The following is a 70,518-nucleotide window of genomic DNA, read 5'->3' on the forward strand; positions in this document are numbered from 1 at the left end:
ACTGAATGCCAAAATTCAATCTCACAAGGCCCATATAACTAATTTGCCAAAGAACATAGAAGCAGCTTCACTGAAGATAGCTTCAACCATCAAAGAAGATCAACAGATCAAAACTAAGTTATCCAGCATCCAGAGCTCCGAAGATGAAGATCAAAAGGTGCTAGATAATGTTAGCCGAATCAGAACTTAGGCTATAGAGGCAATCAATCACCTTCTGAACCAGTAGACATTGGATTTGTAATAAACTTAAGTGTGATATCTTCTTTCCCTCGATTAACCAGCTTTATGTTTACTTATTTTTATTCATTCAAAAGCAATCGGCCCCTTTCCCTTAAATTACTCGATTGGAATGTAGCCAATTGTCTCCATTCTTCCGATAGCCGAACGAGTCCAATTCAAACATTGTGAGGGTATAACCGAACAACGTTGGCTCCAACAAACCAAGGAGATATTTGAGTGACGTTCGACTTAACCCATGCTTGGCCCAGCCCAGTAACGGCCCAGCCAAAAGGGAGAAAACCTACTCCGCCGTTCGGGATTCTCGCCCCACAACCCCGTGGAATTCGCCACGATCCCTCGCTTCGGCTTATAAATAGACTTTTCCGTTGGCCTTCATCACTATCTTCGCCTCAGCGTTCTCACACCCGTCTCTTCCACTTCCTTCATCCGATTCACTCCAGAAGGAAACCCTAACTTCCATCAAAGCAAATGACGAACAGTGGCAACCATGGCAAGCGTCCTGCTGACGGAGAGGCTGAAGGAAGCAGGGCATCGCGCTGCCGGCGTCATGGGTATGATTCGGCCTTTTGCCCCCTTTGCAATTTCCTTGTTCATCTCTTAATTTCGATTTCTTCTTCCTCATTCATCAGGATAAGGGTCATCAGCTCCAGCCAATACCATCTCCTTCCTCTAGTGACGGCAGCTCAACCGGGAACTCCATCATCCGGCTCCTCCGGGTCTTTCAGCTCTTCAAGCTCTTACCACTCCAATCCTTGGGGTTCGGCAGAGCCAGCAGATGCACACCATCCATACTCTCACGAGGAGGCGCTCAAGTTTCGCCAAGAGAGGGACGAAGCCCGGGAGGAGCTAGGCGACGTCTCCAAGAAGTTCGGCATCGATCAAGCCGAATGGGAGGACCAGCGGAAGCAATTCTGCGACGCCATCACCAGTTTGATATCCTCATTTAGTTTTATCATCCTGGCTTCCTTTGCTTGCCGACTCATTTCTTCTTTTCTGTCCAGCTCTTTCCGTGGAGAATGACCGCTTGAAGGCGGCAGCGAACAAGATCGCCGACAAGGTGAATGCCCAGGGGGAGACATCCGAAGCACGCCTTGATGCTGTGGACGGCCGCATTGATCAGGCCGTCATCCAAGGTGTGCACCTCGGCGCTTTTCTCAGGCTGGCGGCAATGACCTCCCAAACCAACGAGGACTACTCCTCCCAGCTAGTTGGCTTCGTTGGAGGACGCCCGAACGAGATCGACGACATTGATGAACGTCTGGAGGCCTACGATGATCATGCCGCTGCTCTTGCTAAAATCACAAACCCCCAGTCCATCCTCAATAAGTTATTTGAGGAGTAGTTTGTATTAGGATGAACTTTTATAAATAATCTCGTCCTTTGGAATAATATTTACTTCTTTGAATCTTTCCACTTGCGACTGTCAGAAAAATGCTGAAAACAACTCAGTTTTGGATAAACATTCTTGTGCTAGAGGCGACGCAAACTGCATCGGCTATTTTGCGCTAAAGGCGATATGAACGATATCGGCTATTCTCAATCTTGTATCTGATTTTTAGGCTAAAGGCGATATGAACAATATCGGCTATTCTCAGTTTCGTATCCGATCTTCAGACTAAAGGTGATTCTTTCTTTGTCGGTTTTTCTGATCTACATTCATGAACCAACCTCAACACTGGGGTAGTATTTCTTAAGAAATCTTCCATTGATAGCTCTGGTAAACCCCTCCCCAAATAAAGTCTTCAATATGTACGTATTGCCAGGTACACATTCTACTATTCGGAAAGGACCTTCCCAATTTGGAGACCATTTGCCGAACGCTCTATCCTTTGTTCCAACTGGCAATATAGTTTTCCAAACCAAGTCTCCTTCTGCGAATTGCTTTAGCCTAACCCTTTTGTTATAATACCTGGCAACACGTATTTTATTTTTCTCAATATTTTCCAATGCCTTGAGACGAATCAAATGTAAATCTTCCAATTCATCCATCATCAGATTCTTATAATCTTCTTTTGCCAATTCTTTCTGTAACACAACTCGCCTTGAATCCAACCGTAACTCCCATGGTAGTACAGCATGATGCCCATAAACCAGTTCATAGGGAGACGTTTGAGTGGATCCATGACAAGCCATTCGGTAAGCCCACAGTGCTTCATTAAGAACCAAGTGCCATTTCTTTGGCTTTTCATCAATCTTCTTCTGGATAATTTTAATCATAATCTTATTTGATGCTTCTGCCTGACCATTAGCTTGTGCATAATAAGGAGAAGAATTATACAACTTAATCCCCATACTTTTGGCAAAGTCACAAAATTCTGAAGAAGTAAATTGAGTTCTTTGATCAGTTGTTATAGTCTAAGGAATCCCAAATCTGTGAACTATATGTTCCTTAACAAAACTGATCATATTCTCTGACGTTACCTTCTTTAAAGGGATAGCCTCAACCCACTTGGTGAAATAATCCGTGGCCAAGAGTACAAATTTATGTCCCTTACTAGAAGGAGGATTAATCTGACCAATTAAATCTATACCCCATCCTCTGAACGGCCAAGGCTTAATTATAGGATTCATAGCAGACGCTGGAACTTTTTGAATATTGCCGAATTTCTGACAATTGTGACACCCTTTGTAATATTCAAAACAATCTTCCAACATAGTTGGCCAAAAATAACCAGTTCTTCTAATTATCCACTTCATCCGATAAGCTGACTGATGTGCACCACACAATCCTTCGTGAACCTCATACATCACTTTCTTGGCCTCTTCTTGACTTAAGCATTTGAGTAATACTCCATCGATGGACTTGTAATATAACTGATTATCAAGAAACACAAATTTGAGAGCTTTGTACCTGATTTTTCGGGAAACCTTTTGAGATGGATTTTTCAGATAATTGATAACTTCGTATCTCCAATCACCATCTACTGGATCAGTATTTAAAACATCTTCCTCCATAGCAAAAACTTCCCGATTCTCTCGATATCCAGAAGCAGCTTGAGCTAACTTATTTGCTTCTTCATTGTACTCTCTAGGGATGTGATGCAAGGTTACTATCAGAAAATTCTTCAAAAGTTCTCTACACTCCTCATAATATTCTCTTAACACATTGTTCTTGCATTTATACTGACCATTCAGTTGATTAATCACCAACTCAGAATCCCCAAAGATTTCAACAGCAATGGCCTTTACTTCTATAAGAAGCTGAAGCCCTCTAAGCAATGCTTCATACTCTGCCTGGTTATTAGTAACATGAAAGTCAATAGGAACCGCATACTCAAAAGTCTTTCCTTGTGGGGAAATCAAGAGAATACCAGCACCACCACCTTTGTTACAAGATGATCCATCAAAGAACAAGGCCCAAGGCACAATGCTTATCGCCTCAACAGAAAGATCCTGATGTTGGGTAATAAAATCGGCAATAATTTGACCCTTTACCGCCTTTGCCGATTCGTATCTTAAATTAAATCCTGACAATGCTAAAATCCATTTGCCAATTCTTCCATTCAAAATCGGCATTGATAACATATGTTTGATTACATCAAAACTAGAAACCACCACGCATTCGGAATTCAACAAATAGTGCCGTGATTTGGTACATGAGTAATATACACACAAGCAAAGTTTTTCTGTAGCCGAATACCTTGTTTCTGGGTCTAGTAGTTTTCGGCTAAGATAAGCTATGACTCTTTCTTTTTCTTCAAACTCTTGCATAAGGGCCGATCCTATCGTTAGGCCATCAGCCGCCACATACAACTTAAAAGGCTTATCAAGTTGTGGAGGTACCAGCACAGGTGGTGCTTTCATATATTGTTTGATCTCATCAAAAGCCTTTTGTTGTATGTCACCCCATATAAATTTTTGATCTTTCTTGAGTTTTAATAAAGGGGAAAAGGGTAAAACTCTTTCTGATAGATTGGATATGAATCTTCTTACAAAGTTGACTTTGCCTAACAATGATTGCAATTCTGTGAGATTAGTTGGCGACACAACTTTGTCTATTGCTTCCATGCTCTTTTTCCCAACTTCAATTCCTCCTTTATGAACTAAAAATCCCAAAAACTCACCAGCCGAAACTCCAAAGGCACATTTGTTTGGATTCATCTTCAAGCCATGCTTTCTTGTGCACTCCAGAGTCTTTCTTAAATCGGCTAAATGTCTTTCATGATTTCTAGACTTGACTACTACATCATCGATGTAGATTTCTACAATCTTGCCGATCAGCTCGTGAAAAATATAATTCATAGCTCTTTGATAAGTTGCACCGGCATTCTTTAACCCAAACGTCATGACTATCCACTCGAACAAACCAATATGACCAGGACATCTGAAAGCTGTTTTCGAAATATCTTCTATTGCCATAAAAATTTCGTTATAGCCAGCATTACCATCCATAAAACTAATGACCTCATAACCTGCTGCTGCATCTACCAGCAAATCGGCAACTGGCATTGGGTAACCATCCATGGGAGTAGCCTTATTAAGATCTCTAAAATCTATGCAAACTCTCATTTTTCCATTTTTCTTGTATACCGGTACTATATTTGAAATCCACTCTGCATACTTGCATGGCCGAATGAAGTTTGCTTCTATTAACCTTTCAACCTCCTTCTTCACATCGGCCAATACTTCCTCTTTGTATATCTTCCTTGGAGGTTGTTTATAAGGACGAAATCTAGGTTTAATGGGTAATCGATGCTCAACAATGGAACGATCCAATCCAGGCATTTCCGTGTAATCCCAAGCAAAACAGTCTTTAAACTCTTTCAACAAATCTATTAACTTTGATTTATATTCTGGGTCTAACTTCGCACTAATATACATCGGCCTTAGCTTAGAACCATCACCAACATTAATTTCTTCCAATTTATCAGCCGATATAAAACCACGTCCCAACTTTCCTTTGTTGCCATCGACGGGATTTCCCATTAAAAATTGCTATGAGAGCCGACTGCTTGGATCGGCTGTTGGCCCTCGCTGAAAACATTTACAGGACCTTCTTTCCACACTTTTCCAGAGAAACAATCGACGCCCTCATATTCCCAATAGGTAGATTCTGTGGCAGCAACACTTACCGAATTATCAGCATGTACAACTTCAACATCATCTCCAATCCATTGAATGAGAATTTGATGCATAGTTGAAGGAATGCAACAATTAGCATGGATCCAATCTCTGCCCAAGAGTAGACTATATGCCCCCTTGCCATCAATGACAAAAAAGGTAGTAATCAGAGTTTTTGACCCAATAGTCAGTTCGACATGGACAGCACCTCGGGTATCGGAAGGATTGCCAGCAAAGTCCCTAAGCACCATGTCAGTTTTCAACAATTCTTCATTATTCATCCCAAGTTTCCTGAAGGTAGTATAAGGCATGATATTGATAGCAGCCCCTCCATCGACAAACATCTTAGTTAAAGGCTTGCTATTGACATATCCCTTTAAATAGAGTGGTCTCAAGTGACGATTCTTGATTGGTTTATCAAAAACAGTCTGCTGTGTTAATACAAGCTGAGCCATCAAATCCTGATATTCACTTTCATCAAAATCAGAGTACACCTCTTCTTGGACATCTTGGCTTTCGGGAGCTATAAATTCTGATGGGAGGAAGAAAGCCATACAAGCATTAGCCGAAGGATCACATCCATCAGGCTTCTTTTTTGGACGCCATATTTGTTTTGTTTCGGTAACTTCCAGTTCTAACTCCCTATTCCTCAACCGTTGCACTCTTCTTTTCTGACTTTTCCTCAGACCTGGAGGACACCACTGTCCTTTTTGCCATACATATTTATAGAAGTCAGCTTCTTCATCATGCACTCTATCATGAATCCAACCTGAACCTGCAACTCTTTTCCTTTGCTGACTCTCAAAGCCACCTATTTTTAAACGCCGATCATCTTCAGGAACCTTCGTTCCAAGTCTTTCACAGACGGGACGGCGGTTGACTCGAGATTGCCTATACTCGGAGTACTGGGCACTACACTCTGGACAATTATTTCTTGCAGGCAACCTCAAACCTTCATTCCAACAATGCCTAAAGAACGAACAACCCCAATGAGACTGCTCCTGTTCTGTCATGTATTCTTCTTGCTCCCTTCGGTATACTTCTTCCTCATACCTCCGGCGTTCTTCCATAAACCATTGCTTCTTACAGTATTCCTTCTCTTGTTCCCTCTGCCACTTGTTTAGCAAAATACGTGATGTAACTCTGGGTTCGGAAGTTTGACCTTTCTCGGTTCGGCTATTCTGAAACCGAACTCGTTGCTGCAGCTCTCTACTGGTGATTTGCCGATCCGGGTCAATAGCACCACTCTCCTTTGCCCTATCAGAAGTCAACACCTTCACCTTGCCTTTACCCTTGAGATCATTGGCAGAGACCATATTCACAGAGAAAGAAATCATATTTTGTGGAAAAGGTTGATCATCAATTTTCATCTTACCATCAAACCTCAAATGTCCCTCTTGGATAGCTTTCTGGATTCGTATTCTGAACACTCGGCAATCATTAATAGAATGAGAATTAGTGTTATGAAAACCACAATACTTTTTGTCTTTCACTCCTTCAGGACGTAGCATAGGATGTCCTTCTGGCAGCTTGATGCGCCCTTCCTTTATCAACAATGCAAAAAGTCTATCTGCCTTAGTAACATCAAAATCATAGGTTCCCTTTTGTTGTTTCAACCAGCGTTGACTAACTTGAGTGGGTTCCTTTGCCCAATTTAACTCAGCTGCAGCTATCTCATCTTTATCAATATACTCAGTTGCTTCATCCAGAAAGCCTTAATACACCTCATTAGTGGCATTGTTCTTCTGAAAGCGATTATCTCTCCTGAATCCTTGGGCTTGATTACTCATAGCTGCTAAACGCTGTGTAAGTTGGCCAAGATCATCAAACTCTAAACCGAATAATTTCTCCCTGATATTCGGCAACATTCCTGCTATAGCTATTCCAGGTAGTTGATCATCTGGTAAATTTAGAGAATAACACATATTCTTAGTCTCCCTAAATCTGCGAAGATACTCCAATGGTGTCTCATTTGTTCTCATCCTCAGACTCATGAGATCAACCAACTTCTTCTCATTGGTACCCGTATAGAAATATGAATGAAACTTCTGCTCTAGTTCTGCCCACGTACCAATGGAATGAGCTGGTAGAGACGTGAACCATGTGAAAGCTGGTCCTGTAAGAGACAAAGGAAAATATCGAATCCTCCAAGCTTCATCTGAAGCAGCTTCTCCAAGCTGCATTAGGTACCGACTGACGTGCTCTATGGTACTAGTATCATCTTGACCAGAAAACTTAGTCAAATCTATTGGAGGCTTCACCCTTGGAGGCAATGCCACTCTGTTGTACCATTCTAGATAAGGAGACTTGTATGAATAGTATTGATTCTTTGGCTTCAAGCCGAACTGATTTTGCATCATATCAGCCATCCTGTGCATCAAGACATCAATGCCTGGATCCTGATTTCCTTGTACTTGCATTCCAGAAGGCAATCCTGAAACACTTCTATACCCTGGATTTGGCACAGCATTGATAGCACTGTAATCAGTAAATTCTTGATATCCATCTCCATACATATTCCTCTGCAATCTGTTTGATGCTGGAGAAATTCTATAAGCTGAAGGTGACACTTCTCCTGTGGTACCAAATGTCACCTGACCATAGGTGGGATGTGATTGCTTTTCAGTGTGAGTCAATCCACCTATATTTGAAGGCGACGCTACTTCTTTTCCAATAGGCTTCTCTTGATGCTTTGGAACATTGAAAAGCGTCGGCCCACTGAGTGGTCCAACATTTTCTTCGAAATATTTATCAACCATTGAACCAAAAGTACTGATCATGATTGCTCGAAAGGTATTCAGGAAAGCTGTGTGATGGTTTGTCATGGTTTCTCCCATAGCTTTATAAACTAGGGCTGCCATCTTCTGAGCATCCTCCTCTTCAGTGTAATCAGTTTGATGCGGAAGAAGAACCCTTGGCATTGACTGCTTTTGAAACACTTTATTGCTCTTGTTTTTGGAAAAAGACATCAAGCATTTCCATTGGTATTGCTCACATGCTTGTAGCACTAAATCCTTGTAATTATCTGGCAATTCTGCCATGCTTACATCTAGAACATGATCATTGTTGATCTCAGACGCCATCTCGAACTAACAGATTGTCCCACCGGGTATGCCAAAAAGTGTGTTGACACAAAATGTTGGAGTAGGCAAAGCACTGTGCGAGATCTATTTTTGAGTTTGGGTATCCCTGTTGGAGTCAGTCTTAGCTGTTCTACGATGCATCATCTTGCATACAGCATATCTCTTACAACCAAAAAAAAAGTGGAGATATTTTTTTGTGTGATATTTATTTTGGTTCGTTCGTCTGTCCACGTCTGCGATCCCACGACATCTTCCACATACATAATTCTCCTTGATTGAATATTGTTTGTCATATGATAAAGAAATCACGGTAAAATAGGAAGTAAAAAATTATTGTGCTATCCATATACATATTGCATGTTTGCATGCACCAGCATACATGGCAATGAGCAAAAGGAAAGAGAATTAACACAGAAAGAAAGAGAATTAAGACAAAATAAATCTCTTTGCATTTCTAAAAACCTTGCCAAATCTGTCTACATTTAATTACTTTCTCTCTTTGCATTTGCAAAATGGACAACTTTTTTCTCCTTTCATTTGATTTCACGCTCACATGTTCCATCGTCCTCGCTTGCTGTTTTAGGTAGCGTGCCCGTACGTTGCTACGGGACAACTAAATCTTTTATACTAAAAACACACGGATCGCGCGATAAGATAACAATACTGTTAAATTAAATACCAACGTTAAAGTGACATTTAATTCAAAAAGCAAAGTTCATGAAATTAACACAGTCACGGAGAGCGCGGCGTCGCAGGCTCACAAACTCTACTGTATAGACTTTTTCGTGATATGGCTAGGATAATATTATATATCGGCAGAAAGAATTCTTCGATATCTATTTCTTTCATGCGCCAATAAATCCATGAATAAGTTCCGCTGCATCTCCATATAATCCTGTACACACATGTTCGAGTATATATGGAAATATTAGTGCCTGTCACATGGATAATATTGCGTGTCTTAAAAAATCTCTCATAAAATTTTAAAACAAAGTATGTTATACTCACCGTATAAATATCTGTGGCTTTAGGACTATTCCACACAGACATATATTGTAGAATAAGGTATCCACTTGAGTGTCTATTCCAAGATGTTGAATTAGGTGTTGTAATTCTTAATTTCGACATATTTTTTAGGTTAAGGTAACCAATGGTGACATTTTTCTTAGTGGTGCATAATTTTATGGTGTACCTTTTGATTATCTGAGTAAGCACAAATTAGCATGGCAAATGCTCAGAAAAGCTGTTGAGAAGGCCAAGGTTGAGTTTTTCTTCACTATGCATACTAAAACCTATGTCCCCTTTTATCATTGCCGATGTTTTTAATGCAAAGCAATTCAATATTACTATGATCAGATATAAGTTTCAGTCTCTTGTGAGCAATCTCATAGAGGGACTCTCATCCTTTATGTGATCTGCCTCTAGGATATTGATAGGACGATGGACCCATGTTGGAATGTCGCACCAAAAAGTTTCTACGTTTTGTCCATGATTTATTTTCCATGAATACATGCGGGTACTATGATAACACTAACTACACCAAATGAAAGATTAGAGAGAATTTGCATTTCCTCCAGAAGGATTTATTTATTAAGTTCTTTGGACTCTACAGTTAGTTTTGAAATATCTGTTTGCATGTCTTACCTCGTATCCTAATTCAAAATTTTGTAGTTTAGTTAGAATATTTAGGTGATTGTATATATATAATATTCAATACAAGAATAATCTATGCATGATCTTCTTGAAAGATTTCTGTAGTGTAAAGACATCTTCGTTTTTCATACATACCCATGCTAACGCTACGATAAAAACAAAAGGATAATATATCAATTAAAAAATAAAAATAAAACTCATGCTCAAAGTCAAAGAGATAAATTATGGATGCTTGAATTTTGTCATCCATTATCTACCGGCGTGCCTATAAAATAGACTGAATAAACAATTAAACATAGATAGAAAACTAAATTAATGAAAGGATCATTGCAAGACATCAATCATCTCATAGCTTCGGACAATATCGCAAAACTATTAAAAACTGTAACCATGCCCTCACTTCAAACATTGTCCAGATAAATGGATTACAATGAAAGAAATGGATATCGGAGATTTCTTCATGCTAATATAAAACATTATCTTAGTCGCATCACGGAAAGATCTATAAAGTAGAGTTTGTGAGCCTGCGACGCCGCGCACTCCGTGACTGTGTTAAATTCATAAATTTTGTATTTTGGATTAAATGTCACTTTAATGTTGGTATTTAATTTTTACAGTATTGTTATCTTATCGTGCGATCCGTGTGCTTTTAATATAAATTGTTAGTTATTCCGTAGCAACGCACAGACACGCTACATAGTACTATAATAGAAAGAATAAGAAAAAAAAAAGATGCCATGCTGGCCTTCATTTTGTCAGTAATTAGCGTCATCTTGCTAGTAGTATGTACTTCCATTAACAATCTTGGGAGACTCCCTAATTTACCATAAATTTTCTAATTCATGTTTTTGTCTATGATTAGGTGGGCCCAGTCCAGACCCAAGATGTTGTTGTCTTATTGACCAAATGAATGACAAATATGGGATGGGGGGATCTTTTAGCAACAAAATAAGGAACTGTACAGTATGATCTCATCATGCTGGGGAGAGTGGTGCACATTGCCCCTCAGCCAAAATAATGATTTTGATCCGCCGCAGCATATGCGCAGACTCCATCGTCAATGAGTGCAGCCAATCAGGAAGAATGAGTATTACAACGGAATGATTTTACAGTCGTTCAAATCTCTTATATCATGTTTAGATACAAGAACCAATTGATTTCTGTTCAGTGCATAACAACCACAAAATTCAAAAGTTTGGACTCACAGGATGTATAAGTTACAAATCATAATGCACAGGGCATGATCCTAGAAAATGTAGTCTAGTCAAGATCGCAAAACGAGACTGCAAAAGGTTTATCCAAGAATGCGTTCCACATGGTGTGCCACAGATTTTGTGAGACTGTCTGCTTCTACCTGCGTAGATGCCTCTGCATACACCCGTACCACATCTTCTGTACCACATGGCCGCACAAAGCATCGCCCGTGGGTGTAGTTGGCTGCAGTGACATCACAATTTGAATATCAATCACACCAACGCAAAGTAAATTAGAATTCAAAGAGTGCGATGCAGAACTGTTACACACTGCATGATATAATTAAGTTGGCGCTTACCAGTCTCCTTATCTATCAATTCTTGCAAACCAGAAGGTTGACTAACTTTTGTCTCTGCGTTTGTTGTGAGATTTTTTTTTTTAATTTTAACATTTTTTTGAAACTAATTTTAAATTTAACACGGCCGGTTTTTTTTAAACTAACACTTTTGGCCGCGCCTATTTCCTGTCGCGGCCAAATGCCTGTGCCGCGCCATGTATGGTGGCGCGGCACAGGGCTTACGTGGCGGTAACCGGGTCCGCTGACCGCTGACGGGGCAGGGCCTGCCGCGCCACCGATCTTGGCGCGGCAATGCCGCGTCACGGAGCATGACGTGGCTACGCCAAATAAAACCCCGCAGCGAGGCCGCCCGCCCGCCCGCTGCCCTGCCCGCTCGCCCGCCGCCAGCCGCCTCTGCCCCGCCGCCACGCAGCTCCCGCGGCCGCCTACGCCGCGCCCGCCTGCCCACGCCGCGCCCGGCCACTCCTGCCGCACAGCGCCCGCGCCGGCTGCGCTCGGCCAGTCCCGCCGCACAACGCCCGCACCGGCTGCGCCACGAACGCCGGTGCGTCAAGGCCGTCAGCTCCTAAGGTACCTCCCTCTCGATTTCATGTTATTTTGATTATTACTATTTTAGGATAATTAGTGATTGAGATAATTAGTGATTTATGATAGTTAGTAATTTAGGATAGTTAGGGTTTTATGATTGTTATTGATTTATGATAGTTTGTCAAATTTAGGATACTAACTGATTTAGGATAGTTAGGTAAGTGAATTTGTTTGTGATTTACGTAGGTAGTTTTTAGGTTCGAGGTTGTGTGTCCTAGTATAGTTAGGAATTTGGGTTTAGAGATTGATTAGATATTTATTAATTAGTTTATAGTTAGTTATTTAGTTAGGGATTTTGGGTATACCTACTAGTTTACAAACGTCGGTAGTTACTAGTGCGTGATACGTCGATTTTGATGACTTCATAAAGTTTCTTCAAATGCTTATATTCCTAGTGAAGTTGTTTATCTTACAAGTGCGTGATATGTCTGTTAATGTTACTTTGAATATATACATGTGCTTTCATATCGTGTTCGTATTGCATAACAAGTAGTTCAAATTTTACAATGCTACATAATGTTAATTTGAATTTTGTTAATTTGAATACACTAACGTTTTTTTATCAATTTGTAACAGGATGGCCCCACCCACGCAGCACCCATTGTACCCTATTCTTGAGGTGGAGTACGACGACCAGCACCGAGCACATATCTTGAGTGACAACGACGCAGAGGTGGCCTTGCCTTCTTTGAGGCCCTGCACGTACACCAGGGCGCACTAGTGGGACGAGCGTTACACGCCGTACATACGGCGTGCCGGCTTTCTCGAGCTTGTCCGTGTTGTCAACCACGGTCTTCCACCCCTTGACCCAGTACTACTTACTGTAGCTGTAGACAGGTGCGAGTGTATTCTTTGTACGTAAACTTTCTTATAACAAATTTGAGGCAAATAACAGTCATTCTATTCTTATATCAGGTGGAGGCCTGAGACCCACATGTTCCACCTACCTTGTGGCGAGATGACCTTGACCATGTAGGACGTGAAGGCTATTTTTGGCCTTCGGTTGGGGGGACTTCTAGTGACAGGGATAGTTGACAATGATCACTGGAAGGAGTTGTTGGCTCAGTTTACTGACTTTCTTCCACCGGATGACGAGGCTTTCAAGAAAAATAAGTGAGAAATTAAAGCTTATTTAATACTTGCATTGCTTTTCTGCAGCCATCGGGTCTCATTTTGTTTGGTAAATTTCAGGAAAACTTCCGGTGTTTCGTCGTTCTGGATCATGGAGCGCTTTGATTACTTGGACTCATAGGCTGAGGAGGCTCAGATCGACAGGTTCGCTCAAGTTTGGCTCTGGCACTTTCTTGGTGCTTTTCTCTTTCTAGACGCTTCGGGCAACACTGGCACTTTCTTGGTGCTTTCCTCTTTCCAGACGCTTTGGACAACACCATCAGCTGGATCTTCCTTGACATACTACACCAGCTGTGGGAGAACATAGCGGCGTACAGTTGCGGCAGCGCAGTCCTGGCATGGACGTATCGATAGCTATGCGTTGCCTGCCGTCGCACCTCAGTGTACACGAACCTTGGGGGTTGCTCGTACCTACTCCAGGTTTGGTGTTGGGAACGATGGCCCGTTGGGAGGCCACTTAGTACTGGTTTACCGGTAAGTACTTCGGTTCATTATATTCTTCGATATGGTTATATATGATGAGTTTATTAATGGTTAATTCATTATCGTATTCAATGTAGCAATGGAACGGGCAGGATACACTCTCTACAGCTCTGTTTATCTGGACGGAATCAGAGTTAGTTAGAGGGAATTGTTGACACAAAATGTGATGCACTGTGCCTCACACACAGCAAGCCGAAAAGCGTAGCTTCAATCGGGTTCCCGGGTGTTTCGTTATCCGGAAGCGTGCCAGTCAGTTTGACCTGAAAACTAACAAGGGATAAAACAATTAAATGTCAAACCGGAACATGTCGGGTAATACCAGACAGTTCCACATATACGGCCCTGAAGCCACTTACAACGACATACAGCTATAGAGAGCTGTTTGCCAATGAGTTCATAAACCGTTCAGCTAATCGTAAGATGAATACACGTTGAGACCTGATTGCCGAATACACGTGCATGGGAAGACATGTTTGAACAAGTGAAATTAATTATGAGTTAATGCATAACCAAGCTCGGCAGTTCAGCCGAATTGGGGTCCATGAAGAAGGAACATGCAAATAAAAACGATTAAACTAATCTAAAACCTGCGTCTGCCGCACGACACCTGGTTTTGTTAAAGCTTAAACATGATTAACATGCATGAACCCGCAACATGTGACAACCTAGATTAAAATAATTCGGCCATTATGAGCATGCTATCTAGTTGCAAAGATATTATGAAAAAAGCAATGATCGTTGAAACACGAATAAAACCACAAGAGAGAGAAGGCCGAACAATATCAATCTAGATTGGGCAGAAGTGTGTTACAAATATATATATACATAAAATATTCCGTAACATGCAACACTGGATAACTTAATGAATCTATTTAGATTTTGCCATATCTAAAAGAGCCGATAACTATCTTGCTTTTACTGAGCATATTGAGCAAACGCCTGCCGCACGGTATCTACTCATAAACAAAGCATAAGCAAAGACTTCTTGATTGTCAAACAAAGATCCGCCGCACGACCATTGAAAACAAACAAGACTACTTGCATCATGTCTAAATCCACCGCATGATACTAAACATGATAACAAGGTTGTCGGAACTTACGGAGGTCGACGGATCGATGACTCCTCTCGAAGAACTCGACGACACGACAAAAGGACTCGAAAGTTGGCACGGGGCCGGTTGTATTGATTTGGTTGTGAACACTTATTACAATGGTTGAGGGTCAATATTTATACCCTAGACAAAATACGAGTCCTAGAGGACTACGATTTACAAAGGAACCTCTAAATTAACTTGGAAACCCACGATTCCTTACCCTAAACTTTTAGAGTCCTTTACTATTACAACTTTCACCTTTTCAACCGGCCTTGCCTGCCATCTTTTGTTTTTCCCGAATGGAATTACCGCCTTCTGGAATAACCGACCGCAATGCATTTAGCCGACTGCTTGCCTTGTTTGCCGAATACCCTTCTTCCAACATGTGGGTCTACCTGTCATCTTTCAGAATCGACCAAAATCCAGTGTTAACAGGAATGCGAGGCGCAAGTACAGAGAGTACACAGATGGTCTTGACGTCCTGACACAGCATCAGGTTACGCTCTCTTTACTATCGTTCGATCTACACTATATCACAACCTAACTCAATTACGAAATTTCAGAAGCATTGGTGTCCTTGGGATGCTCCAGAGCTCTAGTACTATCTCAGTCCTGTAACTAGAGACGAGTCAGACAAGTATCGCTGCAACATCCCTCTTATTTTCTTCCACGTGGTCGAGATTCACTTGCCCATCAGGGTCTGCAGATAGTTTAGAAGAATGACAGGCTGCCCACCACCGCTTTACTCCACCAACCAAGGATTGCACGAGTGAGTTATCGATTAATAACAGAGCTACAATTCAGAGGTGTGTGTGGTACAACTAATATCGTTTTGTTGCAGGTATGACCGTAGGAAGAGGTACAAAACTAAGGATTGGCGCGTGACACATAACGTGCACATTCACTTATGGGAGACCAGGGAATGGCAGCCGGTCCATGCGGGTCCTCCACACGACCAGCACACCTTCGACGAGTACCTACGCTGGCTTCATAGGTCTACGAGGGCACATATCAAGCCCCCGTACACTGAGAAAGCGATTGACGAGGACTCGGAGGAAGATGTGATCGAAGATGTCTACGACGTTGCCACTAGAGAGGACACACAGCTATAGAGAGCCCCGCTACAAAGATACGTGACAAGATACTTAAATGGTATAATTTGTTATCCATTTGGTATTAAGTATGTATACTAAAACTGTTCAACCGTGTTTCTGTACCCAGGCGACACAATTGTCGAGGCTGTCCAATGAAGCAACGTACTGGCTTCACGAGTCTAGAGGGCTGGGGCCAGACGTTCTCGCGGCTTTTGTGGAGGTAAACATAAACTTGTCTGTTCTGAAAATGTTTGTTCATTATATATGCGTTTGAGAAATACACTAACTTTAACGTCTATTTATGTAGAAGGTGAAGAAGAGCTGCAGGAAGCTAGCTCAGAAGCTGAGCTGCATGGACACTCCTTATGAGGAACCGCCACTCCCGACGCGGTCGGGTGCCACGTCTTCAGCCTCTTTGAGGACACCAGCCGGCTCTTCTCAGCAGATGACAGGTGCCACTTCCTCGATGCGTACACCACCACATCATAGCGCTGGCAAGGACCCTGCAACCGAAGACGAGGAGGACGACGATGACCAGTGGGAAGATTGGCCGTAGGACGAGATCGGCATGTCTCAGCTAGGTGGTGCCCCGCTTGGTACCCAAGGAGCCTCACAGGTACTAACAAAGATAGTTTCTTTAAATACGTAGGCTACATGAACTAACGATCATAAAGAATTCTAAGTAATCGTGCATATCACATACTTGCAGGGTACGAGACGTACGCACCGGCAACGCAACCACACCGACGTTGGCTACACTCCCAATGTGTTGCCAATAAATCCGAAGAGACAAAGGCGTCCGAGGGATCCTTACACTCCTGGGTCTTAGTTTGTTAGGTCGAACTATTATTGGCATCCAAACTTGCATGGTTAGTTGGTTATGTTATGTCGAACTTATGTCAAACCAATTAAAATATTATGTGGCAGCTTGTCAACTTATGTTATTTGCTTTATATCCGTTTCAATGTGTCGCGTCATCACTGCTTGCGAGATTAAGTAGCAACTAGTTTGGAAACCGGCAGTCCCGAGGTATCTCGACGCCGGTGGCCGGCGTCTTGCGCGAGGGGTCGAGGAAGCCGGGGTCCATGGTCGCGTCACCGCCGATCCTATAATATGGGGCCAAAAATATCATTGGCTTATCAAATTCTTTATTCGGCCGTGAAAAAAATTTAACAAAATATAGAAACAAATTCATTATTGACTTTACGTTAAGCAATACTTATAATAACTCCCACTATCGGCACGACGCGTTCCGGGATGGCGGCGGGCGCGGCAGCCAGGCTTGCTTGCTGCTCGGGCAGGCATGACTGGCAGCGCGGTTTTATTTGGCGCAGCCACGCCATGCTCCGTGGCGCGGCACTGCCGCGCCAAGATCGGTGGCGCGGCAGGACCTGCCCCGTCAGCGGTCAGCGGACCCGGTTACCGCCACGTCAGCCCTGTGCCGCGCCACCATGCATGGCGCGGCACAGGCATTTGGCTGCGCCAGGGCAATAGGCGCGGCCAAAAGTGTTAGTTTTTTTAAAAAAAAACCCGACCGTGTTAGATTTAAAATTAATTTCCAAAAAATGTTAAAATTAAAAAAAAAATCTGTTGTGACAATTACACTTCGATCTTTAACTTTCACCTGAAAAAGAGTAGCAAAGTTAAATGAACACCTGGTTATGACAGGTGAGTAGTTGAATGAAAAAAAGTGAGTGCAATATTTATAAGGTTCCGTCATCTTCAGTGAATATAAGGTGATTTAAAGGGGAAAAAAAAGAGGAAAGTTCAGTCAAGAACTTACTTTCATCTGTTTACTGGGCAAATCACTATATAGTTCACACCAATTCTGAAATGACCATCCCTTATACTGTAAAATAGCCTCCACTAAAAGCAAACCACTCAGAGCATCACCTACTGCTTGATTGATCAGCTGACTTTCTGCCAACAATCTCATCACAGCATGATACTGTGCTGAACCTAGGAAGGGCATTAGACCAACCACATCAAACAAAATGTTAACAGGGAGAATAAGGAGGTAGAACCGATGGTAAGAGCTTACCGGTGGCAGCTTGAGAGGAGAGCCCATTGCTTAATGACTCTAGTTGAGAGATGAAGTCCTCTGAGAATACCACAGTCCCATGTCCATTGGCCTCAAAATATATACCAATGTCATACTCCAATGCCCTTTTGTGCAGATATTTCACTCCTGTAGGAGTGAATACCACTTCTAGGCCAAGGCTCTTTAGAAATTGCGTCGATGCCCCATTTGCATAAGCTGTCTGAACTATTCCAAGCCTTGCAGACAATGATTTGTTTGTTTGACCACCACTGTTATTAATGATATCTAGCTGCTCTCTAATAAATAGGGCAAACAGAGATAGTATCTTATCTCCATCAACAAGAAGATCAACCCTACTGTCACTAGCTGATGACAAACGGAAGTAGACGAGTCGATCAGCATCACCATCCAAACTTGCACACCTAAAATGCTAGAAGAAAATGATAAAAAAGGACGTACCCAGTGCAGAGAGCTCCCGCCGCTTTGTGGAGGGTCTGGGAAAGTGTGTCAGTGCACCTTGGTTTTTGCTCCGGACCATCCAATGCAGTTGAGGGGTGGTCAAAATTCCTATATCAATTGCGTTAGCGCCAACTATAGCATTTATCCCCTAGAGTTTGAAGAACAACTTTGAAGGCCAACCAATTAGAATGAATTTTGAAGGAACGGATCGACATGGCATACCTGCAGTGCCGCATCCAGGAGGTAAGCTCCTGTAGGTCTGGTATCTCTACCAAGCAGCACTTGCGCTGTGTCTTGGCCCCCCAATGGAATGCCCTCGTCCTTGGCAAACTGAAGCACCAGCTGTGGGGAAGAAGAAACGGTGGTTTGCATCATTCACAAGTGTTTGCTGTGTGTAATTTGGATTCGGATGCTCCCACCAAGCATCCGAATCCTGCACCCTAGTTGAAACAAGTGGAACGAAGCTGAGGAGTAGACGAGGACTGATCCGTTACCTGGAGGAGGGCGTCAGGGTCGGGGGCGTTGGCGAGGGCGTCGGCGAAGGGCTCCCAGTGCTGGGCCATCATGCCGCCGTCGGGGTCGGCGATCTTGACGCCGTTGTCGCCGACGGGGTTGTGGGAGGCGGTGATGACGATCCCGACGGCGGCGCCCGCGAGCTTGACGGAGCGGAGCGCGGCGAGGATGCCGGCGCGGCAGACGGCAGGCGCCATGGTGGCCCCGTCGGCGCGGAAGCCCGCCGTGCCATAGGAGAACCTGCAGCCTGCGCCCCCGACCCCATCTCATCCTCCGGTCTGTGCGGATTCGTTGCGTTGGTGGTGACGCGGCAGAGTGGGGAAGCAGCACGTACCGCTTGGGAGTGGGAAGCGGGTCGCGATGGCGAGAAGGCGGCGGCGCTGCTCCTGCTCCTGCTCCTCCTGATTGGCAGTCATGGCGTCCTCCTGATCGGATCGGATCTGACGCGATCTGATGACCACTTGTCAACGTGGGGAAACCTGCTCGACTACAGAAAACGAAGCGGTCTGCGTCTGCCAATTCGCCGGAATCAGATCAGAGACCAGAGGCGCAGCCACAGATTCAGTTCAGTTCAACCATCTCGGATCGCACTAGAATGGAATCGCATTACACGTGGAGCTGGAATTTTGTGCTCATCCCGCCGGCTACTTCCTCAGTCCACAGTCCACATGCATGAATGAAGAAGATTTTCTGAAAGTTCTGACAAAGAGAGGAATATGCTGCTAAGCTGTTGTTGTCGGATTCTGAATTTCCGATGAAGAAGAGGGTTTAAGTAGAAAAGAGGCATCACTGTCACTGCACTTCTTATATTAAGAGGCATGTCCTGATCATTCAGCTCCTCCTTCATACCACATATGCACACAAACTGATCTTGCCATCCTTCGACAAGGCCTGGCATGGGTGGTGTGGAGAAGATGAAGTACGTGGTGGTGACCAGCGGCGTCGTGAGCGGGCTAGGGAATGGTGTCGCTGCCAGCAGCATCGGCACCGTCCTCAAGGCCTGCGGTTTGCGAGTCACCTTCATCAAGATAGGCAAGTTCTTCCATGTCTTCCTTATCCTGCAGATCACTGACACAACTCCATGTCTTCCTGAATCCTGAACAGCAGTTTTTCAGTTCACAATGCATTGTGTTCTACTTTCTCTTACTCCACTATGTATGTCTAGCTCTGAAGAAATTTTACTAGTTCTGAACTGTGTTCTCCAAGGAATTAGAACTGTTTTCTCCGCTTCCTTTTTTCTTTTCTTTTTTTTTTCTCGAATACGCAATAGTGTTGCATATCATAGTATTAAGATAGAAAAGAGTTTTACAAACAAACAGACATGGCCAGTACCTTTTCTCTTAGGTTTACTTGACCAAGGACATCAGGTTGCACCATAGGCATCTCTTTTTTTTTTTTTGGAAAGGTTGGCAAAAGCTTTGCCGAAATATATTAGTAGACTAAAGGAAAAAAGTTATTTACAAAAAAGATTTACAAGGTTTTGCTGAGGTCTTCCACAACACTGAGACCAATAATAGAAAAAGAAAATCTGAAAAACGCACCACCTCAGCAGTGACCTTAAAAGAGGAACTGACTGAAAAAAAAAAACTGAAAAGAAAGCCATCTGCTTATCTAGTCTGAAGCGCCAGATCATGTTGTTACTCTTCCCTGATCAGGTACGCAACTTCTAGCACCATAGACATCTTCATTTCACAGTTTCCACAGTTTCAACTCTTTTTTTTTGAAAGATCCGACCTAGTCGGCATGTATTAATAAGAAGGAAGCAGTTTTACAGTTTCAACTTTTGTTTCTATCCTTGGTTGCATGTGCTTTTATTTCACATGCTTTTTTCTGTATATGTTGATTATGACGTTTTCACTTAGTTCATGTTGCAGATCCATATTTAAATACTGATTCTAGAACGATGTCTCCTTCTGAAAACGGAGAGGTATTTGTTTTGGACGATGGCAGCGAGGTAAGAACAATACAAACCTGTGCCTGTGCACTACTTCAGTAGTTTTGTCATTGCATCAGTTGGACAAGGTGCTGTGGTGGAAATATAATTTTTGGATGAATGGCTTTACGAGTGATGCTTATCCACAAAACATCGATAACAACGAGATTTCTTGTCTTCCAGGCTAATAAATCACGTTATTTTAGGTTGGCATAGACCTTGGAAACTACGAGAGATTCCTTGATGTTGAATTAACCGGAGACAACAACATAACTGCCGGCAAGATCTATCAGGTACTGAACATGTCATTTTCTCTGCAACCTCCAACGTGGGCAAGTTCTTATCCGTTTTCTCGGATGTGGTATGTCCTTGTCGGATTCTTGCAGCATGTGCTGGACAAGGAGCGAAGAGGTGATTATCTAGGGAAAACAGTACAGGTTTGTCAGTACAGTACTGCGCTACCTATTAAAAAATTAAAATTGCTGAACTCTCATATGTAATAAAAAGTGCTGAAGGAAGTTATTTCATGTATTTTGAAAACCTCCTAAGGTTATACCCCACATTACGGATGCGATTCAAGAATGGATTGAGCGTGTCGCCTTGATCCCTGTCGATGGGAGAGAAGGGCGGCCTGAAGTTTGTATTGTGGAGTTGGGAGGGACTATAGGTTTGGGGATTCAGAAACATATTTTTTTATGATCCGTTTGTGTTTGTTCATTTGAGAAAACGAAAATTTATCCCTAATTGTGCAGGAGATATAGAGTCAAGGCCATTTATGGAAGCTTTGAGCCAGTTTTCATACCGAGCTGGTAACATTCTCTGAATATTTGGTGGCTTGGTGATTTGGTCAAAGTTTGATCAGGCTAATTGGCTACCTCTTGTTTTCAGAGGATAATAATTTTTGTTTGGTTCATGTTAGCCTTGTCCCTGTTATAGATATAGTTGGCGAACAGGTAGACAGAATTGAATATTAAATTTTGCCAGTTTTCAATATATTACTTGTTTTTACTGAAGATCAATGATACTGAGTTACTCTATCTGAAAATTGCAGAAAACGAAGCCTACCCAGTGCAGCGTTCAGAGCCTCCGAGAGCTTGGATTGAAGCCAAACCTTCTGGCTTGTCGTAGCACAACAGTATACTGTTTTCGTTTCTGTTCACATGTTTCAGTTAAACCTTTACTGTATATTGGAGCGTCTAATTTATCACCTATGATATGCAGCCTCTGAATAAAAATGTCAAAGAGAAACTTTCCCAGTCTTGCCATGTTCCGGTATGAGAACCTGAAGCATCAGAATTCATATTTTTATCTGTGTTTTGTATTGATCCGTCAAAGTATTTATTCAGGATGATTGCATTATTAGTCTCAACAATGTTCCAAATATTTGGCACGTTCCCTCGCTTCTAATAGTATGTTCTATCATATGCCTTATACCAAAATCTGATTAAATACTAATTTTCAAACATCCATCGCTACTAAAATAATCCCCATTATTGTTGTCAGGATCAAAAGTGTCATGAAGCTATTTTGGGAATTCTAGGACTAGCACGGTCAGTTGTTCAAATTCTCCGGAACACAATTCCACCAACCTGTTTTGTTTCCTTTCTGTTCTCCCTCCTAAGTTCACCAAGTTCTCATTCCCGTTTATATTACGCAGTTTAACAGTGGAACCTAAGTTGGATGCGTGGATGAACATAGCTAGAACGTGTGACCAATTGCATGCTCCTGTATGCTATATATCCTCTTATTTCGTAGTATTTCTGTCAGTCTTCAGTTTATCACACATGCTCATCTCTTTATTTCCTATTTGATTGGAGCTCAAATTTATGCAGGTCAGAATAGCAGTAGTTGGAAAATACACTAATGTTTCCAACGCGTACCAATCGATCCTCGAGGTGAATGAAAAATTTGGGTGACTAGTCCGTAGCATTGTCTCTTTCACCTTATCGTAGAACATGCTTAGTCATCTGGTCTTTTCAGATACTGGATAAGACCATTGATACTGACTGATTCTAGTAATGATGCAGTACTTCTAAAGTCTCATTTCTACACAAAAGTTATTGTACAATCTTTTGGCAGGTAAAAAAATGTCAGTATACATCAATCCAGGGTATATATATTTTTTATTTCAGGCTATGCTTCATGCATCCGTTGTGTGCCAGAGAAGGCTTGTTGTCGATTGGGTCCCTGCTTCTGACCTGGACATAGAGACTGCAAATGAGGTTTCACACGTTCTGTTATATTCTAACTTTCACTGTCACTAGTGGTGTTGTCATGATCTAATCCTTATGGCTCTCTGAATGTGCTGTCGCAGTCACCTGACCTCCATGAGAAGGCATGGGGCCTACTGAAGGTGACACAACTCATGAAACTGCAAACTAAATATCACAGTCACAGAGCACTGTACGTTCAGATTTCAGAGTAACGATGTGTAAGGCACACCAATTTTCTCAGGGTGCAGATGGAGTCCTAGTTCCAGGAGGCTTTGGTCACGGAGGAGTTGGAGGCAAAATTCTCGCTGCTAAGTATGCTAGAGAAAATAATGTTCCGTACCTAGGCATATGCCTGGGGATGCAGGTTGCCATCATAGAGTTTGCACGATCTGTTCTTGGCCTGAAGGACGCCAACAGCACAGAGTTTGACGCTGGCACGAGATATCCTTGTCTGATCGAGATGCCTGAGGTAACAGTAGCGGCAGCGTTTGTGTGGACTTTTGCATGCTCTGAATGTATACTGACTCGAAGACGCAGATATGCGTAGGATCAAGGAGGACTTTCTTCAGAACGAAGGACTGTAAATCTGCTAAACTGTAAGTACCAAGGAACATGCATGCTTTCTTCAGAATTCAGATTAGGCCATCCCTATCTAGTCTCTACAGTCTACAGTGTAAGTAGAATTTTACTTTAAGTGTGTGTTTTTTCTCTCAACAGCTATGGTAATGTAAATTACACGGATGAACGCCATCGGCGTCGGTATGAGGTGAGATAACATGGTCCATGTATGACATGATCCATGCCATGCCAAGAAACCAACTCTCATTCCCATTCTGTAACCTGACGATTTCTAGGTGAACCCTGACATGGTGGGCGAGCTCGAGAGCGCGGGTGTCGAGTTTGTGGGGACGGATGAAAGCGGAGACAGAATGGAGGTAACGAAGCATCATGCAGCGACGCACAATCTTTCTTGCGGAATGGCTGTTGGCTGTTCAGCACGGAGATCTCACTGCATGCTGGGCACTGAATTTTTTGCAGATACTGGAGCTGCCCTGGCACCCGTATTTTGTGGGCGTCCAGTTCCATCCGGAGTTCAGGTCCAGGCCAGGCAAACCTTCTCCATTATTCACGGGTAAACGATGAACCAATCTTCGCTTTTGTTTCTGCTGGTGTTCTTCTGCTGTGTTGGTGTGTGTGCTCTTGTTGCGAGTGTGTTGTTGACAGAGGTCACAGAGTAGTCGTTGGGTTGTCTTCTTTATCAATAAGGTGGTGTTTAAATTCAGAGTAAAATTTAGGAAAGTCACATCGGGGTGTCGTATGGGAGTGTTTGGATAGTAATAATAAAACAAATTACAAAAGTACTCAGTAATCCGCGAGGCGAATTTATTAAGTCTAATTAATCCGCCGTTAGCATATATTTACTGTAGCACCACATTATCAAATTATAGACTAATTAGGCTTAAAAAATTCGTCTCGTAAATTAATCGTAATCTGTGCAATTAATTATTTTTTAGTTTATATTTAATAATTCGTGCATGTGTCCAACATCCGATATGACGAGAAGTAAACTTTAGGAGAAATAACTAAACGAGGCGTAAGATGCAGCTCTCGTGCCCGAAGAATATATGGATTGCAACGTGATGACGAGTACCTGTCGATTTCAGGGCTGATAGCTGCATCGTCAGGGTTACTCGACGCCGGCATGCTGCAGAGCCCTGCTAGCCTTGAGAATGGGAACGGACCTGTTGCCATGAAGGTCGCGTCGGGAGCAAGCGGGGGTGGTGGCTACGCGAACGCGAGTGGCCTCGAGGAAGGCCTCCTGGGCCTGCACGTCTCAGGAGCAGCACTAGCACATTAGCACTGCGTCCTCCGTCGTCTTCTCTAGCGGTTGTACTGTCGAGGTTTCTGTGTGCGTGCTCGGCGGTCTGAACTTTGAAGCGTGCAAGCTCCCTCAACTCTGGTGTTTTATCTTCTATAATGTACACTCTTCGTCCCAAAATAAATGCACTTCTAGGATGAAGGGGAAAACCAATATCCCAACAAAATTAAAAATATACCTCTGTCAAAAGTTACATGAACATATAATAATTGCACCTTGGAAATGGTGAAAATAGCAAACAAAAAATAGTAGTGCTATGTGGTCTATATCCTAAAAGCACATTTATTGTGAGACAAATTTGAATGCTATAAGTGTATTTATTTTAGGACGAAGGGAGTAAATATATGGTATCATGGTTCATTTCAGATTTATTCAATGTCACTATGTGATCTTTATCTTTTGAAATATTTCGAAGGAACGCAACCATAGGGTCTTTGAAAGCCAATCGCGTAGTCAGCATAACAAGTGACGTTGCAGGCGAAGGAGAATGACGATTAGATTATGCATGTAGCCTGCGTCTCTAATAACAGAGATAGAGCAAATCCGAGGAAAGATGCACGACTTCTTGATATGTAGGTGCAAATATGGTGAAAAGATAGCTCTTATCATTGTTTTTATTTTTCTATGGATGTGGCCGCACCCAGCCCTGTGACTATATAAAGATATGCCCTGCATCTTTCCTTGGTTGCTTGTTTTAGCTGAGTTTCAGCCGTGGTGTCTAGGTTTGCGGATGGATTGTATTTTCTTGTGTGGTCTTAAAACTTTCTGTCACATCTTAATTAAAATGTAGAGCTCTCTACTATTTTACTTTGTTTTGATAAAATTCCGATGTCTCTAGTGCTTGCGTTGTTTGTGAGCAGGGATAGGAAGCATATCCTACCATATCCTAATTCAACTGGACGAGGTTGTAGAACCATAGATTATTCTTGTGTAACAAGTTTTTTTAACGAACTACTCGCTCTATTTTAAACTGTAAGTCGTTTTTTATCTTTCTAGGTATATAGTTTTTGCTACGCACCATATATATTAGAGCAAAATACATGGTTAGTCCATCGACTATCAGCCTGTGTCTGTTAGGTCCACCAAAACTTTGAATTTTCATTTCTGGGTCCAAAACCTATTTAAGTGGTCCACAAATAGTCTATGCCGTTCTGTTCTGTGATTGGAGCTGACGTGGACAATACAACATGGCTGAAGGCCTGGATAACAGGTCACGTGCAATCGTGGCTCCACGTGGCTTTTGCCAAAAAAAAAAAAAAACAGAGCTCCACATACATTTCATTCCCCGGTCCTCCGCACTCTCTCTAGATTAGTCAGAATGACAATATATTATGTCCAGATACAGAGTAAAATGTATGAATTGTATTTCTTTTTTTTTTACCCGACCGAGTGAGTAGTAGATAGGAGCGGGTGGCTGTACGGAATGGAACAGTGGCTGGTCTCTGCATCGCTATCAGCACCTCGGCAGGGCAAGGCGACTAGCTCGGCGATCGAGTGCACGCACGCGCACGTAGACGCGTACTACCACACCACGGGGACACGAGACATGACACCAAAGTTGGGGGACGTGGCCGGTCGGTGTGTGTGCTAGTTGGTCCTTGGCCCTGCCAAGCTCCCTTTTGTCTCCTAGCCCAAGATGTGCTCCTCCTGCCGGCCCGCACACGACACGTCGACGCCCCATTCGACATTCGTATGCTGCAGCGGCTGCAGGGCCGGGCGGACGTGACGTGTACCTGACGCGTCCACTATGTGTGTGTGTGTGTGAGTTCAGAGGAGGATGGAAGGGGCTACCTGCACGAGTGGTTCTGCTTCTCCGCGCTAGCTAGGTATACGTACGTGCAAACGTGGCCACCACATCTGGTGCACGTTTTTACTGTAGACATTCTGATGCGACCAATGCAGTGCGAGTATCTATATCCACTCCCTCCGTTATTTTAGCGTCACATTTGGTTTGTCCTAAATTAAACATTTGATCAACAATCTTTATAGTTTCACAATATATGTATTATATATTATGGTAATATTTCTCATAATAAATCTAAAAATATAAATCTTATTACATGAAACTATATAAGGATGTGTTTGGCAGGGCTCTTCTCCGGCTCCGGCTCCAGCTCCTCCGTAGGAGCCCTGCCAAACAGTTTAGATGGAAGTAGCCGTTTTGAGCACTTTTTCAATGGAAAAAGGAGGAACTAGAGTTGTTGACGTTTTAGAGGAGCCACAGATTGAGGCTTCTCCAAAACAGCTCCAGCTCCTCCAGAGAAGCCCATGGAGAGGAGCCCTCCCAAACACACCCTAAATATTTTAAAAATCAATGGTAGTATTTGCCTCCCGCCTACGTTCCTCTCCGTCGTTCCTCCCGCCAGCTTCCTCTCCACCGCAGCCGCGCCAGCATCGCCGCAACATGCTCCCCGCGATCGCACACCTGCTGCCTCCTCGCCGCACGAGGCTGCACCGACGCCGGCCGCCGCAACTGCCTCCACCGCGGGCACTGCTCGCCGGGGTTACCGCACGCGCCCTATCACCGGGAGCAGCGCGACCACTAGTCCGCTGCCATCCTCCTTCTCCACTGCGACCACACATCCGGATCCCGTTGTGCAGTGCTCCAACCGCCCGCCCGCCCGCCCACCAGGTTTTGCTGAAAGCGCATATCAGTATTTAAAGTGTTTCAGAGATATGTTGCAAGCGTTTTAATATGGATGTTGCATATGTTGCAATTGCTATACACGTATGGTGGAAGCGTATGTTCCAAATATTTCATTTGTTCTTTTCTGACGTATGTTGCAAGTGTGTTTATCTGGATGCGGCATATGTTTTCACACATATGTTGCAAGTGTTTTATCTAGATATCGCGCATGTGTTTGCAATGGCTTTCAAGTCTTTTCAGGTATTTTAGGAAGTGTTTCGGACATATGTTGCATGTGATTCACTAGATGTTGTAATAGTAGATCTCGGGTTGCACATGTTGCAGTGGACCCACATGCTGCAGCTCTTAGGGCGCCGCCGAGAGTGCGCACACATTCCCGTGTGTGACTACAGGCGTGTGGGGGCGACGTCCGCGCGGCATGGGCCCCGCGTGGATGCACGAAACGGCGTGAAAAAACAAACTGCAGGCAGCGGACGTCTGGATGCTAGCGTTTGTCGGGACGTCCGGGCACCAACAGTGCCCTTTTTTCCTAGGGGTGGGGGGCTGGGGTATACACTTGGAATTTGTTAGTTGGTTTGGAAGGATGAACGAAGGTTTCTTTTATTATTGGGAAAATGTCGCAAAACTAGTTTTTTTTTCTTTTGGGATTATTATTCCTTTGGTACTGCTAGAGATATTGTAACGGGTCACGTGTCTAATCTAATTAGCATAAAGAGTGCACACACATGATTAGCGCGTAATAAAATTCATGACCCAACGAGACCAACGTAACGACCGGCAGGCACAGGCGTAGAGGCGAACGCATAGCAGTCTCTGTGGGTGCTCATTCGGCCTCCACCGCAAACCGGCCGCCGGCCAGGCACCGCAGGAGATCGACACGTCAAAGGCGGGGATTTTTCTTTTACTGTGAGGTGTCGACGTCCTGGGCGCGTACGGCACCCGGCCTGTTGTCGTTGTTCCCGCGGGGTCCGGGTGGCTGGGGCCCAGCAAAGTCTGGCGGAGCGGCCAATGGGAACTCGACAGAGGCGGGGGTGACATGATGGGCCTGATGGCTACTACAACGTCCCGCGATGACAAAAAGGACCTAGGACGACCCGACCCGGCCCGCCCCCCCGCCTCCTACTGGAGCACCAATCCGCTGTCTCGTCAGGCGCGTCAAGGCAGCAGCAGCAGCCAGCTTCTCACTCTCGCCTGCGTTCGACTGACCCCAAATCTGGCTTAATTAGTTTCTTTTTTTCAGTCTAAATAGTATTTTACTCATGCTACTACAGTGTTTCTAGCCGCTACAGTAAAATTTTCGTCGCTACTACTCCTCCTCCAAAGATCGATTTGTCTCTCTCCTCAGTCTTCATCTTCAACCCCCAAAGAAGAAGAAGAAGAAGAAGTAGAAATGTAAATTACGGCAGGCATGTGGTTGTACAACTGCCAATATACTGAAATACTTACTGCTATACTGATGTATGTGGTGCAGGAGATGAAATCACTCACTCTCACCCAACTAACAGCCAGCCAGCCAGCCAGCTGCAGTAGTAGCTGTTGGCCGGCTCAAATGCTCAATGGAACAGTATCCCTACATACAGTAGCTAACGTACGTGGAGAGGGCCGGGGGGGTTTGCTTTGATGGATGGATCTAATGTCCGGTGGTGAGGGTTATCCTGGCAGGGCAGGGGCTGTCCTTGCTTTCCTAGACTGAGCTAGAAAACCGCAGCCAGCAGCACGGACAGTCCATTTCCATCGCCCGCTCCCCACCCCACCCCCCTTTCCTTCCTTTGCAGACAGCCAGCACCCCGCAGAACCCATGCCCACCCCACCCGGATGGACGCCGGCCGGCCGATTCCCCACTCCACTCTCCGCGGCTGCGCATATCATCGACGACGGACGACGACACCTCGATCACCCCCTGTCCAATCCGCGGGACCACGGCCCCGCCGGCCGGAGCCGGATCCCCATCTGCCCCGCGCCCGCTCTGCCTGCTACCAGGACTGCTGGCTCGCTCATCAGTCGCGTGAGGAAATAGCTTGCTGAGCCGCGAGAGCTAGCGAGGTCGCCTAGCTTCTTCCGGGTTCCCCAAACACTCTCTCTATAAGTAGAAAGAACTAGCCGCAGCGGCAAGAAAGAACTAGCCGCAGCGGTTCCCCAAACGCGCCCCGAGCTGGTGGGGTGAGGAGCTGCGGTCGTCGCCTCGTCGGTGACCCATTATTGCTGGGCTGGCCGTGGCCGGCCTGCTGTGGTGTGGTCTGGAGGAGGAGGAGGACGAGCTAGCGGCAGGGAGGGCTCGATCGACCGGCATGCAGCGCGGGGACCCGCTGGTGGTGGGGCGCATCATCGGCGACGTGGTGGACCCCTTCGTGCGCCGGGTGCCGCTCCGCGTCGCCTACGCCGCGCGCGAGATCTCCAACGGCTGCGAGCTCAGGCCCTCCGCCACCGCCGACCAGCCGCGCGTCGAGGTCGGCGGACCCGACATGCGCACCTTCTACACCCTCGTACGTATACTGCAGCTCATTCCATCATTCGCAGTCACAGCATCGAGGTCTCTTGTCTACTGCTGCTAGCTGCGAGCACCTACTACATGCACATTGTTCCAAGCCAGCAATTAGTAGCCTGCTGCTTAACCGCATGCCGGATCTGATTCTGATCGATCTGCAGGTGATGGTGGATCCTGATGCGCCAAGCCCCAGCGATCCCAACCTCAGGGAGTACCTGCACTGGTAATCTGCTAGCTACTGCTTCAATTCGTTCGTGCAGGAACTTGAATCTGTTGTACGCACAGCGTCTTGCATATGGTAACTAACCGGTAAGATCAAGATCGCCATCACGCTCACGCCACGTGATAAACTTGCTGTCCACCCTTCCCGTCTCTTTCTTGGAAAGTGGAAAGACATCATACAACACACGTACTGTCAGGATCTTAGCCCTGTCCACATTCCACCTCGTACGGTAGTGGCGTGGTGCTGTGTACTGTGTGTTGTGTGTGTGTGTGTCTATATATATATATATATATATATATATATATATATAAACTAATCCCAGAGTATGTAGACAAGTATGCATTTCAGTATCTCATCACAGTATTTTTGACTTTTGAGGGACGATGCACAAGCAAGGTTTTCATTTTCAGAAATTAAAATTTATCGGGGGTCACAGATAAAAAGGATAAACATGATATATCGAAAATATCAGACTAAATTCAAATAAAATTTAATTTGAATTTAAGTAAATTTAAATAAATTTAAACAAAATTTGTACGAAAAAGATAGATATTTTCTTATCGGCACCTACAGATAAAGAGGATATATAAAAAATATCAGGAGATTTCGGCCGATATTGGAAACCATGTGCACAAGCACACAACGGTTTTGTTCATTACTTACATCATTTAGGCACCATCATATACAGCTTAATTACAAGTAATCAAATCCTCACATAAATATCTAAAATCACAGTTTTTCATGTGCAATCCTGCAAGTACGACTAACATCCTTATTATCCTACCTGCACAAGAACAATACCTTATTTCAAGATAATGCATGGTTAGTTCTGACAGTATATATATGTATGTTATACTACCTCAAGTACAGTGAAATTTTTACAATTATTACCAAAATAACCACTACTCCAATAAAGTCCTAGTTGTAAATGAAATGGAATAATTCAACTAGTCTTGGTGGTATCCTTACACCTGCATGCAAGAAAACAGCAATTTCCTGGCAACTAAAAATGGTGCACATGTACATATATGTCTTGGATTTTCAACGACTAGCTATAGCAGGGGTATCCGTTTGGATAAGAAGCTGGGGTGTACGTCTAAATTTGCAAAATCCTAAATATTCCTTCAGTATTCTCCCACATCATTATACAAGGAACTAACCCCTTATATAGTGACTCTCATCAACCATTGCCTGGCCCCTTTTGTCAGTTTAGTGTGAATACAAAGAAATATAGCATCCTCAGGTATCCCATGTGCCATTGTGTGTGTTATATTAAAACATATGCCATCCAGAGCCTTTTTTATAATTGTGAATGGCATTTGATATATATCTACCTAGAGTATTAAAAATGTATCCAAGGGTATATTTGTAAGAAACATTATCCCAAGTAAAGACGTTAACTAATTGCCCTGATCACACTAGAATGTTAGTTTATGCATTTTCAAAGATTTGTCCAGAACCGTGGAAGATATTGATGCATGCTACTGCCACATGATATGATGTTTTACTAGCTCAAAGCACATGCATCAATATTTAACATAGCACCTTTTTCTCGGGCAAATTATGTGAGGTGCTAACTCATTCCAAACATCTTTTAGACTAGTGGTAGTTGAGTGCCAACGAATATAAAGAGTTTGGCAGTGTGCAAGGCTTTCCAAAATCATATCAAATATATATACCCTGCAAGTGCATTAGATTTAGATAATACTTTAGCAATACCATTTGTGGGGAAAATGAAGTGGATAATCTACGTACAAATGCCCCCAATATCACTAACGTGTCCTCCATCCATAATTCTGTGGAAACATCAAATTCCTAAACCATGAGTAGCCATGAAAAACTATTGGTTCAATATTTGTACTCAAGGGAGCCGCGTGGATACAATTTCTTTATACTCCCTTCATCTCAAAAGATAAGGCATGCACATATTTCAAAATTCCAACTTTATTTTTGTCTTTGAGTCAAACAGTTAGCCTAATCATATGAAAGGTTTTTAGTATGAAAGTGGTAACATTAGATTTGTGTTTAGAAAAACATTCTAATGATACTCTTATAGATAAATTAACGGTCAAAGTGTGGTCTTAAAGACCGCACCAAGCCAAATCATACCTTCTATTCTGAGACGGAGGGAGAACCAAGTAGGAGAAAATAATTCCTTCCCTATTTATAAGATTCCAGAGAACAAATCAATGCAATAAAGTAACTGTATGTCAGAGGGTGGGAAAAGGGTTCTACTATTGCTTTGAGGAGAAGTAAACATAAGACCCCCACCCAAGATAGATACACCCAATAACATATTAGATAACATAATCGCCACCTAAATCGAACATCCAACTTCAAAAAGTCACTAGCGCCAATCAAATCCCAAAGATGTGCTTACTCTCTAGCAATAAGTAACAAGTAACGTTGGACATTAGGTGACGGTCCATTGAAGACATAATCATTCCAATGCTTGTAGGTCATCCAAGAGAACAATTAGTGAATCCAAACCCTTCTTGAGTGTCTGGTTCACCAAGGAGTCGATCTTAATCTACCAATTAGGCAATAACTAATAAACATATCATCCTCTAAACTTGGGTGACAATACTTGGAGATCTACTTGCTAAAACATGTAGAACCATACACCTATCTACCAAAACACACATGAAATGAGAATGTGTTGCATAATGTCCTCTTCTTGATCACATAAGGGCATGTTCTAGGTGTAGAAGCCCTCTCCACATAACTAGGTGGTTCTTTGTCTGGCATCTATTGTAGGTAACCAACCACAAAAAGAATTGACACTTTAAAGGGGCCCAAGTCTTCTGGATTTGCTTCCAAAATGCAAAGAAAACTGAAACAACGAAGAAGAAGGCCTAATGAGCTAATTTTGTGAAGTATTAATAACTAGAAGATGACAATTTTCATCGGTTGATCATCCCAAGTCCTTGACAATTTAGCTTGGAAATCACTCTAAGTAGAAGGTCCCTAATGTCAAGATATTTGAAGAAAGCACCACGTACCAAAATAGCCTTTGTATGTCCTAGAGCCAACTAAGACCTCTTACAGTGTGCACTTGTTGTCATGACACTTCAGTGCCAAGCAAGACTAGAGCCCAATAGAGGTGAGAAATCCCCCTCCCCCAAATTGATGGCCAATGCTTCATGACTCCTACCTACTTTAACAAGGGTTGCTAACTAAATATCCCAATGTACATATCAAGTAGAAATCCTATGAAACCATATCACTATACCCATTGTTCGTTCATCAACTGGCTATAGCCCAACAGCCTAATCAAGAAAACATGCATGGAATCTAGCCAGGAGCTCACGTCTAGTTAATTTATCTTTATTTAATTTTACATTACCAATTGACTACCGGAGTATATCATAATCTCTACATTAGATACCAACGATTTGTGGGAAATCTATCCATCATTTTCTGAATGAAAAATTCATTACTCTAGCATTAGTATAATTATTAATTTGCATTAGGCAAATTGGCACCCTCTACATTTTTGTTCACCCATCCCCACTGGTACAAGTCTACAAGGAAATAAGATGGGGCCCAAGATCCATGATTGAATTATTGCCAAGCACCCTAACATTTGTAAATATATTGAGAATGAAAACAATGTCCAAAGGTCTATCTGTATTAGAGATGCAAGTTTTAATTACTTTAGGTCATTAGGTTGATCCAAAAACTTGCTCAAATGAACTAGAATGACATTTCATGTAACTTGAGCGAGGGGAGAAATGAACTAGAATGGCATTTGACCGTAATTAGTTAGCTAACCTAAAAAACACCATTGGGTACCCACCTGCGTCCTTAATTTGTACTCATGTTGTATAATGATAGCCATAACCATTTCATCCTCAGTGCCCAACGTCGACTTTAGATGAATATGCACTCCTCACTCGTTTGGCCAACAACATTTGGCCTAGGCAATCTGACACAATGACATTCCTTACTCTCCATATAAGAAGCCACGACGAATTAATATTATTGTCAATCGCCTCGAGCGAGATCTCAAGGAGGAAGATCCAAGGCCATAGGAAAACAAGGTACACATACACCACCATCGACGAAGTGAGTACAAACTTGACTTGTATTAACCTACTCTCCCTAGTCATTGAAATCTTTTCAACCCTGGATCGGAGTTGACCAGAGATACAGTCTATCATAGGTAGAATTTATGCGTTTGTCAACTTCCTAATAGAAAGTGGCAGCCCAAATACTTGAAAGAAAGGTCTTTTATCACAGCAAGTGATGATGAAACTTTTACAGTATTCTGTCATAAGGAAAATATTTTTCTTTAGGAAAAGGTACTGAAGCAGACTACATCTCCTAAAGAATAAAATAAAACTAAAAGCCTACAAAGCTCTAACATATAATGATATAAAAGCTAGTTGATGCTCAGACTATTTAAAGAAATGTGTGCACACTTCTTTTGGTGTTGACACCACTAGCTAGTTTGATTTCTAACTGTTTAAAACGAGATGGCAAATATTCGGCTAAAGATACTCATCACCGGAAACACGAGTTCTTGTGTTGGCCCGATTGGATCTCAGATTTAGATCTGGAACCACCAGAGGGTAGCTTGGCCCTTGGCCGCTTGGATTGAATAGAAATACAATGGCTTGTTTTTACAATGACACTCCCTTGTCCTTTATAGGCAAAGGGGACTCCCACTTGCTACATCATATTCTAACCACTAAAGTGGATGCTGAGCATATTCCTAACACTAGACTTGGAAGCCAAGAAAAGTAAAAGTATAGGAAAAGTAAGATACAAGTGTTTTAACACTAGGCTTATCTATCAGTCTCCCTCTAAGCCTTATGCCGAGCACTGAAGGTGATCTGCTGTAGCCCAATCCTCTCCTTCATCTCCTAAAACTTGGACTTCTCCAGCGACTTGGTGAGAATGTCAGCCAGCTGATCAGTAGTGGCAATATGGTTGGCTTTGATGTTTCTGTCCTCCAAGCAATCTCTGATGAAGTGATACTTTATACGGATGTGCTTGCTTATTTCATGGAAGATAGGGGTCTTGGCCAGAGCTAGAGCAGACTTGTTATCTACCTTTAGCTTAACCACATCCACCTTCCTACCAAGGAGCTCTGCCAGCATCCTTGACAGCCACAGCGCCTGTGTTACGGCAGTGGTAATGGCGATGTACTCTGCTTCATAGCTTGAGAGGGCCACCACCTTCTGATTGAGGGACTGCCAGCTGACCAAGCAATCACCGAGGAAGAACATCGTTCCGGTTGTGCTCTTGCTGGTATCAACATCACTAGCGAGGTTGCTGTCGCAGTAGCCGTCGAACCACACTGTGTTGGGGGCCCTTTCATAGTGAAGACCATAGTCGAGGGTGCCCACCACATAGCGCAAGATTCGCTTAACGGCCTATAGATGCTCCATCGTCGACCGCTCCATGAACCGGCTCATGTATCCGACGACAAACACGATGTCCGGCCGGGTATGGACCGAGTAGCGCAAGCTCCCGATCAGTCGCCGGTAATGGGTTGGATCGACCTCCTCTAGCATGCTCTCCCAACTCAGCTTGAGCTTCTCCTCCATCGGGGTGTGCGCAGATGAAGAAGGATGCGCTTAGCATAGTGGGTTTGGTGGAGGGCAATTCCGTTGGTGTCCTGGCACACTTCAATGCTGAGGTAGAAGCATAGGAGGTCGAGGTCGCTCATGTCGAACGCCTTCTTCATCTGCGCCTTGAACACCTCCACCTTCTGCTATTCAGCGCCGGTGATGATGAGGTCATCGACATAGATGCCGACCAGTAGAACATGGCGTCCGCTGCCCCGCTGGTACACTACCGCCTCATGTGCCCTCTGCTTGAAGCCCATCTTCTTGAGTGTGGCATTGAGCTTCGCGTCCCAGGCGTGTGGTGCCTGGCGCAGTCCATAGAGTGCCTTGTGCAGGCGGTACACCTTTCCCTCTTCTCCGATGATGGCGTAACCAGCTGGCTGATGCACGTAGACCTCCTCCTTGAGGTCGCCATTAAGGAAGGCGGACTTCACATCCATGTGGTGGATTTGCCACCCCTCTTGAGCCGCTAGCGCGAGGAGGACATAGACTGACTCCATGCGCACCACAGGGGCAAAGGCATCATCGTAGTCGATCCCCTCCTGCTAAATGAAGTCTCGCACCACCAACCACGCCCTATGCTTGATCACCACGCCCAGCTCGTCCTTCTTGAGCTTGAACACCCACTTCAGGGTGATAGGGTGGTGGTCGTCAAGCAGTGGCACTAGCTCCCAGGTGTGGTTCTGCTCGACGGACTTGAGCTCCTGCCCCATCGCCACCCACTATGCCGGATCACCCTACGCCTCAGCTTAAGTGGTCGGCTCACCGACGTGTGTCAAATGAAGCTGGGCGAAGAGCCTCTTGGGTTGGTCCAGTGAAGACTGATCGTCGAGGATGCTTGCCACAGTGCGGTATCGTTGAGGCTCATTATCGTAGTTGGCATCTAGGTGGTCTTCATCGTCCTCTAGCGGCGTGGCATACTCAACCTTTGGCTGCCCTACGTGCGCTGGTGTCATAGCAGGCGAGGTAGAAGATGTTAAGGAGGTTGGCTGGTACGCTGGAGAGATTGGCTATGATGATGTAGAGGTCGGAGAGGTCGACTGCGGTGCTGGAGAGGTTGGAGCTGCTATCGATGGACTGCTGACCACTACCGATGGGCTACCGAGCTCCCCCAGATTTGGTGGTGGCGAACGAGGCGGAGTTGGTGAAGAGGTCGGCGCTGGTGATGAAGACCCATACGTTGATGAAGATGCACCTTGTGCTTTCTCAGCACCTCCAGTCCATGCGTACTCGATGGTGAAGTTGCGAAGCGTGATCACCGACCCATCATCCACCACATTGTCCCATGCCCAGCCACGTCCTTCATCGAACACGACGTCGCGCGCCACGCGTGAAGGGGACCGTGACACCTAAGAGGGGGGGTGAATTAGGCAACTTTAAAATCTACTTCTTAATTATGGCCTCTTTTTCTAACCCTAACAAACCTATGCAAAAGATAAACTATCTAAATGTGCAACTACGGTTTTGCTAGTGTGTTGCTATCTCTACCGCAAAAGGAGTAATATAATCAATGTAAATGCGGAAGCTAAAGAGCAAGGTAGAGATATGCAAACTCCCATCGACTACTCCGGTATTTTTACCGATGTATCGAGAAGCGTGCAAGCTTCCCCCTAGTCCTTGTTGGAGCCCCTCGCAAGGGCCAAGCTCCCGGTTGGATAACTCCATAGATAGCCTCGGGCCTTCCCCACACGCAAGTGGGTCTCCGACATGCCTTTCGGCAAGCCTCTCCCGGACGCTCCCCGCTGTCTTCACTATCAAGCTTCCGGCTTAAATGCCACGGGCCTTGTTCCCTCCAGTACACGGTGGCGGTCACACCAAAAATGTGGTTGGTGTGATCTCGCAAGACTACAAGCCCCTCTGATGTACAACAATGGTTCTTGCAAGCACCGAGTGGTAAGAGATATGCAAACCTCGCTAAACACTATGCCTAAACCGAGAGCAAGCGCATAAGCGGTGGTCTAATCAACCTAAGCACTTCGCAAAGCACCTACGCTAATCACCTAAGAAATCACTAAGCACTATGCAAGTGAAGATCACTAAAATGATGTATCAACACCCTTGGTATGTTTCCTCAGCTCCACTCTACTCATTTGACTAGTTGGGGGTTGTATTTATAAGCCCCACTGAGAAAGTAGTTGTTGGGAACAAAGTCCCGCTTTTCTGCTATTGACCGGACACTGATCACGTCCTGACCGGACGCGTCCATTTGTCCCGACCGTTAGAGCTATGATCAACTGATCAAACACTGCCAGCGTCTGGTCACTTGCCATTGGACATGTCCGGTCGCATTTTTGCCGCTCTGGAACCTCTCTGTACTCGATCGGACGCTGTTGTCCTGCGTCCGGTCGGTTTGTCGCCAGCGTCCGATCACTACTGCTATTGCCGAGCCTCTTGATCGGAGCATCCGATCGCTTTTCATCAGCGTCCAGTCGTTGCTGCTGTTACCGAGCCACTAATCGGTGCGTCTGGTCACTTTCCTCCAGCGTCCGGTCACTTCTGTGAACTCATTTCTTCGTGATCTTGCGTATGGCATGGTTCCTATCTTCGTGCTTAGACTTTGCTTGATATCTTGGATCTTCTCTTATGCTCCTAAGGTCTTGCTTAAGGTGTTGATCATTGGATCATCACATCGCCTTCGTCCAAGTCACGTCTTGCACCCTATTGAACTACAAAACAATCACTTGCAAATTCATTAGTCCAATTTAGTTGTGTTGGTCAACAAACACCAAAATCCAAAGTAAATGGGCCTAAGGTCCCTTTTCCTTACAATTTCCCTATTTTTGGTGATTGATGACAACACGACCAAAGCAAGCAAATAATAGAATTTTGAAATTTAAAAACTACCTACTTGCTAGGATGCAATGTAAGGGGCAAGATTATATGATGCTAAAAGATACTACTTGTAAAACTAAAGAATACCATATTAAAAACTTATCTTGCCCTTGCAAACGTCCCCTTATGGCACTATGGATTTAAGCCTTGCTTCCTACAAATTCTCCCTATTTTATAGGCTAATCCATAATCCACTATCCTCCCTTTCTCGAACCATCACCACTTGTAGACACCACTTGTAGACCATTACCACTTGTAAATGATCTAGCTTTTGGTCCTACTCATTAATGTTTGCTTTTGGTCCTCTAAATTCTTCTCCTTTGGAATCGAACACCGAAAAGGAAGATATTAGTAGCACAAGGGAGGGTCAAACTTTGTGATCCTTTGTGTGTAGAGTGAAATAGATCACAAAATTTAACTCTCACATTATATAGATTAAGCTCCCCCTAACTATATGCATACATATGGTAGAGGGTAAAGCATATGCATAATTGGTAAATTATTGCTCAAGAGAACTTAATCTATAAAATGCATGGAGAAAGCATATAAATATCAAAATAAAATCAACATGATGATATCGGTTCAAAAATATCACATGTGGAAACCAATTTGAATTCTACCACTTGCTATAGGTGGTGGATATTTGAAGTATGATGCTTAACTCTGGGGACTCCATTTTCCTTACAATGAGACTACTACACACATGATAAGCTTGAAAAGGTGTTAGTCTCAAAGCATCCAACTTGTAGAGTAACCTCTCCCTAAATTTTGTGCACACAAGTATGGAATACTTGTAGGAAATATGCACATTGATTTTAGAATAAAAAATATCACATGAAAGATGACATCACATGAATGTGAGTCATTTTCGAAAGCGATATTCGGGAGAGATTATCTACAATTTAAATTTTAACACATATTGGATGAACAATTGAAAGACAAGCTATGTGCCATACTCCTAAACAATTTTAAACCATGTAGAATTGTTCCAAGGAATAAGAATGAAACCAAGCAAGCCTACCATAAGATATACCTAGTGTATGCATGACAAAAGATATAAAAATGCAAATGCAAACCTAGGCATGAGGAGTAACTAGATGCTAAAAGATACCAATTGTAGAAAAAATTAAATCTAATACCATTTCAAGGAAATTGAATCTAGTTACCTAATATGGGGAGGGGAATTTGGGTCTATAGTATTCACTAACCCACTTGACAATGATTTTGTCCATCATGATGCACCCCATGAAATGCACTCATACTTTTGTCAAGTCTCCAAATTCCCTAAAGTCTATTGGACTTCACACTTCCCTTTCGGGATCCAAACCTTCTTGGTGCTCTTCATATTGGAAATGATTTTCTTTGGCACCCAAAAGCGTTTGACCCCATTGTTGGCTTGCTTGTTCACCTTGATGGCCACCATCTTGTCATTTTTCTTCTTCTTCAAGAGATAAGGTGTGGAGGCCTTCTTGTCCACCTTGTTGGTGTAGGTGTTTGAGAGCTTGCTTGTTTGCTTCTTCTCTTTCTTCTTTGCTCCTCCCCTATTCTTCACCTTGTACTCATAGGACTCATGACTTTCCTTGTGGCACACGTAGCAAACCACGGTTTATCCTTCATCAAGCTTATTCACTCCCTTGATGGTGTTATCTCGATGAAGTTGGGCTTGCTTTGTCTTGCCTTTCACTTGAGAAGTCCTTGGTGAGACAAGCTACTTCTTACTTGAGTTGCTCATTCTCCTTTATAACCTCTTGTGTGCATGTATCTACAACAACTTTCTCAACATAAACTTGGTTGCACAAAGGTGAGTCTAAACATAAATCATTACAAGAAGTAGAGGCATCCCTTTTAGACATGTTAATGATAGAACTTTTCTTTTTAGATGCCTTGGTGGGGGTAGTACTAACAGCTTCAAGATTAGCAACTTTATTAGTTAGCTCATCATAATATTTGCACATGGTTTCTATTTTAGCAAGCAAACTTTTATAAGCATCTTGTGTGCTAGCTAACTTTTCTTTTAATTTTTTATTTTTCTTTACAAGTTGCTCATCATTGATTGTGCATGCATTTATTGTTGCATTAGCCTCAAGTCACTCAATTTTAGTAGATAGTTCAACATTGAGATTAGCAAAGTTCTCATATTATTCAAGCAATGTCTTGTATGCATCTTGTGAACTATCTAGTTTTTCTTTTAATTTTCCGAGCTTCTTTTATTGACTAGTGCAAACTTTAGCATAATTTAGATTTTGTTGCACAATTTCTTCATAAGAAGGCATTTCATCATCGCTATCACTCTCACTAGAGGATGAGTTTTCGTTACCTCGTGCCATAAGGCACACATGAGAAGAGCTTGATGATGAGTGCTTGTGCCCTCGCCTCTTGTGATGGTGTTCTTCTTCACTTGAAGAATCATCCCATGACCTTATTGATGTGAGGGTTTGGTTCTTGCATGCCTTCTTTGTCTTGGGTGTGGGCTTATTTGAACAAACTTCCACAAAGTGCCCCAACTCACCGCATCCATAGCATTCTCTCTTTCTTTGCTCATTTCTTTGATTGGTGAAAATAAGATCTTGGATTTGTATGGGCACACCCTTGACATTGAGCTTTTGGATCATCTTCTCCACCTTATTGATTAGTTTGATTGATTCTTCATCAAGGTCAAAGGTGGAGGAAGAAGATTGATCATCATCATCATCATCTTCATCTTCACTTGAGGAGCTTAAGCTTGAGCTTGTCTCAATTTGCTTGCCCTTCATCTTCTTTTTCTCGCTACATGCGAGAGCTTTGCCTTTGCTTGATGAAGAGGCTTCTTCTTGACCCATCTTTCATGATATTTCAAATGTCATTATCTTGCCAATGACTATGGCCGGGGTCATGGTGCTCAAGTCCTCCATGTTGTGGAGGATGGTGATAATGCTTATATATTTCTTTTGTGGTAGCACGAAGATGATCTTCCTCACAATGTCTGCATCATCTAGCTTTGATAGTCCTATTGAATGGAGCTTATTGATAGTTAGATTCAAACAAGAATACATATCACAAACAAGCTCATCATCATTCATTGTAAAGAAATCATAATTTTGCTGAGCTAGACAATGCTTTTGCTCACGGACATTTGATATGCCATCATGGAGCTCTTGAAGTTTTAACCATATTTCATGTGCGCATTTAAAGTGAATACTTGGTTAAATACATCCATGCTAAAATATTCAAACAAACAATTCTTAGCTCTAGCATTGAAATGAATTTTCTTTTCTTCACTCTTTGTGGGTTTATCGGGATTCTTAATGGGTTTCATCCTATCATGAGTGACTCTCCAAACTCTCAAATCAACAGCCTCAAGGTAGCAAACCATTATAGCTCTATAATATGGAAAGTTAGTGCCGTCAAAGTACGGAGGCCTAGAGGTATCCATCCCAACCACTCTAAATAGCGTCGGCTCAACGGCGGTTAAGCCAAAGGTCCAAATTGAGCCAACCGGCTCTGATACCAATTGAAGGGAACCATGATGCCTAAGAGGGGGGTTGAATTAGGCAACTTAAAAATCTACTTCTTAATTATGGCCTCTTTTTCTAACCCTAGCAAAACCTATACAAAAGATAAACTATCTAAATGTGGAACTACAGTTTTGCTAGTGTGTTGCTATCTCTACCGCAAAAGGAGTAATATAATCAATATAAATGTGGAAGCTAAAGAGCAAGGTAGATATATGCAAACTCCCATCGATGACTTTGGTATTTTTACCGAGGTATCGAGAAGCGTGCAAGCTTCTCCCTAGTCCTCGTTGGAGCCCCTCGCAAGGGCCAAGCTCCCGATCGGATAACTCCATGGATAGCCTCGGGCCTTCCCCACGTGCAAGTGGGTCTCCAATGTGCCTTCCGGTAAGCCTCTCCTAGATGCTCCCCGTCATCTTCACTATCAAGCTACCGGCTGAAACGCTGCGAGCCTTGTTCCCTCTGGTACAAGGTGACGGCCACACCAAAAATACGGTTGGTGTGATCTCGTAAGACTACAAGCCCCTCCGATGTACAATAATGGTGCTCGCAAGCACTGAGTGGTAAGAGGTATGCAAACCTCACTAAACACTAGGCCTAAACCTAGAGCAAGCGCATAAGCGGTGGTCTAATCAACTTAAGCACTTCACAAAGTACCTATGCTAATCACCTAATAAATCACTAAGCACTATACAAGTGGAGATCACTAAAATGGTGTATCAACACCCTTGGTATGTTTTCTCAGCTCCACTCTACTCATTTGACCGGTTGGGGGTTGTATTTATAAGCCCCACTGAGTCATCACTCTAAGTAGCCGTTGGGGATGAAGTCACGCTTTTCTTCTACTGACCAGACGCTGATCACGTCTTGACCGGACGCGTCCGGTCGTCCCGACCGTTAGAGCTGCGATCAACTGATCGGACACTACCAGCGTCCAGTCACTTGCCACCAGACGCATTCGGTCGTATTTTTGTCGCTCTAGAACCTCTCAGTACTCGATCGGATGTTGCTATCCTGCGTCCGGTCGGTTTGCTGCCAGAGTCCGGTCCATCATCCAGTCACTGCTGCTGTTGCCGAGCCTCCTGATCGGAGCGTCCGGTCACTTTCCGTCAGCGTCTGGTCGCTGCTGCTATTACCGAGCCACTGATTGGAGCATCCGGTCACTTTCCTCCAGGGTCCGGTCACTTCTGTGAGCTCATTTCTTCGCGATCTTGCGTATGGCTTGGTTCCTATCTTCGTGCTTGGACTTTGCTTGATATCTTGGATCTTCTCTTGTGCTCCTAAGGTCTTGCTTAAGGTGTTGATCATTGGATCATCACGTCGCCTTTGTCCAAGTCACGTCTTACACCCTATTGAACTACAAAACAATAACTTGCAAATTCAATAGTCCAATTTGGTTATGTTGATCAACAAACACCAAAATCCAAAGTAAATGGGCCTAAGGTCCATTTTCCTTACAATGCGCACGCGCCGTGTTGCTAGGTCAAGCACACGGTAGGCCTTAGCCCCCTCTGCGTAGCCGATGAAGACCCCCAATGAGTTGCGATCGTCGAGCTTGTCGATGTGGTTTAGCTCTTTGACAAAGGTGAGGCAGCCGAAGATGTGCAGATAGCTGACCGCTGGCTTGCGCCCGTGCTAGGCCTCATACGACATCTTGCCGTTGAGCGCACTAGTCAGAGAGCGGTTGAGCAGGTGTACGGTGGTCATCACGGCCTCTCCCCAGTAGACCGCCGACATGCCACGATGTTTGAGGAGCGCGTGCCGCTGGCACCATCGTCTGATTCTGGCGCTCGACCACGCCATTCTGCTGCGGTGAGTAGGGCATGGAGTAGTGGCGCTGAATCCCCTCGTCGACGCAGTACGCCGCGAATTCACCTGCCGTGAATTCGCCTCCGTTGTCCATGTAGAGCACCCAGAGCTTGCGACCACACTCCTTCTCCGTGGCTGCCTGGTGGCACTTGATGGAGTTCGTAGCTGCTGCCTTGGAATTGAGCAGCACGACCCACATATAGTCGGTGGCATCGTCGACGAGCAGTAGGAAGTAGCGCCGACCACCAGGGGTGGCCGGTGACACTAGACCATAGAGGTCACCGTGCACTAGCTTGAGCTGCTCGGTGGTGTGGTAGGAGGCTTGATGCGCGAAGGGCCAGCGCTTTAGCTTGGTGACCACACAGGTGTCGCAGAGCTGCTCGACGTGGTCAACGTAGAGCATGTCGTGGACCATCTCCTTCTTACCGAGCTGCTTCAGGGCTTCGAAGTGAAGGTGCCCATAGCGCTTGTGCCAGTGCCATGCCTCATCATCCCAGCGTGTGGCAAGGCAGAGGGGTGCGCCGCCTGTGCATGGAGCACATAAAGGCGGTTGCTTCCCTAGTTCACCTTGGCGAGAAGACGACGGCCTCTATCCCAGATGTACAGCATGCTGTCCTCAATCTCCACTCGCGAGCCATTCTCGTCCAATTGCCCAATGCTGATGATGGAGTTCTTTAAGGCCGGGATGTAGTACACCCCGGTGAGAAGATGGTGCTTCCCCATCTTGGCCTTAAAGATGACCAAGCCGACGCCCTTGATCTCGACGGCAGAGGCATCACCGAACTTGACAGATCCCTTCACACCGGAGTCCAGGTCGGAGAAGAACTCACGCCAACCCATCATGTGGTGCGTTGCACCGGTGTCGAGGTACCAGTCGTCAATCTTGTAATCAGCGACACCTTTTGTCGAGGAAGGCGTGGGCGTGCGGTTCGTTGAGGTGGAGCTCGACGGAACTAGCCGACCCAAAAAGGAGAAAGCTTGGGCCTTTCACTCCCACCCCTATGTCTTGCGGTAGCTCGACGCACCTGTGTGCCAAAAACAGTGTGGCATCCAGCTCCTCTGCTTGCGCGACGTGAGCCTACCCACCGTGGAGTGGAAGAAGGTGGCAGTCCTTGGCCCAGTGGCCAGTCCTACCACAGTTGTTGAAGGTGTCATCCTAGGTCGCCTTGCGCTTGCCGACGTCGCCGCCATCAGCTCTGACCTGGCCTCGGGGTCCCTTCTCCTCCTTCTTCTTATTGCCACGTGGACGCCGGTGACGCTCCTTGGAGCTGGACGAACCGGATCCTTCCTCCTTCTTCTTGTTGAAGGCGCGCCACTGCTCCATCATGTACAGTAGCTTGCCTCCGGTGGTGCCCTGCTCGGAGTTTGGTGCCTGCTCGCGGTCTTGCACTGTCTTGAGCCTCCCGGTGACGTCCTCGATGGTGAGCTGCTCGAAGTCGAGGAGCGTCTTGATCGAATTGACGATGTGCTCCATCAGATTGGTAAGACGAAGGGAAAATTCCTTGACTTGCTCACCAGGCTGAAAGGCGAGGCCTTCCCACTCCCCTCGGAGGCGCTGCAACATCGCCTGGCGCACACGATCTCCGTTGATGCGTGCCACGATGATCAATTCCCACGCTAGCTTTGTCGTAGCCTTGTTGGTGAGGGAGGCGCCGAGCTCGATGGGGACGGCGGTGCACAACGCCTCCAGCGCCCGGCGATCGTCGTCGTAGTCGACACTGCCGACGTGAACTGCCTCCCACAGCCCTCGAGTCTGCAGCTTGACCTTCATCAGCAGGCTCCACTCGTAGTAGTTCGACTTGGTGAGCATTGGCCACGGTGTTCCTGCTCCGGAGTCGCGGTAGACTGTCTATAGCACCGGGGAGTGGCCGCGTCGACCACGACGCCGCTCTGGTGAGGGCGACTGGCGGCGGCGCCCGACTAGGCTATGCGATCCTCCAGCTGGCTCCGGCTCCTACTCCATCTCGGCGCGTAGTGTTGCGGCTGCGGCTACCGCGGCCTTGGCAGCCGCCGTCGCCTGCCTGGCCATCTCGGCCACCGCCGCAGCCGCTACCTTTGCGGCAGCATGGTGCGTCGTGCGATCATCGGCTCTAGCACCCGTGGCGGTGCGCTCTTGCGACCTGGCTGACGGTGGACATGACGCTCGTTCACTCAAGAACCCTCTCAGCTCCGATACCAGATTGTTGGTCCGTTGGATCTCAGATTTAGATCTAGAACTACCAGAGGGCAGCTTGCCCTTGGCCGCTTGGATTGAATGGAAATGCAATGGCTTGTTTTTACAATGACACTCCCTTGTCCTTTATGAGCAAAGGGGACTCCCACTTACTACAACATATTCTATTCACTAAAGTAGATGCTGAGCATATTTCTAACACTAGACTTAGAAGCCAAGGAAAATGAAAGTGCAGGAAAAGTAAGATACAAGTGCTTTAGCGCTAGGCTTATCTATCACTTTGAATAGTGGACAATATCATCTCTATCACAACCTTACCTGTAATTCAAATGCATTTATAATTACAATGTCATCTATACATACGCTGATGTATATTACGAGAAACCTTGCTATAGTATTATGTTTTGGGGACTTGTACTATAGATTTAATTTCCTGGGTCAGTCCAGTTCAAACACGTCAACTTGCAGTTTTATAGAAAGAAAAACATCAACTTGACTTCGATTTTGTAGATAGAAAGATTTGGGAAACCAGCTCATACCTATAGGGTTAAGTGAGTTTTCATATATAGCCCAAATTATGGCAGCGGAAGTAAAAGAATCATAGAATCTGGAACTCGTGATACAATGTAGACAGATAGAAAGAATTGGGAACACCGCCTCACAACCCTAGTGTTAGGTGACCTTTAGTATATGTAGCCCAAAACAGTTTATGTTACAAATCTATACATGGTACAACACGTACACATCTAATAAATTTCTCGAACCTCAATCATGATCTGATAGTATCCCGTATACGAAGATGTGCTAAATCAAAATTACATTGATCTTCTGTTGCAGGCTGGTCACTGACATTCCGGCGACGACTGGAGTTTCTTTTGGTAAGTACTACAAACGATCTAGGAACCAACATATTCTCAGATTGATTTCCATTGGTAGCTGCTAATGCCATTGGATATTCCTGCTTGAACAAACAGGGACTGAGGTTGTGTGCTACGAGAGCCCACGGCCGGTGCTGGGAATCCACAGGATGGTGTTTCTGCTCTTCCAACAGCTCGGCCGGCAGACGGTCTACGCCCCAGGGTGGCGGCAGAACTTCAGCACCCGCGACTTCGCCGAGCTCTACAACCTCGGCTTGCCGGTCGCCGCTGTCTACTTCAACTGCCAAAGGGAGTCCGGAACTGGTGGGAGAAGAATGTGAACTCGATCCGGGTGAAATAAGATGATGGGTACGTAGTTGGGTATATTGTATATACGTGTGACAACATGGAGAAAATTAAAAAAACTGCAAGATGTCTGCTTAAAAAAATAACTCCAAAATGAACTATATATTGTCTAATTAGTTCAGTTAGTCCATATGCTAGCGTTTGGTTACATTTGGGTGGAGTGTATATGATATTATTTGTGGCAGATTGGCGCATTCTGTGGCACATATATTTGATAACTATATATATGTATTTATTTATATATAAAGCAAGTAATATTATGCATAGAGGTCTCAGCCGCATCAGTCAACATGATTTCTGTCTCTCCCTCACATTAACATCACAATTCAAAAGAGGAGATGTATGTCTCTCCTTTATACTGTGACTACTTATCTAGATCATCTGATGACTACTATATGCATGCTTGCTAGCTGACTGGTCGAGCTGCTGGATGCAGCTAGCCATGCATGCAGAGAAATTAACCCACAAATGTCGACAGGTACAAGGGAGATGAGCAGCTGCTTCTTCTCACCATTTAAGGCTTGTTTAACCATGTGCCCAGAAAAAGGGTACATGGAATTTGTTGAGTGGGCATTTTACTGTTGTAAGCTAGTCTGTGATCTGTCGGCAGAAGTTCTGTTGAGTCTGTCTTCAGAAGTGGCTTGGCTAACCACGTACCCAGCAAAGAAAAAAAAAGCTAGCCACTCAATCGAGCAGACAGATAAATCATCTGGAGGACAACAAGGGCAGGGATCAGATGATGATGATGGATTGGGGAAGAACGTGTGTACCTTCTCTTTCCTTTCCTTTTATTGGAGGGAAACAAACGGCCGTAGCTGCTTCTTTTTTTTTTCTTTGAGAGAGAACGAGAAGAATGCGGGCCGTAGTTGCACTCGAGACCCCACCCAACGGCCTGCTACCGGCCTTTAATCGAACAGCCCATGAGCACACAAAAATAGGCCTCACGGGGGAGGTCGGCCCAGCACAGTCCAGAGTCTAAGAACTGAAATTCCTAGCACAGCTTCATCAAACAAAGAATTCCCCTCAAAAAAATAAATCAAACAAAGAATCGAGTAAAAATCAGAGCAAAGACTACTTTTTTTTGCGATTAAAAGACTCCGTTGCTCCTTCTGGAATAAGAGCAAGTTAAGATACAGATCAAAGACTAGTAACACCAAGACCATAAGTACTTGCATCCGAGTTATGTATATTCTATACTGTTCTCTTCTCTAAGGTCTGAGGGCACATGGAAAGATGAGCTATCCTATCCTGAAGCCAGGGTCGGCCATTCGTAGCATGGCAACAATTACAATCTTGACGATCCAACTGAAGAGTAACTCCCAAAACAGTCCAAATTCAGCTTGTAGCCCTATTGGCGATACCTGACAGAGTAACGGGTGAGCCATACTTCTGGTTGGGGCCAAATGTTGGACGAAAACTGCGGAAGGGGCAACCAGGGGGACAAATACTGAAGTTATCATGAAGGGAATGGAGTTGACTCTTCAAGTGGAAGCTGGTCTGTGGGCTTTAGCTCCCAGCTGCGTAGATTTGTGTCTGTCGAATCAGACTTCGAAATGTACAGGACCTTGCTGTGGAACTTGTTAAGTGTTTTCCGGTGTCCGATGCTTATGTAAGTAATGCCTGCAGCTTCAATCTGACTGTATAGATGAGCCTGTGGCACAAATAAAACTAGTTAGAGTTGACTTAAAAGTAGGTGTGAGTACACAGTACATTAGTTCTTCATCCATACAAAGGGATGCCCTGGAACACCAAACCCCTTCCTTTTCTTCTACTCTGTGATGGGTGAAAACATTTGTGCCACTCGGTGGGCTATGAATCTATGACTACAGTGTTTCATAACAAGCAAGCAAAAAGAAGTATAGCAGAGTAACAAGAATTCAGTTTACCTCATTTGCTTCATCAAGTGCGCTTGTCGACTCATCCAGTAGGACCAAAGTGGGTGTAGCAAGTAACAACCGGGCGAATGCAAGACGCTGCTGCTCCCCCAGCGAAAGAACACTGGCCCAGTCATGCATAGAGTCCAAGCCATTAAAACGAGGCAATATGTAGCCCAACTTAACAACCTCAAGGACTTTGATCAGTTCAGACGTTGTGGGCACCTCAGATTTGGCACTGACTCCATCTGATGTGGAGACTTCAGACAGAAAAGGAAGAGGATCTGCTATTCATTTTAAAAGGAAAAGGATTTAGGATAAATGCACATGCATATTTCATGAAAATGCTGCCATGAGTACCTTTGCACGTACATTTAATAGTTTTTTTTCCTGAACACACTCCAAACAGATTTAAGTAGTTTCGTTCGACATCCTACAACTAACAATTTTGAGCAACATAAGAAGAGCTACCTGAATTTTGAGCATCATTATCTGGTGAGTGATGAGCCTTTTCAGTCCATGTAGGATAGAGCAACTGTTGACGAAGTGTTCCCAGAACCATATATGGTCTTTGTGGGACGAAGAATATGCCATTATCTCTTCTTTGCTTGGAACTTCGCAACAATTCTCCGCCTTCTAAATTCATGTTGGATGGCTCATCAGAACTTGAATTTGATTTTTGAAGCTGCATAGAATTTCTCACATGGTATATGATCTCCCCAGTACCACTAGTCCAGAGGCCAGCCAAAGCACGTAATAGTGAGGTCTTCCCACTTCCACTAGGTCCCATCACCTAAAGTGAAAATAAGCATAGCACCTCAGTGATCAGTCAAGTATCAGAGCTAACATTTATTTTGCCAAATGTGCAAGTAGTTAAAGAAATGAAATACCAGTAGGTGGTCCTTGTCTTTTAGTTCCAGAGTGAGGCCAGTAATAAGAACATTTCCACTTCTTGGTGTTAACAATGTCAAATTACGAATTTCCAAAACCATGCTTTGATCAGATTGTGTTAGTGATCCATTAGAACTAAGAACAGAAGGACCATTGCTTTTGAAAACAATGTTGATCCCATCAATGCTATCACGTTGAGATGATGGAGAGGATTCATTTCCATCCAATAGATCATCAAATTCACCTATATTAAGAAGAATTTATAGTTAACAGAGGGAGGGAGGGAGGCAGGAAGGGACGAAGCGAGAGAAGGGAGGAGAGAGAAGTCACCTAGACGATCGATAACTGCTGAGAATGCACTAATTGACTGAAATTGGAAAACAATGAGAGAAAAATCACTGAGGATATGATTGAAAGCAGACACCGATTGGTTTATTACTCCAAACTCAATTTTCCCTGAGAAGTACATTGGAGCAACAACTGCAGCTGGCAGAATCTGAATCAAATATCGATAACCATTGGTGAAAAACTCCAGATTCCGAGAAGCTATCAGCAATTCCTGCAACATAAAATAAAATATATGAACTGGCCAGCCTGGAAAAATAATTAACAGCAGGAATTTATAGCTAAATATAAAAATACAGAGAAGCTGTGGTGATAATTAGTCCAACTGGTTAGAGCGTCCCAGCGGCACTCCTCAGGTCCTGGGTTCGACTCCCCGTGGGAGCGAATTTCAGGCTGGGGTTAAAAAAATCCCCTTGTCTGTCCCACGCCAAAGCACAGGTCCAAGGAATGGCCTTGTTCTCACAGGGGTACGGTGCCGCTGTGTATGGGTGGGGCAGGGGTTCGGGGGTTTTCTGGACCTGCGTGAGAAGGTTCTTCTTCTTAATGCAATGGCCCGGGGGGTGTCTTTCCCCCCGCAGGTCCAGTTTTTTTTTTTTTTTGATAATTCAATGGTAGAGCACATAAAGAGCCCGTTATTCCAGCAAAAAAGAACTCAACCAACCTACAAAGAACTATGTGGCATGTAAATAAGAATAAAATAGGCACCCAAATTCGAGTTGAAGAGGACTCGAACCTGGGTGGTAGGGGTGTAGACCCACACCTCCCCAGGCTCTGTTACTCACCTGCCACAGTATCACCATTATTAGCAGTTTGTTGGAATATGTCAGAATCAACGACTTGTATTTGATTATTACAAAAGAAAATTTATTGCCCAAGAGGTATGATCTACATGATTATCAGATCTTGTTGCAGAGAAAGCCAAGATATAGAAATACAAGTAATCTGCTATACTAACGCCGAACATCATTTGGCAAAAGAAAATGACGAAAGATATTTCTGCTAACTCAACGCTGTTTGCATATTTGAACAGCCCAAGCAAATTACATAATATTTGTTTCTAGAAAGACAAAGGAAGGACTGAAAACAAGAAGTTCTGTTTGTTCTAGTTATGGTCAGTTTCCAAGCTTCATACTCTATTCCAACTGTCATTAATATGGTTGCCATCACCGAAAGATAACTAGTTTAACATGGTTTGCAATGTGTTTGAAACTAAAAAAAGGCAATGAAGAAATAATAAACAAGAGTAGATGGCAAAAGTACAGTAATGCTTACACTTAGGTTCTCAAAAGCCCTCCTGAACCGATCCAATAAAAGTTGCAATTCATTTTCCTCTCCACCATAAAAAGCAATCGATTCAGCATTTTCTCTAACACGGACAAGTCCGTAACGAAAATCAGCTTCTTTCTTCTCTTGCATGAAGTTCAAGCTGACCAAATTCTGTTGATGCAAGCATAAGCAACTATTGGTTATGTTGACATAACTCTATGCAAATTATATATGATTGACAAGTACATACCTTACCAAGGAAGACACTAATAGCAGTACCCCCAAGAGAGTAGACAACAAGAACAATAAACAATGGTGGGTAGATTGCACAGAGGATGTTGCTGAATGATACCAAGTCCACAGCAGCATTGAAAAGTGTGAGAGAGAATGCAAGTGCTGTTCCAGTGAATGCGCTGAGATCATCATTTATCCTTTGATCTGGATTGTCAATTATTGATTGAGATTGAATCTTGTAAAAGGTTCTGTTTTTAAAGTAACGCTTCATATAATAACTTGTCATCCAAGATCGCCATCTCAAAGAAAGAGTTTCTCTTGCATAGTCTCTCAAGACAAAGAACTGCATAACAGTGAGAAATTTTGATACGATGAGTTGAGAAACAAGAATATTAGGTTTTTACAAACACAAATAGAAGGCACTGGAATATTAAACAAAGGAAGTATGTTTGCCTATTAATAGATGCAAATACAGGCAGTACAGATTGCCCATAAAAACTGCCAGAAACCACAAATGAAGTTTAAGGATGTGGCAGCTTAGCCATTCAGCGCAGAAATTAGAGCATTCAGTGCTACGGCTTCTGCATGGACATATTGTTAAAAGGAGGAGATAAGCAGCTGGATTTCAGGAAAGAAAACCACCAGTAACTTTTTAATGGTGTCTTTGGGACATCTAGGGGGAGAACTCAAAGCCTTGGATCTAGACAGACTAGGCAAACAAGTGGTTTGGATTCTACAAACGGCTTCCATAAAACATAAACTGCATATTAAGCCAAATTATTGTTAAGGATGCTTATTAGTTTGCATGATAGAGACAGCTCCTGGTACAATATGAACCACTTGTGTAAATTGTTAATTGTAGAGATCTTTGGTCATGTTCCCTTCGAGATATTAGTACAATATTGTGCTACAGAAAAGTTGAGAAACTTGAGAGAATGGAATATACCAAAGAACTATCTTTAGATAGGAGTGCTGGTGCATGAAAATCAGCAATTCACATGTCCAAACCAAGAGTTAGGCTATTGGTGTCTGTTATTGTTAATACTGATACTGTTATTACCTCCCTCTCCCTCTACTGTGGCTTTTGTTGGTACCAACTTGATTGGGACTGAAAGGCTCTATCATTGTTGTCGTTATCGTGTTGGTGTTACGAAATGGTCGCTGATAGGGAAATGGAATTTTGCATAAAATGTAAAATATTAGTCACATGCTAACACTTCGCTACTCCAGCCAAGGTAGTACAAATAGTTGTAATGGGCTAACAGCATGAAGAGCAATACCTACAAAAGAGCAGCAATATGCTCACCGGAATTCCTCCAGCAAAAGCACCCAGGTAGTAGAGCAGTTGCATGGTAAACTTTTGTTGATCCTTATCTTGCAAAAGAAAACACAAAACATGTATAAGCAAACAACCCAAGAGGCTATTGTACAACCAATTTGAATAGTACAAAATGAACCTTTAGCCATAGGGAGACTTGTTTATATGGTCCAAATGTGGTGGGATGGTGAAAGTGCAAAGGCCTTTGGACCTAGGTGGCTTGGGTATCCAGGAACCTTGAAATTATGGGATGGGCTTTACAAATGAAGTGGTTATGGTGGCAAAGAACTTAAACAGATAGAGCATGGTCAGGTTTGGAAATCCCCTCTCATCCACATGCCCGAAGAATGTTTGCAATCTCGATCATAACAAACGTGGGCTATGGAAGAAACACCTTATTCTGGACAGACCGTTGGTTACATGGTTGCTCCCTAGTAGACATGGCACTGGAGGTTGCAGCTTGTCTGCAATCAAGGATCCTAAAAACTCGCACGGCCGAGGAGACGTTGGACAACCGGGCGTGGGTACAGGACATACGTGGTGGCCTTTCTCTTAATGGTCTGATAGAGTTCCTCCAACTTTGGGATGCTCTTCTCAATTTTACCCTCACAAATGATGATGATCAGCATCATTGGAAGCATGACATATCAGGTTCCTTCTCTTCCAAGTCAGCATACAAATCTTGGGCACCAGAAAAGTGCAAGATGTTCCTTTGGCTAGCCATAAAAGATAAATGCTGGACAGCAGATCAGCTAACAAAGAGGGGGCTTCCTCATCCAGATAAATGCCTACTCTGTGACCAAGAAGACGAAACTATTCAGCATATTCTTACAACATGAATCTTTGCAAGACAATTTTTGGCATAGTGTGCTCTCTCCACTTAATTTACAGCAGCTGGTACCTAATAGAACGGAACATAGCTTTGCCACTTGGTGGAGGAAAATCAGCAAAGGAGTTGGTAAAGAACACAGGAAAGGAGTAAACTCCGTCATTTTGGGGGCATCGATTTTGTGGAAGCAACGAAACGCCTGTGTTTTTTATGGAGCTTCACCAAGTGTCTCAACCTCATTGAGAAACTTGCAGCTGGAGGGACATCTCTGGGTTCTGGCTGGGGCAAGAAACCTCCAAAACCTTGAACTAGGGCGTCTTGGGCTCTAGGTCCAGTGCAATTGGTTAGTCGGGTTGATTTATTGTAATCTCAGAAAGGCTCTTCTATTTGTTTTGTTTTACCCCCTCTTACCTTGGTCCTAGTAAGAGGGGTTTTGTAAGGACCACTCTTTTTTCCCTATATAATACAAAGATACGCAGCTCTCCTGCGTGTTCGAGAGAGAAAAAATGTCATTATTTTTGCCATTGGATACAAAGATCACCGAAATCTAAATGAGATAATTATTTTTTTATAATGAATAACCCTTTATGTGCTTTAAAGAAACACCTCCTCCCCTTATCCTAAATTCGTAGTCTTATCAAGTGTGCTGGCTATTCTGTGTTTGAGTATTTATCCAGAACGTTAATACTAAATTTACAAAAGCATAGCAATTTTAACAGAACACCAAGCCATACCAGCAAGGGCATTGTAGAAGTCACGACCGAGGAAGTTAAATCCAACACTAATCCCTGTGGTTCCCAATGTGAGAGCAAACACAGCAGCAAGCCTCAGCCTTGCTTGGGTTTTATCCTCAGACCACCAGTAGGGAGCAGCAACTTTCCAAAATCTTGTAGGTAGTGTCTTGAGGTCTGTACCATCTCTCTGCAGGTACCAGCAAGACACCAAAAAGAGAAGTTCACATTCATCAGCACTTAGCAAATAGCAATGAACCAGAAGTGACTTGTAACATGAAACAAACCAGAAGTGACAGATGTAATCTATGTTTCCACATCTTCTCTACGAAAGAGTGATGAGCAATCACAGAGCGTTAAAACATACTCACAAACTAGAATTGCATCTAAACTACGGTAGTGTATCTCAGAGCTTGTAAAGTTTGACAATTATCCAATCAGTTGAAGCACGCTAAGACATCACAACGATCATGCATCCAGATTTGAACTTGGCTTAATTAAAAAAAACGCACAGGCACGAGATTGTGCCAATTTCATTGATAGAGAAGGGTAACTTAGCATAATTAGGTACAGGCATCTATCTACAAAAGCATCTAAACAGTCACTTGTCGCCAAATTTATTCTCATCTAGCACACACCTCGAGGCTCCAGTGAACCTGATCCTCACACCAGTCGAACAAGTCCACAGCGAAATCTATCTATGCAGCGGTACAAAACTACAAGCCAATGCGGCAGTGGCACCGCGAACCGAAACCTGGAGACGCGGATTCTGAGCAGTCCACTACTACTACTACGAAGACTAAAATCAAAGTGAACTAAACAAAGCGAAGGCCGAGCCGATGACGCACAGATGCCCAGAACCGGGTAGAGTAGAGAAGCCAGCAAAGCCTCACCTTTTCTTGGGCATCGGGGGCAGCGACCTCCCCGCCGCCGCCGGCAGCGGCCGGAGGGGGCGCGGCCCTGCGGCGACCGCACCGGCGCATGATAGAGGTCACGGCCGGAGGAGGGGGCGGGAGTCCGCGGCGCCGCGCCGCTGAGCGAGGAGCGAGGACGGACGCGAGGCGGTGGGGTGGCCGCGGCAACAGCAGAGGCGGTAGTTGCGGAGGCAGCGCAGTGGAAGGGAAGCATATGGGAATGGGAGTATATAACCGCATCCTTTTTGCCTTGCCTTTGCCGCTACCCCTTTGTTGTTTGGAGTATAGGTTCTTGGTGCTTCCCTCCCGTGTCTTGTCTTGCGTGCTCTCGGCGTGGGGAGCAATGGCGCACGCCGCAGCGGAGGCGGGGGCAGCCAGCCGGGAGGCAACCAGGCAGGCAGGCTGGCGGCGGAGGGAGCCAGGGAGGTGGTGGTTCGGCAGTTCCGCCGCGGCGGGCTACGGGCCTACGGCTACGGTTGCTTGTTGCTACATAGATGAAGTCGCTGACGCGTGGGTCCTTGACGAAGTCACTGTGGTAGTGATAGTGGCCAGGAGGACGGACTCGTGTCGCGGCGGGGACGAACGGCGGGGAGGTGCCAGCTACACCACACGCAGCCTATCCACGTTCTGCCGCTCGCACAACGAACACGGACAAGGAGTTTTCTTAGGGCTTTCCCAAAGGCACCTGGCTGGCGTACTGCCCCAAGTTCCATCTCAGCATCCATTGTCCATGTCACAGCAAACGGTGGTCTCGCAGAGGCCTCATCTGACAAAAAGTTGAGGCCACAACTCAGTCTCGCGTTACAGAGGAAGGGTGGTGTCCTAGCACCGATACATCCTCCGAAATAGGCTGCAGAACATTCGCTTAAACATGATACACATCAGTCGGCTTATCAGCCGCACAGCTTATGTGTAATAGAGTGTGTGTCTGCGTTGGGAGGATGCGAGTTCTCTTTACTGCTTGCTTATGTGTACTGTATTTTTTTTTTCCATAAGGCTAACAGCTTTGTTCGCCCGCGCTGATGGTGCCCTTAGCGGCCAAACCAGACACGGTTTTCTACTAAAGTCCTCGATACATATACATATACTAGCAAAATTGCTCGTGCGTTCCGGTAAGAGAAAAAACGTTGTTGATGTTAATAGGAAGCAAGGAGAAAAAAAGTTATCAATATTAATAGGAAGCAAGGACAAAAACGTTACATATCTATTTATCTTTTATATTATATTATTTTATAAAATTTAAAATCTATAATTTATTTTATGGTGACCATGACATCCACGACCTAAATTAATATCGACGTTACTAATATGACAATATCCTATTAAGGTTGTATCGAAATAAACATAATTTGATAGGTTTTTTCCCTATATTGTAAGATAAAAAATATTTACTTATAAATATACCATAACTTTAATTTTCATAATATACATGTATCTGTGTTGTTAAATATTGAGTTCGTTGACTTTCTATAAAAATATATAATTTTAGTATATGATTATAGTCGGTGACAACTTAGTTGGTACATATGAAGGATTGGTCAGTCTGTTCATGATTATAATGGATACCTCTCTCGATTTTCATGTGGTAGCCCTGGTAGCCCTAGTCTGATTGCGTTGGTATATGCGTATAACTTGTGGATACATTCATTTGGATTAGATTGTTAATAAACTGCTCAACGTTTCAATTCACAGTTTTATTGTTAATTGGACCATCCACGGACCATGTTCTAATAATAAGAATAAATTTTCACTAATACTTAGACACATGTGTCCGACCCTATCCGGATGCTCTCTTGATGGGCTTGCACAACAGACAACTCAACAGGTGTGTTGTTCCCCATTGCACTCGCATCTGGCTGTCGGAGCATCACCGCGCATCCACCGCCCTTCCCTGCGCACGCAGCGACCTTCCCCCTGCCACGCCGCACCACCACCCCGTGCCTCGACCCTATCACCGGCGCGCCCCTGTCCACCTCATCTATTGCAGCCATAGCGGGCACCACGCCACCACCACCCCGGCGCCACCAGGAGTAGGTCGCCGCTGGTCTGGACAATCTCCCGTGGCAGGAAGAGGAGACCTACGCACGTTGGGTTGTTTGTCCTCAACGTTCCCTTTACACCAGAGCTGGCTGGTTACCGCAATCCCCAACTAGGTAGGCTATGGCTGCCGACGACGCCGTGTTTGAAGTGTTTCAAGTGTTTCTCACTTATGTTTCAAGTGTTTAATCTGAGTGTTGTAAAAGTCGATTTGGAATGTTGCATATGTTGCAATGGTAATATACGCATGTTGCAAGTGTATGTTTTAAGTGTTTTAGGTGTTTCAGACGTTTATTTCAAATATTTCATCTGCATGTTTTAAAATTTGATCTGGTGTTGCACATGTTGCAATGGCTATACTCACATGCTTTAAGTGTTTCATTTGTTTTCAGACGTATGTTGCAAATGTTTTATCTGGATGTTTCAAAAGTAGATCTTGTGTTGCGGGCTGCTGTCTGCTTGCTGCTGCGTGTGCCGTCGTGGTTCACGTGGAGGTGCCTGAGGCCTTTAGATGAGCGAATGGTTCCTCCGTGCGGACGCGGATGGGCGCGGGGGCGCGATTTTGTCATGCGGGGGGGCACGGGCCATGGTTCCGGACTCTGACGCTGGTTGGGAATGGGACAAAGTGCGTGGGATGCGATGTGGGCACGGGGCGCGGGAGCTGTCTCCAGACGCGGGCCTGGGGCCGGACGTCCGGACGCTAGCCTTACCCATAAATTAATTTTATTCCTAATCAAAGCTACATCAACAATTCAGTGAGGGGAGTATTTATTTATAGGAAAGAATCTAGAGTTCAAGGAGCAGTAATATTATATTTATTATTTTATTGTATTTATAGAAAAGTTTAGAGTTCAAAGAGTTATAGTATTACATTGATTATTTATTTTTTATGTTTATATATAGAAAAAATAGGAGGAAGAGAAAGAACAAGGACCGAACCGACGATAAAAACAAAGAAGAAAAGTGTTTTCGTGGGTGGACAGGACAGGCTGGCGTTTCCATAGTTGGCTAAACGTGTGGTTAATAGACACGGAAACCCCACTTGGACAGGAGAAATACGTAAACGGTAGTGGATGTCTTAGTTGGACAAAAAATTCTGTGGTAGAAATTTTATCTCTTTATTAATAAGATATAAATATAGACTGGATAAATGCTCATGCGTTGCACGGGGAGCATGAATTTTTTGTTGACACCTGCAGCAACAAATTTGCAGAAAATAATAAAACACAATGTACACATGTTTGACACATCGTAAAAAAAATCATGGCTGGATTGTTTTGAACAATCTTTGTTGCACTGATGAGTAATTATTTGTATAAAACGACACGGTTGTGTGCAGCCCTATTAGGACATATGCCAAGCATTGTATTCGAAGCAAAAACAATTGGCAGGATGGTGCATTAACCGCTGCTAAGTGCTAATCAAGGAACGAGAAAGCAGAGCAGAGCGCACCGAGAGGACGTTCCAGAGCTTCACCTTGTCCTTGTCTCGCGCTGCAGGGGCGTTCTGATCAGCCGCTGCCTGGCTCGCCACGCCATGCCTCTAGGACAGTTGGAACCCGTGGCGCACATCTCGACGATTTGGACGCCGCTGCATCACCTTGGTCCGCTGGCTTGTTCCCAGCAGGCCATGCATAGCCTCCAGCGCGCCCGATTGGTCAATCATCGCGTCCCCGACGCCGGGGTCATGAGCTTCATCATCAGCTCGGTCTCTGTGGCGTGGATAATATACATGGCCAACTAGGCCGCACTACACGGCACCGGCACGGTTTGGCACGGCACTATGTGGCTCGGTGGTTTAGTCATGTCGTGCCTGATGTCAAAGTTAGAGCCTAGGCATAGCACTATGGAGGCTTAGCTGTGCCGTGCCGTGCCGATGGGCACGACGGCCCGTCGGATCCGTGCCGGCCCGAGTTCGCTCCAGCCGTGCTGTCGCCGCCGGTTCTTCGCTCTGCCGTCGCAGTTGGAGTTGTGCCGCGCCGAGCTCGTGATGCCGCTCCCCACGCCGAGGCCGTGCGTCCGCACGCCGCCACCATTCCTCGGACCCGCTGCGCCCCCGTGTCGTCGTCGCCGTTGCAGCCGTGCCTCGTGTGAACGCCGTCGCGCCACCACCGTTGTATCCGCGCCACGAGGAGAAGAGCGGGGGAGGGAGTGGCCTGGGACCACCGGCCGCCAGCCTAGGGAGTGAGATGCGGAGAGGCCCTGAGCAGGGCCGGCCCTAGGGGAGGGGCGAGGGGTGCGACCGCTGGGGGGGCCAGCTCAGACAAGGGCCCAAACCCAGGTATGCAATCCCATAGACCATTAGCTGTAGGCCTCCCGGAGGAGGAGTGACGAGAAGAAGGCCCAAGCAATACGAAGATGAAACGTCCGCGCATCCATGATCCATCGACTCATCCTCACGTCACTACTCCTGGCCTGGCCTCGTGTGCTTTGGTGATTCAGTTGCCTCATGCAGTGACAGCATGCGCCGCCCGCGCCAACTACTCGATCGCCGATTCACCATGGCTCCTCGCGATGCAGGCATCAGCCGAGCTGTGCTGGCGTGCAACAAGCGAGCAGGAGCTTGGCATCCTGACCAGCGACTGGCCATGGCCATCGGGCATCGGCCATCAGATTCAGGGATCAGTACTAGCATGTGACGCCAAGATTCAATTCTCAATTCTCAATCGTGGTGCAGCATGACAGCAACAGCTAGGCATTCAGGACTATCCAGGCAATAGATATGACGGATATGATCAGCTTATAATAGTGTTGTTATCGATCATTATTAAATAGTTTAAAATGAGAATATATTCCCATAAAAATTGAGAATATATCATTATATTTGTTTTTGTTTTGCAAGTGAAATTAGATATACGTGTATATCTATACTAAACAAACATATACATAGTCTTGAGGGCCCATCGTAATGAGTTCGCCTTAGGGCCCTTGAAAACTTAGGGCCGGCAGCGGCCCTGAGAGTTTCTTGTGGTTGGGACTCGGGAGGAGTACGGGAGGAGTAGCGAGAGAAATGAACGGCGGCTAGGAGGACAAAGAATGAGACAGAATGAGGAGGGAGTTACTTTTATACCTAGGTCAGGAATGTTGCCAGTCAATCCAACGGTTAGAAATACTGCAAGTCCATTCAACAATCGAGAATAATCGAGCCACCATCATGCCGTGTCCGTGCTGGCACTACGGGCCAGGCCTGTAGCCTAGGCACGGACATATATCGTGCCTATGCCAGCACCGGCACTATGGGACCCGTGCCCCGTGCCGTGCTAGTGTCGTGCTTTTTCAGGTCGGGCCTGTGCCGGCCCATCTGAAAGGTTCTAATGGCTAGCAGAGGGTGAATAGCATATTAAAAATTCTACAACTACATCAAGGCAAGTGATTAGTAAATAAGATGGCGAAGCGAATTTTGCGCTAGAACTACACTTGTGTTGCAAGCCACTTGCCCAATTCTAAAATCTATGATCACTAGTATATCACAACAAGACTAAGTCACTAATTTACACCTAAGTGAGCAAGCTAGCAAGATAATTACAACTAAGAGCTACACTAACTAGTTTTAATTACCACAAGCTCTACACAAGTAAAGGCACAATGTAATACAAGAGAGTGGCAGAGAGGTATACCGTCGTGACAAGTGATCAATCAGTGAATACTAAGGAAACAATCAAGACACAATGACTTTTCCTCCGAAGTTCACTTGCTTGCCGGCAAGCTAGTTCCCGTTGTGGCGATTCACTCACTTGGAGGTTCACGTGATAATTGGCATCACATGCCAAACCCGCAACCGGGTGCCGCACAACCAACGTAAGATGAGGATCACACAAACCACGAGCATCCACTAGAGTACCTTTTGGTTCTCCGCCGGGGAAAGGTCAAGAACCCCTCACAATCACCATGATTGGAGTCGGAGACAAGCACCTTCCTCCGCTCGACAATCCTTGCTGCTCCAAGCCGTCTAGGTGGCGCCAACCACCAAGAGTAACAAGCGAATCCTACAGTGAAACACGAACACCAAGTGCCTCTAGATGCAATCACTCAAGCAATATACTTGGATTCACTACTAATCTTACAAAGATGATGAATCAATGATGGAGATGAGTGGGAGGGCTTTGGCTAAGCTCACAACGCTGTTATACCAATACAAATAAGAACATCAGCAAGATTGGTAACTTAATGAATCTACCCGAAGGATGCCACCCTTAGGTAGAGCCGATAACTTGATCTTAATCTAAATCGAGCAGTGAAGGTCGAACTTAATCGATGCAGCCATACCCGAAGGATGCCACCCATCTCTTCCTCAGTGCCGCAGTCAGAGACGACCACGACGGCCGACGGCAGCCCGTGGTGGCCAGAAAAAAAGAAGGTGGTGGCGCCACTATGGAGCCCCTCGCCAGCGCGCTCGCTCACCCAAGGCTGACCGCGTCACCGTCGAGTGGCCTTGTGGCTGCGCCCTAGATTCCGAGCCCGCACATCGGCATCTCGGTGGCGAACGGCAGCTCGGCTACCCACGTGGCGTCGGGGCTTTCTTCCCGCATAGCGGCGGTGCGACGGCGGTGAAGAAGCCCCAGTAGATGCTCCCCTTTCTGTTCTCGGTTTTCTAGGGTTAGGGTTTGGATCGAGTCGGGTTATGGTTAGGATTCGTCGCGAACCCTCTGCTTCTGTTTTTCTTCCCCAAATCGATCTACGCTGGTTAGGGTTCGGATTTGGGTCGATCCGAATCGGGCCAAATCGAACCCTCTTTCTTCTGATGCTCTTCCCCTTCTAGGGTTGGGTTCGCATCCCTCTGCTTCGATCCGAATTGGATCTTTCTCATCTTCTTCTAAACTGCTACTACCCCGATCTAGATCTACACACTAGAAAACTCGGCTCTGGTACCATTGATAGATCATAGTACCTCTAAAACATAGATCAGGGGATAAACTTGACTTAGATGGGGAAACTTGTTTCTATACCTCACCCTAGCGCAGTTGCATCCATGGCGCCATAGCGACGTGGACGCCGGTGTCGTGGCGGCGTAGGCACGGTGGAGTCCAGAGGACGGGGCGCTGCCGGCAGTGCTTCCCGTCACTTGCAGCGCGCCTACGATCGGAGGGGCTTCTAGGGTTCTTTGGTAGGGTCCAGTGACGGCGTCAAACCTCGTGTCTAGTGTCCTGACCCTCACCTCTCTCTTATAGCGCTATGTGACAGGGGTCCGCCGACCAGTGGTCGGTTGTGTGTCTCCAATCATGACATCGTCAAAAGGTCCGACTCGATCATTGGACTAAGTCGGATGAGATCAATCCTACTAGGGGAAGGTTCCGTCAGATTGACACGGCTCAAGGTAAAACGTGCGGTCGACATCAACCTCCATTGGTTCTACGAGAAGAGTGGCATCCTCTTGTTCACGCTCGGCAGAGGCAGCACTAATCCTGGAACCTTTGCAGTGAGCCTAGCAACCAAGGAAGTGGACAAGTTAGATGACTGCAGTTCATGGAGAAACTTCGTGGGATATGATATGGATGGGGTAACTTATCTCAGGTCCATAGCCCACTGATCATTTTCCCTTTCATGTAAGATCTTTTAATAATGCTTAAAAATAAACAAGGCGATAGTTTTGCAATCCCCTGTTCCGATTTCCTTGTTCCCTGCCACATGTCATTGTTTTATTGGTTGGTTTTCTGGTGGACCTCCATAGCCTCCGCTCCACTTTCTTCACGGATGGCCGGCCCTGTTGGCTTCACTGGTACCGTGCCATGGTGAAAGGTCCTTGTTTGGTTTTGGTAATTGAGTGACAACTTAGGTGGACTAATTGTGTTTATGTGAGATACACATGTGATTAGTCCACAGGTACATGTGTGTGAGCAACATATGCCATAAAGGTGAAAATGGCTTGGAGATGTTGCAAAGCTCACACATGTGATGATGAAGGAGCTTATTGCACATGAGACATGACATTGAGTCATGTGATCAAGGTGGAGAAGATCAAGACAAGACTTGGCTTGATGGACCGGTTGCAAGCGTGAAGGGCAAGTCGAAGGCTTTGGAGTGATGGACCGCATGGCGGTGAAGCTTGAGCAAGACTTGGCGCCGATGGACGATGGCAATGGTGAAGAGCAAGTAGAGTCAAGATCGATGAACCAATATAATCATGTGATGATATGAAGTGGATCATATCATTGTTGATCGTGTTGGTGCATGTGTTGCATCGACATTGAAGGAGATGGAATGGAATGCGCAAGGCAAAGGTATAACCTAGGGCATTTCATTTCACCGGTCATAGGTGTGTAGAGAAGTTTATGACCGGGTTTAGGATAGATGGTCGTACTATCAAGAGGGGCAAACTTGTTTGCATATCGGTCATCTAGTGCCACTCAAGTGATCTAACTTTGCATTGTCGCTAGGATCGAGTGGCGTGGCAAGTTGAGTGGCTAACATCCTTTGGGAAATAATTGTGAAAATGCTAACACACATACACATGATGGTGTACACTTGGTGGTGTTTGCACATTTACAAAGGATTCGGCGCTTTCGGGAAAATGGAATGCCTATTTTCTATTGCGCCGGATGCAAATTCTTGGTGATTAGCACATTGGTGCAAGGGTGAAGAAGTTAGAACTAAGAACGAGTTGGTCGCGAAGATGCTGGCATCGGTCAACTGACCGGACACTGGATCTGAATGCACCGAACGCTGGCAGGCTACGTCCGGTCAGGCTGACGTACGATGACGCAGAAGCTGGAGTGTGACCGGACGCTGGCTGCGTCCGATCAAGTGTGACCGGACACGTCCGGTCGAGGTCGGTACCTTACTGGAAACGACCGGACGCTGGGGGTTCAGCGTCCGGTCAGTTGAAAGCTGCTGCGTCCAATCATGTCAAGTGACCGTTGGAGTCGGGACACGTGGCCGTCTGTGGGCGATCGGACGCTGAGGTCCAGCGTCCGGTCAACACGACCGGAGCGTCCGGTCGGCCCGACCGTTGCCCAGTGAAGGGGTAACGGCTAGTTTAGCCCTTGGGGCTATAAATAGAAGTGACCTTCGGCCATGGCTGGTGTGGAGCACCTCAAGGGACTTAGTGTCCATGCTTGTGAGTGCTTGGGAGCCCTCCATCACACATATACTTGATAGTGATCATTCGATTGTGTGAGTGAGTGATTCTAGTGTGATTGCATCGTGAGGTTGCATCGAGTGGCACTAGGTGATCGAGTTGCAAGCCGGTGGTGCTTGTTACTCTTGGAGGTTGCCACCTCCTAGATGGCTTGGTGGTGGTCTCCGTCAAAGCGCGCAAGAAGCTTGTGCGGCGCTCCGGAGAAGTGCTTGTGAGGGGCATTGTGCTCGCCCCGCGGGAGCCGCGAAGAGCAACTCTAGTAAAGCGTGTCATTGAGCTACCCTCACTCAAGGGGTAGGTTCTTGCGGCGCCCGACGTGCGGGCTTAGCGGGTGATACTAATTAGCCGCCGAACCACCAAGTGAGCGGTCGACACAACGGGGACTAGCGTGTTGGCAAACACGTGAACCTCGGGAGAAAAATCATCGTGTCAACCTCGTTCTTCCCGTTGGTTTGCATCCCCATTACACAAGCTTGCAATTACTTTTATACATATTAAGCTTGTGTAGTTGCTCTTGTAATTAGATAGCTTGTGTAGCTTGCTAATTACCTTCTTGCTTGTGTAGTATAGAAGTAGCTCCCTTGCGTGGCTAATTTGGTTTTAGTAACCTTGTTAGTCACATTGCTTAGTTTGTGTAGCTAAGTATTTACGCTCTCTAATTAGGCATTGGTTGCCTTGTTATTGAGTATTGCTAGTAAGCTTAGTTAGCTTTATGCTTTTGCTTACTAGCATGTGTAGGAGCTCCCTTGTTGCTTAAAGTACTAGTGGCATAGGTTTGTGTAACCTTACTCCTAGAATTGTTTAGGAGAGCTCTAACTAGCCCGGCACCTTTGTTGCATAATTGTTATATTTGCAAGGTGCTAGTGAACATATATAGTGGGGTATAGTCTTGGCTAGACCGATAGTTTTAATTCCGCATTTGTATCGGTTAGCCGACGCGTTTAAGTTTTAGAAAAGACTATTCACCCCCCCTCTAGTCGCCATCTCGACCCTTCACATGGCTGATAAGTCAGGCTAATAAGTTCAAGATCTCTTCACTTGCACTTGTTTTCTTTTTCTTCGTTACTATCTCTGGTGACCAAGGAACATCGTCGTCGTCGACCTGAATGGCGCTGCCCCAACGCAGCTACTATAGTAGTAGCCTCAAGGTCTATGTAGAATCAGATAAAAAAAGTAGGTGCTCTATAGTTGTTATAGTAGTTTGCAGAAGCTACACATGTTTAGAGAGAGAAGATGATCCATACTAAAAAAAGAAGAGGGAGAGGGCATAAAGATGAGACATGATGGAAGGAAAAAGTTCATGTGCAAACTACAAGTAGTGATAGTTTGCATTGTGTGAATAGTAGTCTCAACATTTCCTAGTCTACGTGGATCACTTTATTTGCATCGAGACCACTAAGGCCCTGTTTGCTTCTCTTATAATCTATCTTTTTCAGCTTGTTTTTTCAGGCGGAACAGTATTTTTTCTCTCACAATAAATCAGCCGGAACAGTATTTCGTCTTGTTTTTTTAGCGAAGCGAATGGGCCTAAGAGTGTTAGCCTCCATTGCTCATGCCCTAACCAACAAATGCTGTCGTGTGCGCTTCCAGCCTGCCAACCATGCAAAAATACGAACGGTCGTGTGTGGTGGGGGTGGGGGTGAAGGTGGAGGGGGGGTGCGGCGACGCGTTATACTAAGAGAACTGATGTTTTGTCGAAACGCCAAAACCACAAATATCTCGGTTATTTTAAGACCTGGTACTCTAAAGATGTTTTTTTAGTACCGACTAAAATGTCCCACCCTTGTCTACTATCTTTAGTATCGGTTGGTAACACCAACAGGTACTAAAGATTGTTTTTAGTCCCGATTCACCGATGTCAGGCTTTGTCAAGCCCCCAGGCTCTTTAGTATCGGTTGGTGTACTAAAGATCAATACTTTAGTACCGGTTCGTGTCACCAACCGGTACTAAAAATGCTGAACACATTAGTACCAACTGGAGACGCCAACCGGTACTTGTATAATCTTTAGTACCGGTTGGTGACACTAACCGAACTAAAGACAATACATGCCTTTTTAGTCTTTCTTCCTCCTCTAGCCCGAGCCATTGCTGCCAAGAGAAGGAAGCTAAGAGTGGTGCTCCCAAAAAAATTTGGTGAAAGTATTTTGGTGATACTATACAAATCGAAGGGGTCTAAAAGGTTAGCAACTTCTTCCACTATTGTTGTATGGTTAACATATTACTTTTGTAGCTATGTTTCTATACTCTCTCAAAAATATATGGAAAAAATATGAGAGAGAATAAAATCTTACAGAAAATAAGAGCACTTCATAATTTTAGAGACATTGGATAAAAATGTAAAGAAAAAAGGCAACAAAGGAAAATTATAGAAAATGAAGGAAAAAGAATAGAAAATTAGGGAAAAGAATGGAAAAATGAAGGAAAACAATAGGTAATAGATAATAGAAAAATCAGTGTCTGGCATTGTATGTAAAATAGGTAAAAAACTAGGATAATAGTAAAAAATAAATGAAAGCTAACTCTGGTTAGCAATACTCTTCACCCACTCAACTTTTGAGTTTAATTATGATGATTTAAATATTAAGTGTTTATTTAATTATTTCCACTTTCGCTGACTTCCTTTAAATTTCTTTATTCGATGTAGATGAACTGACAATGGATGTACACCGCGGACCGACGGTCCAAGGAGTCTACTGATGGCGTGCATTATTTTTTGAGTGTGACCGATGGCCACAAGCCTCAGGGTTTTATTTTATATGTTGTCCTTGCAAAACGTGCAAAAACCAGAAGGAGAATTCTACAACAAGAATTCTTCATATCCACTTGCTGCAATCGGGATTCATGCCTAGCTATAATTGTTGGACCTCGCACGGAGAGTTAGGAGTTGCAATGCAAGACGATGAAGAAGAATTTACCTAAACAAGCCCGAAGAACTTCCCGAGCGGCCAGCCCGTCCACGTCACCCCGATATCCTCTGACCGTTTGATTCTGAGATCAACGGTGGAGGTTGGTCCCACCAAATTTTACTGCGCCTCAAAAAAAAACCTCGCCTCCTCTGTCCCTCTCTCGGTCTCTCTGTCTCTCCGCGGCGGCGCAGCGGCCTGACCCGACCGAGGCCGCGTGCTGGCGCCTCCACCTCCGCCTCCACCTCCGCCGCCCCCACCCCTGCCCCCGCCCCCTTCCTCTCCCTCTCTCTCTCCTTCCCTCTCCTCCAGCGTTGCGGCGTGCTGGACGGGTCAGACTTCGGCCTCCTCATCGCGCGGTGGCTGCGGCGTCGGCGCCCTCCACGCGAAACCCTAGGTGCCTCTTCCCGGCCGCTGCCGGCTGCGGCGTACCTCCTCTCCCTCTCTTCCTCTCCCTCTCCCTCTCCCTCTCTCTCCTGGGGTGGCAGCGCTGCAGCAGGCCCCGACCGCGCCAGCTTCCCTGCGTCGCGCGCGTCCATGGACCCTAGCGGCGGGCGACGCGAGACCGGCCGGCCACTCTCCCTCTCTCTCCTGGGGTGGCAGCGCTGCAGCAGGCCCCGACCGCGCCAGCTTCCCTGCGTCGCGCGCGTCCATGGGCCCTAGCGGCGGGCGACGCGACACCGGCCGGCCATGGCGTGACGCCCCTACCCATGCCGGCGTCGAGCCTCCCCAGCTTCGTTGCGGCTGTCGGCCGGGCCTCACTGCTGGGAGCAGCCGGTGCGCTCTCCTTTGCGCACCCTCTCTCTTCTCCCGATGCGGCTTCCTATGGTGGGCGCCCCAGGTGCTGGTCGGCCTTGGCGGTGCCACGGTTAGAACGCAGCACTCTCAGGTGTTCCCGTTTCCTCTTATTCTCTAATTTTGCTTTTGTCTCCATGATTTCTCACCATATTGCCATGGATACATTCTCTAGGGTTTGCCCTATGCCTACTGCTGTGATGTTTGCCTGCTTACAGTGTATCAAACGTGCTATCTGTCCTTGGAATTTGTTTTCACTTATATATACATCTATTTTTACCCTGATGCTCGGTGCACGTGATGGAAAATTTTTTTTTGCTGTATGGCCTGTGATGAAGATGAACTCTTATTTAACCTTACAAATGCGAAGCCCTCCCTGGTATTTGAGATCTTTTGTTTCGTTTATGTCGAAGCTACTCTTTTTAGCCTGGTGCTCCGTGCACGTGATGGAAATATTTTTTCCCCGTATGGCCTGTGATGAAAATGAAATCGGCGGCCAGCCCATCCACGTCTCCTAGAATTCTTTCATTGGACCGCTTCAGCGACATGTCACCACCTGCTTTCCTGATTGGTACACCTTGGCCATCAAGATCCTGTGAGAGACGTGGCATTTTCCATTTACTTTGGTGCCTTCATACTCCAGGATCATGGTTAAATGATGATTCATAGATTTTTTAGGCCGCTACAATTTGTCAAGGTTTCCTTCATCATATTATCTGCGGCCTTTGCCTTGCACCCTGTTTTTTCGCCTTTGTGGTTGTGCCTGTGCCCATGATCATGGTTAAATGATGATTCATATATTTCTGAGGCCTCTAAAATTTGTAAAGGTTTCCTTCATGATATTATCTGGGGCCATTGCCTTGCACCCTGTTTTTTTGCCTTTATGGTTGTGCCTGTGCTTTATGTGCCTCGTCCAGTTCCTCCTTCATTCCATCTTCTCCTTTGTGCAGGTGAATGAGCAAGAGATGCTTCAGGCCCGTGGTGCACGCATGGAGCTGGCCACACATGCCTAACCATCTAAGGGTTTGATGATCTACACATGTAACTGATTTGCAGTACTGACTTGATTTTATATAGCTTTCAGTTTCATTCAATGAAATTGCCCACATCTATTGTTGTGTTGTCGTCTCAGTAAAAGTTCTATTTTCCTGTTGGTGTGTCAAACCTAATATTTTTGGGTGAGCTAAAAGTTCTCCGCATATGATACAAATTCTTGAGAATATATGGTTAGCATGGGCTATAACAAATTTGTTTATACATGCTTATGAAGAGTAGACTGATCTACTAATTAGTTTTCTCCTAGCAGAGATCTACAATAATGCACTTACACATTCCGTGACGCTGTTATATAAATGCTTTGTCAACAAAATTAGCCTGAATCTGGTCCTATTCATTTGTGCAGCTCTGTGCAATTGATTTTTCCCTGCTACATCAGGGTTACTAATTTGATATAGTTTTGGATTTATGATTAGTTTTGGGTTCATTTTCACCCAGTTGTCGCATTATCTGTTGTTATGTAAGGTTTTCTCACATGCTGTGCTAAACAGAAAATACATATCGCTAGATGATAATGCTCCTGAATATCAAATAGTGAAGAATTATACCATCGCTTTCCTGTCCTCAGGTTTTTGCTGCTATGAATATGGTGCACTCCTATGAACATGTTAGATTCGTACGGTGCGTTCTTCGAAGTTTCAGTTTACATATGTTCACAGACCACCACTTCATACATGCATGTTTTTACCGCTAAAGAAATATATAGCCAAATTTACTTAAAAAGGAATGCGTTAATTTCTAATAGTGATATGAGTGCAACAAACACATGCGTCA

At 44.9% G+C, this 70,518-nt stretch overlaps 4 protein-coding genes across 8 annotated transcripts; 2 read left to right on the forward strand and 2 right to left on the reverse strand.

Annotated features, from left to right (window-relative positions):
• Window positions 1-11,205: 11,205 nt before the first annotated feature.
• On the reverse strand, window positions 11,206-19,663 carry LOC136461562 (phosphoacetylglucosamine mutase-like). The gene is made up of 9 exons (XM_066460844.1): window positions 19,327-19,663; window positions 18,974-19,239; window positions 18,702-18,821; window positions 18,480-18,627; window positions 18,021-18,386; window positions 17,763-17,938; window positions 17,567-17,603; window positions 11,590-11,649; window positions 11,206-11,474 (listed from the first exon to the last, which is right to left on the reverse strand). The coding sequence occupies exons 1-9, from the start codon at window positions 19,406-19,408 to the stop codon at window positions 11,332-11,334; spliced, it is 1,398 nt and encodes a 465-aa protein (XP_066316941.1). The 5' UTR covers window positions 19,409-19,663; the 3' UTR covers window positions 11,206-11,331.
• Window positions 19,664-19,774: 111 nt separating this feature from the next.
• Window positions 19,775-25,353, forward strand: LOC136461561 (uncharacterized). Of its 3 annotated transcripts, none has more exons than XM_066460842.1 (21): window positions 19,775-20,024; window positions 20,867-20,946; window positions 21,132-21,218; window positions 21,312-21,362; window positions 21,475-21,592; window positions 21,678-21,734; window positions 21,814-21,878; window positions 21,977-22,060; window positions 22,147-22,197; window positions 22,272-22,334; window positions 22,429-22,475; window positions 22,583-22,652; window positions 22,758-22,820; window positions 23,058-23,147; window positions 23,240-23,278; window positions 23,380-23,607; window positions 23,676-23,734; window positions 23,856-23,904; window positions 23,993-24,073; window positions 24,177-24,270; window positions 24,803-25,353. In XM_066460842.1, exons 1-21 carry the CDS (start codon window positions 19,889-19,891, stop codon window positions 24,994-24,996), a joined length of 1,806 nt encoding a protein of 601 aa, XP_066316939.1. In that variant the 5' UTR covers window positions 19,775-19,888; the 3' UTR covers window positions 24,997-25,353. The 3 variants fall into 3 exon arrangements, with proteins under 3 accessions (XP_066316939.1, XP_066316938.1, XP_066316940.1); XM_066460843.1 differs by having other exon boundaries at window positions 19,883-20,647; window positions 20,855-20,946; XM_066460841.1 differs by having other exon boundaries at window positions 21,132-21,362.
• A 4,084-nt stretch (window positions 25,354-29,437) lies between these two features.
• On the forward strand, window positions 29,438-47,660 carry LOC136461567 (protein FLOWERING LOCUS T 1). Its single transcript, XM_066460849.1, has 4 exons — window positions 29,438-30,147; window positions 30,311-30,372; window positions 47,091-47,131; window positions 47,228-47,660. The coding sequence occupies exons 1-4, from the start codon at window positions 29,953-29,955 to the stop codon at window positions 47,449-47,451; spliced, it is 522 nt and encodes a 173-aa protein (XP_066316946.1). The 5' UTR covers window positions 29,438-29,952; the 3' UTR covers window positions 47,452-47,660.
• Window positions 47,661-48,535: 875 nt separating this feature from the next.
• On the reverse strand, window positions 48,536-56,444 carry LOC136461565 (ABC transporter D family member 2, chloroplastic-like). 3 transcript variants are annotated; one of them, XM_066460845.1, is made up of 10 exons: window positions 55,858-56,444; window positions 54,968-55,154; window positions 53,393-53,460; window positions 52,103-52,429; window positions 51,859-52,023; window positions 50,572-50,800; window positions 50,241-50,485; window positions 49,822-50,143; window positions 49,363-49,637; window positions 48,536-49,127 (listed from the first exon to the last, which is right to left on the reverse strand). In XM_066460845.1, exons 1-10 carry the CDS (start codon window positions 56,116-56,118, stop codon window positions 48,933-48,935), a joined length of 2,274 nt encoding a protein of 757 aa, XP_066316942.1. In that variant the 5' UTR covers window positions 56,119-56,444; the 3' UTR covers window positions 48,536-48,932. The 3 variants fall into 3 exon arrangements, with proteins under 3 accessions (XP_066316942.1, XP_066316943.1, XP_066316944.1); XM_066460846.1 differs by having other exon boundaries at window positions 49,363-49,634; window positions 55,858-56,438; XM_066460847.1 differs by lacking the exon at window positions 55,858-56,444 and having other exon boundaries at window positions 53,393-53,455; window positions 54,968-55,130.
• Between the last annotated feature and the right edge of the window lie 14,074 nt (window positions 56,445-70,518).

The sequence above is a fragment of the Miscanthus floridulus genome, chromosome 6, assembly GCF_019320115.1.
Source record: "Miscanthus floridulus cultivar M001 chromosome 6, ASM1932011v1, whole genome shotgun sequence".
In the NCBI taxonomy this organism is placed as follows: Eukaryota; Viridiplantae; Streptophyta; class Magnoliopsida; order Poales; family Poaceae; genus Miscanthus; species Miscanthus floridulus.

Coding starts and splice junctions, on each gene's coding strand:
- LOC136461565 (XM_066460845.1), bottom strand. CDS start 56,118: ATGCGGTTATATACTCCCATTCCCATATGCTTCCCTTCCACTGCGCTG. Junction 55,155..55,857: donor CCCCCGATGCCCAAGAAAAG/GTGAGGCTTTGC, acceptor TGGTACCTGCAG/AGAGATGGTACAGACCTCAA. Junction 50,801..51,858: donor GGGCTTTTGAGAACCTAAGT/GTAAGCATTACT, acceptor TTTATGTTGCAG/GAATTGCTGATAGCTTCTCG.
- LOC136461562 (XM_066460844.1), bottom strand. CDS start 19,408: ATGACTGCCAATCAGGAGGAGCAGGAGCAGGAGCAGCGCCGCCGCCTT. Junction 18,628..18,701: donor TCCTGGATGCGGCACTGCAG/GTATGCCATGTC, acceptor TTCAAACTCTAG/GGGATAAATGCTATAGTTGG. Junction 17,939..18,020: donor CTCCTCTCAAGCTGCCACCG/GTAAGCTCTTAC, acceptor TGCCCTTCCTAG/GTTCAGCACAGTATCATGCT.
- LOC136461561 (XM_066460841.1), top strand. CDS start 19,889: ATGGGTGGTGTGGAGAAGATGAAGTACGTGGTGGTGACCAGCGGCGTC. Junction 22,061..22,146: donor TGGCTTGTCGTAGCACAACA/GTATACTGTTTT, acceptor TATGATATGCAG/CCTCTGAATAAAAATGTCAA. Junction 22,335..22,428: donor ACGTTCCCTCGCTTCTAATA/GTATGTTCTATC, acceptor TATTGTTGTCAG/GATCAAAAGTGTCATGAAGC.
- LOC136461567 (XM_066460849.1), top strand. CDS start 29,953: ATGCAGCGCGGGGACCCGCTGGTGGTGGGGCGCATCATCGGCGACGTG. Junction 30,373..47,090: donor CTCAGGGAGTACCTGCACTG/GTAATCTGCTAG, acceptor CTTCTGTTGCAG/GCTGGTCACTGACATTCCGG. Junction 47,132..47,227: donor GACGACTGGAGTTTCTTTTG/GTAAGTACTACA, acceptor TTGAACAAACAG/GGACTGAGGTTGTGTGCTAC.